General features: G+C 39.4%; 1 long non-coding RNA gene and 1 other non-coding gene across 2 annotated transcripts; both read left to right on the top strand.

Moving 5' to 3' along the window:
• Window positions 1–11,392: 11,392 nt before the first annotated feature.
• LOC112424036 (U6 spliceosomal RNA) lies at window positions 11,393–11,499 on the top strand. Its single transcript, XR_003014688.2, has one exon. It is a non-coding gene; the product is annotated as a U6 spliceosomal RNA (small nuclear RNA).
• Window positions 11,500–48,989: 37,490 nt separating this feature from the next.
• On the top strand, window positions 48,990–68,930 carry LOC139362152 (uncharacterized). The gene is made up of 4 exons (XR_011620495.1): window positions 48,990–49,061; window positions 51,584–51,632; window positions 61,718–61,909; window positions 68,224–68,930. It is a non-coding gene; the product is annotated as an uncharacterized lncRNA (long non-coding RNA).
• The last annotated feature ends 3,159 nt before the right edge of the window (window positions 68,931–72,089 follow it).

The raw sequence follows: 72,089 nt of genomic DNA, 5'->3' as shown, positions 1-72,089 counted from the left end.
ATTCTGCCTTTGGAAAAATCATACAAATTATCAAAGCCTCTGTGTTAGTCTATTCTCATGCTGCTAATAAGAACATACCCAAAACTGGGTAATTTATAAAGGAAGAAGGTCTATTTGACTCACAGTTCAGCATGGCTGGGGAGGCCTCAGGAAACTTACAATTGTGGTGGAAGAGGAAGCAAATAGGTCCTTCTTCATTTGGTGGCCAGAAGAAGAAGAATGAAGTTGGGGGAAAGGCCCTTATAAAACCATCAGATCTCATGAGAACTCACTCACTATCAGGTGAACAGCATGGAGGTAACTGCCCCCATGATTCTATTGCCTCCACCTTGTCCCTCCCACAACACGTGGGGATTATGGGCACTGCAATTGAAGATGAGATTTGGATGGGGACACAGCCAAACCATATCAGCCTCCATTCCCTCATCCGTGTATTGGGGATAATAATACTACCTGCCCCGCAGAGTTGAAGTGAGAATTAAATAAAATAAAGCATCTAAAATGCTGAAGGGTGACTTGTGGAGTCTTCTTCTTGGGAGTCTTCATGATTAGAAATTTAGATAGAGCAATAAGGGTCATCATCATGAAAAATATTTCTTACAAAACCAATACAGCTTGTATTCACTTAATCCACACACTGGGTCAATGTCTTTGTTTTAAATATCTAGTAACACAATACATTCCACACAAATCAATTACAAGGTGACATCACACATGTCACAAAAGATAAAAATCTGATGTAAGGGAAGGTAAAGTTAGGGTCACTGGAATCCTTCAGGCAAAGCCACTGACAAATGAGTGCTTAACAGAATTAGACCACCTATCCAATCAAGAAGAGATGGGCACATAAGCACCCCCAAATAGTGTGAAGTGAATGCCAAAGAAGTGAAAGACATCTCAGAAAATTAATGATGCTTTGAATATTTTTTGCTAATGGTATCCTCTATAGAATTATGCTATGACAATCACAAGTAACAAGAGGAGTATTGTGTGGAGCTATGATGCAAATGTATCAGAAAAGTGATACTCCCCAACCCACCCAAATCAACATCTCATCCATTCTTTGTCTAAAACTAACTTCCAGTTGCAATTACAAACTGCATTTTATTAAATGAGTAACATAATTTTATTTTCATTATTTTTAGTTTCAAGTTTCAATATAAAGTTTCATTCAAAGTTGTTTTTTTTTTAATTTTTATTTTTTGCTATTTTGTATTAAATTTTGCCCTGGCTCAAGTAAATTCACTTTAATTGATCTATTCCAGTACCATTTATTCTCAGATTAAAAAGAAATTACCTGTTACAGAATGATATCCTCAACAATGTTAGCCAACATCAGTTATCATCCAAGGAACTAGCTGGAGGCATGCTCTTAAGTTTTTTTTTTTGTTTTTTTTTTTTTGTTTTTTTTTTTTTTTTGAGACTGAGTCTCGCTCTGTCGCCCAGGCTGGAGTGCAGTGGCCAGATCTCAGCTCACTGTAAGCTCCGCCTCCCGGGTTCCCGCCATTCTCCTGCCTCAGCCTCCCGAGTAGCTGGGACCACAGGCGCCGCCACCTCGCCCGGCTAATTTTTTGTGTTTTTAGTAGAGACGGGGTTTCGCCGTGTTAGCCAGGATGGTCTCGATCTCCTGACCTTGTGATCCGCCCATCTCGGCCTCCCAAAGTGCTGGGATTACAGGCTTGAGCCACCGCGCCCGGCCGGCATGCTCTTAAGTTTACTTACTTAGAGGAAATGGGCCAGACATTTGGGTCTTTTCTTTCTTTAAATTCAGCCCAGAGGAGAAAACTGACGACACTGAACTTTATCTGAGCTCTGTGCTTCTGGAAAGCAGGTATAGTCCAGAAATTCCCCCAACCTTTTATTTTCTGAAATCTCCTCACTCTTATTTTGCAGGAAATGTCTTAAGGAAAAGAACTACCTTTCCCCTTAAGACACAGATAAGACTCACTGTCCACTCTTTCTCCTGACTTCCCTAAGACCCATGAAGGCTCCCTTGTTTGCCTGAGCCTTGGACAAATACAGACCTTTCCTTTTTTGCCTGAAGCTGCAAACAAGCACAGACACAGACCTTTCAACTCCCTGTTCTTTGTCTCACAAATGATTTAGCTGAGATTTGAACAGTTTGTCCTTCTGAAACTAGCCAGACAGAGCTAAACATTTGCCTTACAGATATTTGAATGAGACTTCTCCTGATTGCAAAACAATCCCAATTGTAAATCATCTCACCTATAACTTTTCTACTCCTCTCTATAAAATTCTAAAATAAAACTACCCTGCCAAGCTACTTGATCTCTGGATTTGAGGTGCTCTCCCTATAGTAATAGTTTGAATACAATCAATCTGCTTCCTTGTGCGTACACGCGTGCATGTGTGTGTGTGTGTGTGTGTCTTTGACAAAACACAATCTGGTCCCTATATATGACAAACTGGTGTGGATATGATAAAAAATAATATAGTTGCTTAGTGGGATTACAACTATTTCTGGCATGGAGAAAAGAGACAATGGCTCACTAGAAAAGAATCGCATTAGGGGCTCTAGTTTAGAGATGTTGGAACTTGTTTCAGTAAAACCCGCTTCCAGACCTGCTCCCTCACCTACAACATGTTTACCCACGTGTGTGCAGCTGAAATGAGAGTTTCATAAACTCAGCCTCTCTACAGGTGATACACTCTAGTATTTTCTTTTCTGTGTTGTTCTTTTTTGCAAGGCTGGTGGCAATTCACCTAAACTACATGTCAATCTCCCAGGCAGAAACCTTCTCTAATTGGCCATAGCCTGCAGAATAAAATGAAAATTTCCAAGGCTCTTGAGCATTCTTATTCCAAGTAGAAAATGTCCATCTGTCCACCAATAATCCCCTCCTCCCCAACTACTTGAATCTTACTTATTCTTCAAATAAGTCGTTTTCTCTCTTCTTTATTCAGTCTAACCCAAAATGAACTCCCTCTCTGTGGAACTTTCATAGAGCATTTTAAAATTTCACTAATTTGGTGCTTATCTTCATCACCTTGTAATTGATTTGTGTGGAATGTATTGTGTTACTAGATATTTAAAACAAAGACATTGACCCAGTGTGTGGATTAAGTGAATACAAGCTGTATTGGTTTTGTAATAAATATTGGTTACAATATTTATTGGTTATGTTTAGATAAGTAGGAAGAGAGACTATAAAATAATGAATTAGAGTTCCATGATTTGTTACTTGACTTGGTTGACCATTCAGCAAGTATAGTTTTTTACATGCTGTCTGTAAGAAGGCACTGTAGAGGCATGGGCACAGATGAAAAATTAGCCAATTACCAGTCTTGCCCTTAAAGTGTAGGGTCTCATAGGAGAGAGAACACAGGTAGAAAACTACAAGATGAGCCGGGCGCGGTGGCTCACGCCTGTAATCCCAGCACTTTGGGAGGCCAAGGTGGGCGGATCACGAGGTCAGGAGATCAAGACCACCCTGGCTAACACAGTGAAACCCCATCTCTGCTAAAAACACAAAAAAGTAGCCGAGCGTGGTGGCAGGAGCCTGTAGTCCCAGCTACTCTGGAGGTTGAGGCAGGAGAATGGTGTGAACCCAGGAGGCGGAGCTTGCAGTGAGCCTAGATCGTGCCACTGTACTCTAGCCTGGGTGGCAGAGCGAGACTCCGTCTCAAAAAAAAATGAAAACTAAAAGGTGATAATTCCTATTCACATAAAAATAAAATGATTCATCCCTGTGCGAAGCCTTTCTTTGAATGGCCAAAAATAAAATAGCAAACTAACAAAAGCGTGTTTTAAAGATAATAAGAAATCACACTTTGCATGTCATCTAGAATGTAAGCTCCATAATACAGATTTGGACTGTTTAACCACTGCTCATCTCAGCACCTAGAACACTATTTGGGACATAGGTGGTTTTCAGTAACTCATTACTGAATAAAGTAATAAATACCTACAGCTTATTTCTTTAGGGCATCTCAATGTATGAGTTTCACATTTCATGACCATTATACATCATCTTTCTCATTTATTCTGTAGCTCTTCCTACCACTTTTTACCTAATAATAGTTCATGTTGCTTTATCTATATTAATCATTTAATCCTAAGATTAGGCCTATGAGGCAGGTATTGTTATAATACTACACTAAATCTAAAATCCTCAGAAATACTCATTAGGATCTCATGGACTTGTATATGAGCAGAACCACAGGCTGATTTATGCACAAAGATAACATATGGGCTATTCATACACCTCCTTCTTGAAAACTCAGTGACATGAAGCACAAATTAATTCAGAATAACACAAATCAATGTAGAGAGGCTTTTCATGATGGTCTTCAATGTATATTTGATCAACTTTCTGTAATGTTCAGGTTTGATATATTCATGAATTGAAAATGGATTTTAATGTCTGTCAAACAAAACATGACCAGGACAGGCATGCCCTCGGGGCGGAAGAAATTATATTCTGCATGCCAAAGTCAAATATAAATGGCGTGGTGTATTTCCATTTTTTGTGTTACCCAGACCACTGCTTCCCTGTATTTTCTTAAATTATAAAGAATCATTTTGCACCTATTTCATTGTTCTTTAGTTTTTAAATTTACCACTGTGAAGCTGCAGTATCCGATTAGAAGAGATTAGTATAACAGTCTCTTTGTATCTCTAGAGGTAGCACATAGTGACGCAGCAGTAGCAGCTCTTTCCTGCCTGAATTATATTGCTGTCCACCTGCACGCTAGGCCCTGTCTTTGAAAGTTTTCTGGTGTAATGACCAGTAGGAAGTGATAAAATGTAACTGACCCATCAGGGAATTATAAGGATATTCTGGGAAGGTAATGATCCTTCATCAAAGGTGTGTCCAGCCTCTTGACAAACAGTAGCTATCCAGCATCCCCATGCCAGACACTCCCTTCCAGAATAGCTGTAACTGCCAGGTGAACAGTCTTGGTGACTTTGTCCATGATGCACAGAGCTTTAGAGAAAGCAAGCCCAAGGCTGGCAGACCCCCAGTCCAGATTAGAATCAACTTTATAATTTTAGAAAGTCTTAGGTTTTAAAACTTGATGTCTATTAAGACTTCATTTAGATATTACAGATATTGCTGTTGTCCAACTGAGTCAACGTGGCCAAAAGGCCCTACAGCATTACAGCACAGAAAGGTATCTGTTCATAAAGAAAAATTGCCACTGCTGTGATTCTATATTAATCAGACAGCAATAAGCATGTTTGTTATTTAAGAAGATCCCTACCATTTTTTCAAAGCTGGCCTCACAAACCAGAGTCAAAGTCATAAACCTGGCCACATGCAGTGGCTCATGCCTGTGATCCCAGTCCTTTGGGAGGCCAAGGCAGGAGGATGGCTTGAGCCCAGAAGTTTGAGATCAGCCTGGGCAACATAGTGAGACCTCGTCTCTATTTATAAATAAATAAATAAACAAACAAACAAACAAACATAAACCTTTCAGCACTCAAGAGTAGTGAGGCAAAATCAAGTAGGGAAGCTACAAGTTTTACCCATGTAAATAGATTTTTAAAAAATTTTTTTTGCAATGTCACTTCATTCTTCTCCAAAATCAACATTAAGCACAAAACAAAAGTTTAATATACACCTCTAATAATATACAAAGTGATTTGATAGTACCAGCACACATTGAGAGAGTTACATGTGATGACTCGATGAAAAATTTCTTCCCTTGGTACACAATTTGGGTTGTCTGCAAAATAAGAACTGATGATATCTATAGCACAAAAATAATAATTTGAGTGTTCACTGTATGCCAAGTGCTTAACATATTTAAGCCTTCTTTCATCCCTATGACCACATTGTAAAGCAGGGAAGTAATGCTATGTCGACTTTGGAGATAAGGAAAATGAAATTCCCAGAAGCAATGTGCCCAAGGAGAGGAAGAGGCAGGAAGAGCTTGATGAGCATGATCATGACCCAGGTTCTCCATCCACATGCCTGAGACAGGGGTGAGTGTGAAAATGGGAACTGACTCAGAATTAACTGTGCGATCATGGGCAAGTTGCCAAGTCAACCCTCATATCTAAATTCAGGTATCCTTGAACAAACATAGACAGATGCTGATGATCCACCATTGTTTACTATAACAATAAACTCTTTGTGAATAAAAAATGGCCTCTCACCCCGGAAAAAAAATGTAAAATAATATTGAGAATGGAATCCACCTAACAGGAAAAAAAAAGAAAAAAACTCCAGAGCATCAGCTGCATCATTTTCAACTGAGGGTCTCTTTAACTACCTTGTTGTGTTTGTAATTAACTAGGTTAGATTGAACATAAATTAAATGTCTTTTGGTTGCAGAGAAGTTCAACATTTGCATATGTATGCCTAAAACAGTGTAGTCTCAGAGAATGTGGATGAAGGCTGTGTTCATTTCTAATTCTTCAGCAAATAGAGGCGGGTTTACATTTTGGTCACCCCAGCGATTTCCGTAGTGTGTGAGTAAACTATTGGGCTTGCTGAGCTAATACTTCACAACATAGTTCTGTGGGTGCCAAAGGCCACAGGCACCAAGGTTTCCAGTTAAATGGTTAGGAAAAAAATGCCAAAATGTCTGGATCCTGAATTGGAAGCTTCTGCTTTTGCTTTGTAGAAGTGAGGAAAGCCCTTATTAGCAAAAGGCCAAACCGAGATTAGTGGCCAATCTGTAGATTTTCTATTATTTTATATAGTTTTAAGGTAATTTTTCTGCAAATTTTTTTCATGAAAAGTCAACCATTTTTTGGCAATTTTTCTGTTATCTCTGAATACAATGACTCTTCTGCCTTTATAAACCAAATTGTCCCAAATTAAGAAGGCATGGCCGTAAGTGAGACTGAGGTCTTCCTATTTATTTATCTCAACTGAAAGCCACAAACTTGCCTGGAATGAGACTGTTCATTATTTACTAGGGCAAATTTCAGGCTTGTTTTAAATGAAATCAAAATATCCTCTCTGCATCAATACTCCTGACATACATACTTAGGGATATAGAGGAATCAAAAAAGTTATGCTTTAAAAGAAGGATTATTAATCTATTTAATATGGATTGTTAGAGGTGGAGACAGCAAATTTTGAGAGCAGGCAATAAATTGGTTTCTTTGTATTTCTTAGAAGTAATTGCAGCAGCCAGCCAGTAGACGGCAATGTTTGACTAACACCCAAATCCAAGAAAAATAATTTTGCTCTCTTGTGTGCCGGTGCTGCCTGTGTAGAACTAATTTCACACCAGTCAGCATGCTAACCACTGGGAATGCCAAAGCTTTGTCTTTTTCCCCAGGGAACTGTGAGCAATGCGTGCAACTCTTCCAGATAATCCCTTAATCATATTTAAAAATACGAATAGTGGCCGGGCGCGGTGGCTCACGCCTATAATCCCAGCAGTTTGGGAGGCTGAGGTGGGTGGATCACAAGGTCAGGAGATCAAGACCAGCCTGGCCAACACGGTGAAACCCTGTTTCTACTAAAAATACAAAAAATTAGCCAGGCGTGGTGGCACGTGCCTGTGGTCCCAGCTGCTCAGGAGGCTGAGGCAGGAGAATTGCTTAAACCCGGGAGGCAGAGGTTGCAGTGAGCTGAGATTGTGCCACTGCACTCCAGCCTGGGCAACATTGCGAGACTCTGTCTCAAAAAAAAAAAAAAAAAAGGAATTTCCGGCTGGGTGGGGTGGCTCACACCTGTAATCCCAGCACTTTGGGAGGCTGAGGAGGGTGAATCACTTGAGGTCAGGAATTCGAGACCAGCCTGGCCAACATGGTAAAACCCCATCTCTACCAAAAACACAAAAATTTGCCAGACATGGTGGCAGGCGCCTGTAAACCCAGTTTCTCAGGAGGCTGGGGCAGGAGGATCACTTGAATACAGGAAGCGAAGGTTGCAGTGAGCCACTGTTGAGCCACTCGCTCCAGCCTGGGTGCCAGAGCAAGAGGCCATCTCAAAAAAAAAAAAAAAAAAAGGAATTTCCATTCCATTTCTAAATAGAAATGAAATTTCTAAACATCTGCCAATATAGAAAACAACGTTTTCTTCATGTTTCTTAGAAAAACACATGATCCATAAACTGGATGTAATGGATCATGCCTATAACCCCAGCTACTTAACATGCTAAGGTGGGAAGATTACTTGAGGCCAGGAGTTCAAGACCAGCCTGAGCAACACAGCAAGACTGCATCCCCCACCTCTCTTTCTGAAAAAATAAATACTTGCACACATAAAAAGAAAAATATGTGATACATCTTGCTAAAATAAAATAATTTTTTGCCTATACTGACATTTTCACTTTATTTATATGAATTTTCCTGTAGCTACTTATACAGAAAAACCTCAGAAAATGTGAAAAAAAAAAAGAAGCAGTTTTCTTTATGACATAAAATTTTAAAAATTAACTCTCAAAGTACTGCTTTAGTAACCTGAAAATGACAAGAATTCCAGGCATTATTTTCCCTTACCAGAGCATAATAAATTCCCCTGCTCACACATCATTGGCTGGAAGAATGGTGGCCCTAAAAATAAAAATTAAAAGTACAACTAACAATGAAGAAAGTTGGGGGTGAGGGCCCAGCTGGGAGTTGAGACTAATTCTGTGGGAGTGGTAACTGCACATCAGGACTTTCTCACCACTCCCTAAGGAGATGTAAAATGTATGATTAAGGGGACAGAAGACGTTCCAAGCTTGACTCCCAAGAATGCTCGCCTTTGAGTTGTTATAGACTAATGACTGCAGTTTGGCTAGCTCTCTAACTGAACCCTGAAACAAACAGGAGTTTTATTTGTGGTGGGTAAATGTAACTGCTAGACGCCATTGGTTCTTGATAGTATTATATGTCACATTTCGGATAAAGTATTTATCTAATACAGAAAAAGTCATTTGATGAGTATAAGAAAACTTTTTAAAAAGATGGCAAAACGACCACAAACAGGTAGAATCAGATAGTATATGATGAATTTCGTATGAAAGGAAATTCAGCACTAAGCCAGTAAGTTGAAGAATATGGTTTGTTGATTCCTGTTGAAGGGACTATGAACATGCTGGGAGAAATAAGATTTACTAACAGTTCACTTCCTACAGGGTTGAGATGGAAATAAGAAAGGCCTAGGTTTGGGAATCCCGAGTCCTACTTACGAGCCTGAGAATCACAAGAATCAATACAGAATCATCTTAAGGAGTTGTGCCATAGCTGGGGTCATTGGACTAATTATACAAATAGGATGCCTTAGGAGTGCTGTGTGTTTGGAAAAGAAAAGATAACTAGCCATACACAAAATCAAGTGATCTTTGCTATCATCAACCTCTCCCCAAGGTTCTGTTTGTTTATTTGTCTGGCCTTTTTTTTTTTAATTCCCTGAGTTGTAAAAATAATCTTGTAACATTTACTAAAAGAAGAATAATTTCTTCATGACAAGAGCAATTAAAAACACTCCAAAATGGATTTTTTAAACCATTTTTTTCTTGTTTGTTTACACTTTGTTTTTCAAAATTTTATTAACTAACTCCAAAGTTCAAAGTCCATCATCAAACACTAGTAAGATTCAATCTCCTGCTCTGTATAATGGAGATAAACCACATACCAAGGTTTTTGTGAGGATCAAATGAAATGGAAACTATAAAATAATAACCATATTCAAGGAATTATTTGTGTAGGTACCAAATATATTTTCTTTGTTACTGAAATGAATTTGAGCTGCAGATCCAATGTTCAGCTATGCAAAGCATATATTTACATAATCTTTAAACTTATTGTGTGTGTATATATATATAATATATATACTTAAGTTTAATCCTATTCAGTGTTCAGCTACACAATGCATATATTTACATAATCTTTAAGCTTCTTGTGTGTGTGTATGCATATATATACACACACATATGCATATATCTTTAACAAAAGGAAACCTATCTTTTGAGAATTTTAAGTCAGTTATAAGACAGTTTATAAGACAGTTTCTTATAATGGTAGAAGTAGAATATCATTTGGAATAGGTTATTAAATGTCGTGGCTACAAATAGCCCAGATCCTTGGAACTCCCTAAATCCCATCCCAGACTTCAATTAGTAGCTAGGAAAAATCGTATATCATGAGGGAGAGTGGTCGTCCCTGAAGACCACATAAACTATGGCTTCCCATCGGAAATGGTCAAGATATTCAGCACTTTTAAGAAAGCATGTAAAATAAACCATTATCCAATTTAAATCTAAATATTAGAACCCCAAGGAAAAAATCAACTTCACAGATTTTAGAAAAATAATAGAACTTATTTTTGTGACACAATTTCCCAGGAACTTAATCTTGGTTGAAGGATGTTTGCTAAGGATGGATGTTTGTTAAACTATTTGCTCAGTAAAACAATTCCCACCAGCCAGCAGTTACAGCCTTTGTGGCTCCAGTTTTATGTAATGAGTTATATTTAAACTACCCTAGCAGCTACTGAAAATGCCATTCAGGAGCTACCTGAAAGCTGTTCCCAGGGCCTAGTTTGTGCTCCAGGTGAGAGAGTAGTTGATCAAAGACATCTTTCCAGAAATGATGATAACTACATTTCCTTAGGGGTAGTTAAAATTCTGCTATGGATAATAAGAATTCTTGCCAGAAACCCTAGGATTTATGGATAACAAAAATTTTAAAAAAGAGAGATTACTATTTGCTCACTTTTGAAAACATATTTTAGCTTTTATGTATATTTTTTGCTAGAATTCTAGTGCTCTCTTCTACCATTATTGAATCAGAAACTAGTTATCCAGAAAATGTATTCACACTTCAGCTACTAAACTCCCTCTTTTTTGTGTGCCCAAATGCCTAAATGCTAGTGGCAAGGCTTTCTAGGTATAGATCCAAGCCAATAAAGCCGGATTAAATTTTCTCTTATCCCAAAGGGGGTTGTCACTGCCTTGTTTGAACATTTGGACACTTTACATTGGGTCAAAAGGCTTACAGCCTGCTTGATGTCATCCAGATGGACCATTTTAAACATAAATGAGTAGGTATAGGACACAAAAACATTTAATTAAAAAAATCATTTGAGCTTAGATAAGCACACATAAACCAATAGGAATCATAGCTCAAAGTTTATTCTTGGAATTGCTAGTGGAACCCCAGGGTTACAGGTGGCACCAGTAATTCTTTGCACAAACTAAAGAACATTTTGCAGAAATGTTTAAGGACAGCAACTTAAGGAAGGGAAGTGAGATTAAGTCCTACCCTCAGGGATAGATGGTTATACGTTAATAATTTTCAGTTTCCTTTTTTATATCTCTGAGTTTTTATTAAATAATTCTTAAAACTACTTAACAATGGAATATTGGTATTTGTGGTAAATTGGGATTAGTTACTACTTCCTGGACAGCATTTGGAGAGATACTAAATGATGTGCCAAGATTTTTTTAAACTACTATAAGATGTTTAGAGAAAGAAATGGTGCTCGCTGTGGCAGCACATGCACTAAAATTGGCATGACACAGAGAAGATTAGCATTGTCCCTGTGCAAGGATGACATACAAATTCATGAAGTGTTCAATTAAAAAAAAAAGAGAAAAGAAAAAAAGAAATGCATAGTTTCCAGAGGATAAACACAGTGTTGTTCTTATATTTTCATTTCTTTCCTTCCTTTCTTTCTTTCTCCATTTTTTTCCTTCTTTTCTCTATTCTGTTTTATTCAAAGTTAAAAATAAGCATTTGTGCTTTTTTTTTTCAAGCTAAAACCAGTGGATACAGTCAGAGTAGGCCCAGTCTTCTCTGTCTTCTCTCTTCCGTGACAGTTGAATCTCAAGTGTCATGAACTAGAACTCACTTTACTTGGATAATGGAAATTCTAGATCTTTTAATCCTGGCCTCCAAATCCCTACGTCTTTAAAAAAAAAAAAAAAAATGTGTTTTATGTAAACATAGGCACAGTATCACGTGCCCAAGGATATAGGCCTATTTTTCATCCTGTTCTCTTCAAGTCTTTTTAGTGCTTTACATCAGCTATTTAAGAGAAAGCCTGTGAACATAGCATCGCTTTCTGATTTAGACACGTATTTGGTCTTGTAACATCTTTGACAATCTACTTATATATAGATGTACTACTACCTTGGGGCACATATTATTGTCAGTTTTTCAGAATTATAACACCATTTCCTGCCTAGGTTCTACACCCAGCTCTTGGGTTCAGTACTTTTTAAAGATTCTCCCCACCACCCTCGGTTTTACACAATATATATGAGGAAGTTTGCAGAAATGTTTCTGGGATGTATTTTCAATAACTTGCTTTTATTGGAAAATAAATATCATCAGCAATCCATTGAACCCCATGGTCCCTGTTTGGAAGAATGTTTTTAATGCTATGTAATAATTATGTTTCAGAAAAGTAGAGAGCTGAGTATAATTGCTCCTCTAACTCTTGAGACTCGCTAGTGCCAATTCTTCTGATCAATAACACTATTTACAGGGATATATGCACTGTGTTGTTCTGTGTGGTAAAACTGTGAGAGACATTAGAATTTTCATTTTATAAAAGGAGAAACAGAATCACCAAACCTAATGCCCTGGGGTAGTGCTGATGGAAAAATATTTCAAATAAACTAACTACTCGTGACCAATCTGAATCTATAAAATTTCTTTTCTTCTAATTTTTCTTTCTTTCTTTTTTTTTTTTTTTTTTTTTTTTTTTTTTTTGAGACGGAGTCTCCCTCTTGCTGCCCAGGCTAGAGTGCAATGGTGCAATCTTGGCTCACCGCAACCTCCACCTCCCAGGTTCAAGCAATTCTCCTGCCTCAGCCTCCCGAGTAGCTGGGATTACAGGCATGCACCACCACGCCCAGCTAAATTTGTATTTTTAGTAGAGACGGGGTTTCTCCATGTCGAGGCTGGTCTCGAACTCCTGACCTCAGGAGATCCGCCCACCTTGGCCTCCCAAAGTGCTGGGATTACAGGCGTGAGCCACCACGCCCGGCCCTTTTCTTCTAATTTTTTAGGAGCACTTTTTGAGCTAGATTTAAAAACATGTGCTATATTGTATATCTCTTCTTTAGAAATTTTGAACATTTTCAAATGGCAATCTTTGGTATTCTATATGCTATTTCAGTACAAAATTTATCATTTCCAAAAGAAAAATGTGTTGCTTTTATGTTTTAACTGCAAAATTGGGGAGTTCTGAGACATTAATGGAACTTTAGATCTAAGAAGCAATAAAAACAAGAAACTGATTTGTGTGCAAGGCTGATGCTCTTACTTGAAAGCTGTTTGTGATCTGGAAAAAAAATCTTGAAAGTGACTATTCTTGGATATTTTTCCTTATACACATAACAAGGATTAAAGAATAATTTAATTATTATATGGAGTTTTTCAGCTTCAAGACTAGCCTCTGAATGTTTGCAGATTCCACAGATCTGCAAATAATTAGCTGACAATGCTGGAATGCAGAAACAGGTCTGTCAGCAGCATTGGTGTTAAGCACTGAGGGAGAATCAAAGGCCAGCAGAGGTACAAACGAACCCACTCAGGGAGATCTCAGTCTCTCCTTTATCTATACTCCATAGGTAATGTCAAAAAAAGTTTCTCGAATATCTCTATGGATTGAATTAAGGAATAACTTAAGAATCTCATACTTATATAAAAGTCATCTTGTCATTTAACCTGAACATTTTAAATGATTGCATTTTCATGACTACCAAAATATTTGTCCACTGTAAGAGAAACTTCACTGGGTAGAGGCATAATATTCTCAACGCATAATTTTTAGTAGTTTAGCTTTTGGAATCTTGCTCCTACCTATATAGAAAATTCAGAAATGGAAAAGAGTAAAATTCAAATGAATTTTATCCCATAGTAATTACAGGGTTTAACTAAATTTTATTAATCTGATGCTTTGTCACAAATGTGTTTGCATTACCGCAGTGCATTTCTGCAACTCAAGAGATAAGCAATGTTGGAAGATGGTACTTATTTTTGAGAATAAGTTCCGTCTCATCTTTTATCCTTCTCTGACAAAAACTGAAGTTAATGTTTCTCTCTCTGAGTCCCCAGTCTCTTAGATCTCTTATTTATTTCCAGGATACATCAAACAAGCCTAAAACTGTTATGTAGAACGTCTGTTTATATGTAACAAAGGACTAGAAATCTAGTTATACATAGAAGAGGACTTAAGACCCTAAAATACACATTTATTCATTTGGAGACTTCATTCAACTCTCCTTTCTTCAGGTTATGCCTACTTCTGTCTCACAATACATTCAAGGGACCCAGATAAGCAATGAACACATGATTCCCTAGTTTTTGATAGGCCGCACACAGCATCAGAATTCTCCTAGGCACATTTTACTAAGCAAAATCCTAACTTTAAAAAATATAGATGAAATGCTATGATGACTAAAACACTTAAACAGGAAATTTGAAAACTTATAAGCTAAATAATTACTTCACCTGCTATCTCTGATTTGAATGATACTATATTTTAAAAAAAAAAATCTTTTTAAATGAATTAGTATTCAAGTATTAAAACAAGCTCTGAAAACTAAATTATTTGCATATGTTACAGATTGCAAAATCACTAATAAGGTTATCTAATAAATTTCAACATGCAAGTAATTCACTTTAAATAACATCACATGACACTTATAAATTCCTTTTTTTATTTTTTTTTTTTTTTTTTTTTTTTGAGACGGAGTCTGGCTCTGTCGCCCGGGCTAGAGTGCAGTGGCCAGATCTCAGCTCACTGCAAGCTCCGCCCCCCGGGTTTACGCCATTCTCCTGCCTCAGCCTCCCGAGTAGCTGGGACTACAGGCGCCCGCCGCCTCGCCCGGCTAGTTTTTTGTATTTTTTAGTAGAGACGGGGTTTCACCGTGTTCGCCAGGATGGTCTCGATCTCCTGACCTCGTGATCCGCCCGTCTCGGCCTCCCAAAGTGCTGGGATTACAGGCTTGAGCCACCGCGCCCGGCCAAATTCCTTTTTTTATTAGTCCAGTGAAGCAGTGGGAGTGGGTATAAATTCTTACGATTACAAATAAAGTAAATTAGCCTTACCTTTGACTTTCATGCTTCCGGTAACCATGGCTTCTGAAAAATAAAACACAGAAAACCTCAAAGTGATGACATTTTGACACAAAAAATAAAATAAAGTTTTCTATTTTTACTTTACCTAACCCTTACAATATTTAAGGTAATATTTTTCAGTCACATAATAAATACTTTTTATTAGTAAAAAGTATACTTTTTGGGTATATTCATCTGTTGATCTAGTTTTACCTCTAGATTTTATGGTGAAAAGAATGTGTAATTATAGAACTTTAATGTAAGAAACAAATGCTGCAGAGGTTACCTTAAGAAATCAAAATAAAAGACCTTAACAATTTTTAGAAAAATATATATTCAAAGAAAAATACATATGGTCAATCCACAAATAGATTATAGACCTGTTTCTGCATTCCAGCATTGTCAGCTAATTATTTGCAGATCTGTGGAATCTGTACATATTCAGAGGCTAGCATTGAAGCTGAAAACTCCATATAACAATTACATTATTCCTTAATCCTTGTTACGTGTATAAGGAAAAATATCCAAGAATAGTCACTTTCGAGATTTTTTTTCCAGATCACGGATATAACTTCTATCCTCTTTCATCGTTAATTTATAGCTACTTCTAACGTTATCTTGGACTGTTTTTCCTCATTCTCAATAAATTTATTACATTTAGTAGATTAACGTTTTCTTATCACTAAAATATTTAAATCTGTTAGACATACAAATTTATTTACCTCCTATGAAAGAAGACATGACATATCACGGTTTAAAAAATTATAATACATTTGGTAGTTTTAGTCATTTTTTAGTTTTTGAGACAGGGTGTGGCTCTGTGGCCTAGGCTAGACTGCAGTGGTGCGATCTCAGCTTACTGCAACTTCTGCCTTCCAGGCTCAAGTCATTCTCCCATCTCAGCATCCTGAGTAGCTGGGACTACTGGCACATACCACCACACCCAGGTAATTTTTGTAATTTTTTGGTGGAGATGGGGTTTTCACTACATTGCCCAGGCTGGTCTCGAACTCCTAGGCTCAAGCAATCCACCTGCCCTGGCCTTCCAAAAGTTTACTCGTTCTTAACAAACTAGTTATAGTGTCTACAGTAATCATCTATAGCAATGATTCTCAGACATTTTGTTGTCAATATTATTACTATTATTATTATTTAATTTTATTTCAATAGATTTAGGGTACAAGAGGTTTCTGGTTACTTGAATGAACTGTGTAGTGGTGATGTCTGGGCTTTAAGTGTACCCATTACCTGAATGGTGTACATGGTACCCAATAGGTAATTTTTCATCCTTCACACCCTCCCACACTCCCCGCTTTTGAGTCTCCAGTGTCTATTTATACCACTCAGTATGCCTTTGCGTATCTACAGCTCAGCTCCCACTTATAAGTGAGAACATGTTGTATTTGGTTTTCTATTCAATATTATTGTCAGCTACACAAGATTTTCTGGGCAAGGCAGGGCAAGTTGATGCTTTAGATCCTTGCTACACAAAGTTCCATTGAATTAGCTATGAATTAATCAGTGCCTCTCAAAACTTTAATGTGAATTTGATTCCCTTGAAGATCTTGTGAAAATGCAACTTCTAATTTAGTAGATTTGAGATTCTGCATTGTTTCAGAATGCTCTCAAGTGATGTCATGGTGCTAGGCCACAGACTACACTTTAAGTAGCAACATTTTAGATTATCATTAGTCTTTTTCAAAACAGTTTATTGAAAGCTGTCTAAAAAGGGGGAGCTAATTGAAAATACATTTTTAAAAGATGTGTAGGAACTCATTGACAAAAGGACTGTTCTGAAGTAATATAATATTTAGGCAATATTTTGACAAATTTCTCCGCCCTTTGGGAAACTTAGTTTGTCTTGATGTAAATTTTGCTAATAAATAAATCATTAGCAATAATTATTTTTTTCACAGCTTATTTAATTAAGGTTTCCTACATGAGATCTGAGGAAAGGAGCAACACGAAGATGCAGTCTGTAATTCCTAAAAGAGAAATTTGCCAAAATTTATCTAAATTGTATAGCATTTCAAAGTACTGAATTTGTTTCAAAAGGTTTTGTCTTTTTAATTTTTCATTTAGCATTATTAACTGGTGAATTCAGCATCTGAACTGTGATTACTACTATGGAAGACCACTTCAGTACACATAAAAATCCAAATACTATTCAAAGTTTTCTACAGATTCAACAGAGTTGCTACCACAATTCAATAACTTTTTTTGCAGAAATAAAAAGATTTGTCATAAAATTCATATAGAATCTCATGGGACCCTAGTCAAAACAATTTTGAAAAATAAGAGCAAAGTTGGAAGATTAATATTTCCTGATTTCAAAACATTACAAAGCCACAGTAATCAATACAATGTAGCACTGGCATAAAAACAGAAAACATATACCAATGGACTAGAATAAAGAGCTCATTCAATTGCAAAAGGGCCTTCTCTTCAACAGTTGTTGAGAAAACTGAATATCATGGAATACTATGCAGCCACAAAAGGAACAAAATCGTGTTCTTTGCAGCAATATGGCTGATGCTGGAGGTCATTACGTTAAGCAAATATACACAGAAACAGGAAGTAAAATGCCATTATGTTCTCTCTTATAAGCCGAAGCTAAATATTGGGTACTCATGAATATAAACATGGACAACAATAGACACTGAAGACTAACGGAGCGAGGAGGGAGAAAAGAAGGGCTGAAAAACCAACTATTGAGCACTAAGCTCACTATCTGGGTGACAGGATCATTTGTATTCCAAACCTCGGCATCCCACAATAACTCAGGTAACAAACCTGTGTTTGCATCCCCTGAATCTAAAATAAAAGTTGAAATTATAAAACAAAAAAACTAGATATCCACATACAAAATAATGAAGTTGGACCTTCATCTTACACCAGGTATTAGTCTGTTAGGGCTGCCATAATAAAATACCATAGACTGGATGGCTTATACAACAAGAATTTATTTTTTACAGTTCTGGAGGATGGGAAGTCCAAGATTTTAAGGTACTGGTCAAGTAGGTTTTATTCTGAAGCTTCTTCTCTTGGCTTTTAGGCAGCTGCTACATTGCTGTTTGCTTACATGATTTCTTCTTTGTGTGAATGTAGGGAGAAAGAGCAAGATCTCTGGTGTCTCACCTTATAAAGGCACTAATTCTACTAGACCAGAGCCCCATCCTTTTGACCTCATTGAACCTCAATGACTTCCTTAGAGGTTCCATCTCCAAACACACACACTAGGGGTTAGGGCTTCAGCATCTGAATTTGGTGCTAAGTGGGACAGAAACATTCAGTCTATAACACACCATATACATAATTTAACTCAAAATGGGTTAAAGATCTAAATGTAAGACTCAAAAATATAAAACTCCTGGAATAAAACATAAGAAAAGCATCGTAGCATTTGACTTGGCAATGATTTCTTGGCTATGACACCGAACGCACATGCAACCAAAAGTACGAACAAACTAAGTACAAATACATATAAATAAATAACATAAACTACATCAAACTTAAAGACTTGTGCATCGAAAGCCACAATCAACAGATTGAAAAGGCAACTTGCCAGGCACAGTGGCTCACGTCTGTAATCCCAGCATTTTGGGAGGCCAAGGCAGGTGGATCATTTGAGCCCAGGAGTTCCAGACCAGCCTGCGCAACATAAGGAAACCCTATCTCTACAAAAAATTTTAAAAATTGAGTTGGTAGCAGTGGTGCACACCTGTAGTTCCAGCTGTTTGGGAGGCTGAAGTGGGAGGATCACTTCAGCCCAGGAGGTTGAGGCTGCAGTGAACCATGAATGATTATGCCACTGCACTCCAGTCTGGGTGACAGAGGCAAGCCCTGTCTCAAAAAAAAAAAAAAAAGAGAGAAGAAGAAAGAGGAAGAAATGTAGATGTATATGTGGGGAAATGTCCACAATCTTTAGTGTAAAAAAGCAACGTATAGAATAATACGTTTACTACAATCACATTTTTGTTTAAAAACTAAAATAGGGCCAGGCGTGGTGGCTCACACCTATAATCCCAGCACTTTGGGAGGCCGAGACGGGTGGATCACGAGGTCAAGAGATTGAGACCATCCTGGCCAACATGGTAAAACCCCGTCTCTACTAAAAATACAAAAATTAGCCGGGCATGGTGGCATGCGCCTGTAGTGCCAGCTACTCAGGAGACTGAAGCAGGAGAATCACTTAAACCCAGAAGTGGAGGTTGCAGTGAGCCAAGATCAGGCCACTATACTCCAGCCTGGCAACAGAGCAAGACTCTGTCTCAAAATAATAATAATAATAATAATTTTAAAACTAAAATAAATGAATATATCTTACAGAGATACACAGAGAGGAAGAGAAAGTATAAAAATTTTTTTTAATATTTTTTAAATCTGGAAACATAATGAACTATTGCCCCTTAACATAAACTCTAATGAGTAGAATTAGAAAAGAAAAACTTTCACTTCTTACTTTACATACTTTGCAATGAGAAAATAAAATTGTACTCTCACTCAATACTAATAAATCTCCATTTTTACACCAGAAGTTCTAAATTCGGCTACATAATGGTACAAAATTTAATTTTAATGAAGGCAACGTTGTATTATGACTTTGAATCAGAAAGTTCTGCATTCAAATCTCAAATTTGCTCCTGACTCCTTGGATAAATTAGCTTACTATCACTGAGCCTCAGTTTTGTCCATCTATAACAAGGGGTTAATAAGAGCTACTTCGTAGGGGCCAGGCGCCGTGGCTCACACCTGTAATCCCAGCACTTTGGGAGGCCAAGGCTGGTGGATTACCTGAGGTCAGGAGTTCGAGGCCAGCCTGGCCAACATGGCAAAACCCCATCTCTATTAAAAATACAAGAATTAGCCAGGTGTGGTGGCGGTCACCTGTAATCCCAGCTACTCTGGAGGCTGAGGCAGGAGATCGCTTGAACCTAGGAGGCGGAGAGGTTGCAGTGAGGCAAGATCACGCCACTGCACTCCAGCCTGGTGACAGAGCAATACTCCATCTCAAAAAACAAGAAGAATCCTAATTTGTTAGAGTAAGATAATTGAATATAAGTGAATGTAAGATAATTGAATATAACCCTACTTCACAGAGTTGTTGGGAAGAGCAAATGCTTAATAAATAAAGATTATATTTTTTAGTCATTTTCATATTTCCAAGGCCTGCCATGTTGTAAGCAATCAAGTATTAATTATAATCAGTTAATAATGCATTTAATCACTGTTTACTAATTGCTTACAATATGCCAGGGCTGTATAGTATACAGGTGACTGAAACACAGCCTCTGCCCTCCAAGAAAGCACAGTCTAGTGAGGTGCAACATCTCAGTTCCCTCATCACAGGTCGCCAGACACGGCAGAGATACCCCCACCTTCACTCCTTGCTGATATCCTCAAAAGACTCTGAGAAGGTGGCAATGTTATTATAAATTTATAGAAGTATCCAGCTTATGGGCTAATTCTCAATGGGCTTAGAACTACTTTAAAGCCTGAATTTGCTTACCCAAAATATAAGCAAACTTGAATCATTTCCTCTGAAAAATCCTCAACTAGCTCATCAGTAGATGCGCAATTTCTATTGGATGGGTTGTGTTCAAGCCACCATGTGTAAAATAAATTCTGCAGCATCACTTCTCATTCTGTTCTTTTTCTTCAGTTTGCAAACTTAATTTATTCACAACTGCTGAAAGTGTTACTGCAGTGATTATTTTAAATCTGAATTCCTTCAATAATGAGAAATGCGCAGATATACATCTCTTGGTTCCCCCTCTGCCTTCCCTGTCAGTCCTTGTGTGCCTCCTCTGTAGATTCCCCCTGATGCTGGAGGGCCTGGGACTCAGTCCTTCCACCTCCTCTCTATCTGCACACATTCCCTTGGTGATCGTTTTTACCTTGTTGCTTTGGCTTTAAACAACATCTGTAACCTGATGAGTTACAAATTTGTATCTCTAGCCTAGACCTCTTTTCTGCTCAGCATACCTACTTCAAAGTCAAAATCCAAACTTAATTCCTGATCTTGCTTCCAAAACCTCATCCACCCACTGCCTTCCCTTCAAAGTTGTTGGCGACTCCACCTTTCCAGTGGCTCAAGACAAACCTCTTTCTCTCATAACCATATCCAAACTGTCAGCAAATCTTGTTGGCTATAGCTTCAAAATGCACCCAGAATTTGCTAACATTCCTTAAACCTCCACTGCCACCACCCTGATCCAAGCCACCATCATCTCTCACCCAGAGTGCGGCAATAATTGATCATATCATTCATTGGCTCAAAATCTTGTAATGACTTTCTATTTCATTTAGACCAGCAGCCAAAATTCCTACAATGACTAACAGAGCCAAACGTCTTTCCCCCAGCCTCTTGATCTTGTTTTCTGTATCTGTCTCTAGGACCTCTGACTACGCTGTTCTTCCAGCTGTATCTGAAATACACAGAGGGGTTCCTGCTTTAGGTTGTTCTACTGGCTGCTCTCATTGCTTGGATGACTCTTTTAATTAATAATATTCACATCACTCCTCATCTCCCTCAAGTACTTACTCAATGTCGCCTTCTTAATAAGCCTTATGCTCACCACATCATCTAAATTTCAATCTCCTCTTTACCTCAGTATTCCTGATCCTCCTTAACAAGTTTTACTTTTCTTATATAGTGCATGCTAGCATGCCGTAAATTTTCTTATTTATTATATTTTGTTATTTATTATCTGTCTCTGTCTGCAAGAAGGTAAGCTTGGGGATATGGGAAGAAAGAGTATATTAGTCAAGGGTTACAGAAACACAGACCAATAGAATATAGATATAAACACGGAAACAAAAGGACATTTATATATATATGCACCCAGAATTTGATCACATTCCTTATATATATGTTTAGATACATTTAGATATATTCCTATAGATATATATTTGGAGAGTAAAGTGTAGATTTTCTTTCTTTTCTTTCTTTTTTTTGAGACAGAGTCTTACTCCGTCACCCAGGCTGGAGTGCAGTGGTGTGATCTTGGCTCACTGAAACATCCGTCTCCCAGGGTCAAGCAATTCTGCTGCCTCAGCCTCTGGAGTAGCTGGAACTACAGGTGCCCGCCACCATGCCCGGCTAATTTTTGTATTTTTAGTAGAGATGGGGTTTCACCAGTTTGGCCAGGCTAGTCTTGAACTCCTGACCTCCGGTGATCCACCCGCCTCGGCCCCCATAGTGCTGGCATTACAGGTGTGAACCACCGCGCCTGGCTTAAAGTGCAAATTTCTTACATGCGTATATTGCATAGTGGTGAAATCTGGGCTTTTAATGTACCCATTACCCAAATAGTCAACATTATACCCAATAGGTAATTTTTGAACCCTCACTACTCTCCCATCCTCCCACCTTTTGTTGTCCCTGATGTCTATTACTCCATTCTGAATGTTCACTTGTGCCTATTGCTTATCTCTCACCTATAAGTGAGAACACACAGTATTTGTCTTTCTGTTTGTCAGTTAGTTCGCGTAGGATAATGGCTTCCAGTTCCACCCATGTTGCTGCAAAAGACGTGATTTCATTCTTTTTTATGGGCTAAGTAGTCCATGACATACACATACCACATTTTTAAATCCAATTATCCATTGATGGACACTTAGGTTAAATTCCTTATCTTTGCTATTGTGATCATTGCTGTGATAAACATATGAGTATAGGCATCTTTTTGATATAATGATTTTTAAAGGAGATTTACTATAAGAAATTGACTTAGGGGATTATGGAGATGGAGAAATTCCATGATCTACTGTCTGCAAGCTGGAGATCCAGGAAAGCTGATGGTGTAATTCCATTCAAGTCCGAAGACCTGAGAACCAGGAGAGTCAGTGACGTAAACTGCAGTCTGAGGGCATGATATTGTTTGGATGTTGTCCCCTCTAAATCCCATGTTGAATTGTAATCCCCAATGTTGGAGGTGGGGCCTGGTTGGGGGGTGATTGGATCATGGGGTGAATTTCTTGTGAATGGTTTAGCACCATCCCCTTGGTGCTGTCCTCGTGATAGCGAATAGGTTCTCATGAAGTCTGACAGTTTAAAAGTGTGTGGTATCTTCCCCCTCACTCTCTTGTTCCTGCTTTCACCGTGTGAAGTGTCTGTTTCCATTTCACCTTCTGCCATGAGTCAAAGCTCCCTGAGGCGTCCCTGGAAGCTGAACAGATGCTGGTGCCATGCTTGGGGCAGCCTGAAGAAGCATGAGCTACTTAAACCTCTTTTCTTTATAAATTACCGGCTCATGTCTATAATCCCAGCACTTTAGGAGGCCAAGGAGGGTGGATCTCTTGAGCTCAGGAGTTCAAGACCAGCCTGGACAACATAACAAACCCCATCCCCACAAAAATTAGCTGGGTATGATGGCACGTGCCTGTAATCCCAGCTACTCAAGAGGCTGAGGTGGGAGGATCGCTTGAGTCCAGGAGTTCAAGACTGCAGTGAGCCAAGATCGCGCCACTGCACTCCAGCCTGGGCAACAGGGCAAGCCCCTGTCTCAAAAAAATAAAAAATAAATAAATAAAATAAACATAAACATAAACATAAATTAGCCAGTCTCAGGGATTTTTTTAATAGCAATGGAAAGAAAGAACAGTGTAATATAGGGCAGAAGAATATCTGAGATGAGAGCTCCAGCTCAAGTAGCGAGGCAGGAAAAATGGGAGGAATTCCTCCTTCCTTAGCCTTTTGTTCTATGCACCCCCTCAGCAGGTTGAATGATTCCCACTCACATGGGGAAGGCCACCTGCTTAACTGAGTCCAATTCAAATGCTGATCTCACCCAGAAACACCCTGACAGATACACCCAGAAATAATGTTTCATCTGGGCCCCATGGCCCACTCAAGTTGACACAAAAAATGAACCATCACAAGAGGCAGTGATCTTTGTCAGTTTTATTCACTGATGTATCCCAAGCATCTAAAACAGTCTGAAGCATGGTGTGTGCTCAGTAAGAATTGCTGAATGAATGAGCCAATGAATGATTGAAGATAAGCGGTGCTAATTGACATCAGGACTAATAATATAAATGGACAGTATGTGCAATCAAAGTAGATAGAAGTAAAATTTCAAAGCCATAAGGTGCTTTAAGACTCACCCAACACAACCCGTTTAAAACATTTAGAAAACAGAACCAGAGAAATAAAATGATTTATGAGAGATCGTTCTGCAAACTAGTGGCAAAGAGTAAAGAGAATCTGAGCCTTTTAATTTAGCAGTTTTCCTCAGCTCTTCACTAGTTCTCTTGCCTAGGGAATGCTTTAGCCTAGACTTCTTGAGGTTCCAGAGGACAGTCATAATTACATTTTAAGGGTGTTTAACTTATTTTTTTCTTTTTCTTTTTTTTTTTTTTTTGGACAAAGTCCCTCTCTGTCAAGGCAGGAGTACAGTGGTGCTATCTCAGCTCTCTGCAATCTCCACCTCCCAGTTTCAAGCAATTATCCTGCCTCAGCCCCCTGAGTAGCTGCGATTACAGACGCGCCACCACGCCTGGCTAATTTTTAAATTTTTAGTAGAGACGGGATTTCGCCATGTTGGCCAGGCTTGTTTTGAACTCCTGGGCTCAAGTGATCTGCCCGCCTCGGCCTCCCAAAGTGCTGGAATTACAGGCACGAGTCATCGCACCTGGTCTGTTTAACTTACTTATTTCAGGAAATATTAACTAGTGCCTAAGAAATGGTATCTTGATAGCTCACACACTAGGCCCAGGGACCCCAGAACAGACTGAGATGGGTTACCAGACCAAGTGACAATGCCCCTCAGGCTTATGGATCCCAGTCTGTGGACAGTGGGCTCCCAAAATCTATCACCAGTTGTCTTGAGCACCCAGCCCTCTACAGCTTTCTCTGTCTTTATATGTGACATGTTTCTCACATGCCATGAATTTTAACATCAATCTCAGTGCTCTTTCTGCTCATTATCTTAGTGCGTCCTAGTTCAGAGGCAGTTCACACCTTACAAAAGATGTCATTAGCCTTTGCGATATTGGACCAAAACATTACCTAGGAAGAAACGAGTGCTCACTAGTCTCCTCCCAGTGGACAAACGTCCTCTCATCCTTGCTCTGTCTCCTTTCACTAGGTGTAATCCTCTTCCTAGCCAGCAGGAAAAGTTACGTTAGTGAGCACCCAAGTCTTCTTATAACCGAAGTTAATTTCTACTTTTTCCAAATGGCGAATTTACATTCTTTTTTCTGAATTCTTTTTTATTGTAGAGGAAGAACATGAAATAAAGGGAAGAGAGAAGAAAAGGAAAAAGTCTGAAGAGAAGAAAAATTGCTCGGAGGAAGAGCATAGAATTGAAGCTGTTGAGCTATGATCTCATAGCCACCAATATTTCTCGCTAAGAAGACAGAGAAAGCAATCCATGGGAGTTACTTATCCACAGTAAACAAGAAGCGGGGATAATGACGAAAGTTAAAATCACTTACTGATTAAACACGATGATAATAACCATTAATAAACGCAATACTTGGGAAAGGTACTTCACAACATTTCTGGGACTCAGCATTATCCAAAATATCTATTCAGAGCTATACACCATTCTAGCTGCAATGGATTGTACCAAAAAAAAAAAAAAAAAGGCCAAAGTGGTTACAATAATAAAATAGAACACAGAGAAAGAAGAAAACTACATGTGTTACAATTTGGTAAGGTACAACAACAAAAAATAAATTTTAATCACTTTTTTTTGGTCCTGCGACACACATGATAATTTATGTCTTCATTCTCCTAACAAATGATAATGAAAAGCTATAAGTAACTGTGCTATTGCTTCTGTATCTGAAATAAGTGAAAGAGGGGGGAAAACACTATATATTTTTAAAGCTTTACAGCAGAAATTCTGAAAGACTTACGTTCAATTTAAACATTAGCATTGCCTCAGTAGGCTTTAAAACACAAATGTCTACGTTTTCTGAAGCAATATGGTTTACAAAGACATGAGTTTTTGTAAATCTCTGGTCCCAATACTATGTAAATCCTTAATGTGTATGCATCCAGGAAAAATTGTCATTCTGTGTCCTTTATTCATTCTAAAAGCTGAAAGTTTTCTGTTATTTATAATTTTTTTTTTTTTTTTTTAATTTGAGAGAGAGAGAGGGCCTTGCTTTGTCACCGAGGCTGGAGTGCAGTGGTGTAATCACAGCTCACTGCAACCTTGAGCTCCTGGGCTCAGGTGATCCTCTTGCTTCAGTCACCCAAGTACCTGTGACTACAAGCATGTGTCATCACACCCAGCTAATTTTTGTAATTTTTTGTAGAACAAAGGCCTCTCTATGTTGCCTAGGCTGGTCTCAAAATCCTGGACTCAAGCGATCCTCTGCTTCAGCCTCCCAAAGCACTGGGATTATACACATGAGCCACCACACCTGGGCTGTTATTTATAAATCTTACAGACATTAAACCATCACAATCAATGCTGGACAGCATTATAGTGGCAGGAAGGAATCCACGATACAACCAAAGATACCTAATTGCATCTCGTAAGAATCATAGCTCAGGTCTCCATTGCCAGAGTTTCAGTCATGTGAGAGACTCGCTTTATCTGTACGTACCCCTGCCCTATACTGCTCACTTTCAAGAAAGATTCAATAAAGATGGCTTTCTGCCACACAGAGATAGGCATACTAGTGTAAACAGAATGTTTACAGAGTGAACCAAGTAGTCGCCCAGGTCAGAGTAGTAAAGTTTAAAAGCGCTCACTAAGTGAAAGAGGACAGAGAATGGACTTCAAAGATTAGCAGATCTGGGTCTGAGTCTGCTCCAACCTTTCCTTATTATATGACCTTGGGCACATTACTTACTTTCTCTGAGCCCTGGTGTTCTCTGAAAAAATGAACATTTAAAAAAATCTTTGCTGGGTTGACGAATGGATGAGAGATAGTATAAGTAAAATGTGTAACTCAGTGCCTAGGATCATTGCTGAATAAGGCTATCTATTATTATTGGAAAGCATTTTGGGACACTTGGACTTTTAAGTTTACTGATAGGGTTTTTCAGAAAAGCAGAAAAATCTACAACATGGTTTCAAATACTTGGATGAGGCTCCATTCACTCCCTTAGCCCATCTTACATATATTCCTGCATTGACTGGAAATGGGAAGCACTTCTCAATTAGGAATCTTGTCAGGTCAGCCGGGCACCATGGGCATGCTTATAGTCCAAGCTACTCGCAAGGCTGAGGCAGGAGGATTGCTTGAGCCTGGAAGTTTGAGGCTGCAGGGAGCTACAGCCTGGATGACAGAGAAGACCCTATCTCAAAAAACAAAAACTTTTAAAAACCTGTCAAATTAGATGTTAAAGAGTACATGTAAAACAAAATCTCCCTAACATGTTTATGAAATAGCTGCAAAAGGCTGAGCACAGTGGCTCACATCTGAAATCCCAGCACTTTGGGAAGCCGAGGCAGGTGGATCACCTGAGGTCAAGAACTACAGAGCCTGGCCAACATGGTGAAACCTCGTCTCTACTAAAAATACAAAAATTAGCCAGGCATGGTGATCCATGCCTGTAATCCTAGCTACTCAGGAGGCTGAGGCAGGAGAATCGCTCGAACTTGGGGAGCGGAGGTTGCAGTGAGCCAAGACTGCGTCATTGCCCTCCAGCCTGGGCAGCAAGAGCAAAACTCCATCTCAAAAAAAACAAAAGAAAAGAAATAACTGCCAAAAGCCCGGGCTATTATTTTGTTACCCAAAGCATAACCAATCTACCAAATCAATCCAAAATGCTTCAGAAGGCCGGGCACGGTGGCTCACGCCTATTATCCCAGCACTTTGGGAGGCAGAGTCTCCCAAAGGGAGGTGAATCACTTGAGGCCAGGAGTTCAAGACTAGCCTGGTCCACATGGTGAAACTCTGTCTCTAAAAATACAAAAATTAGCTGGGCGTAGTAGCACGTGCCTGTAGTCCCAGCTACTCAGGAGACTGAGGCACAAGAATTGCTTGAATCCAGGAGGCAGAGGTTGCAGTGAGCAGAGATTGTGCCATTATACTCCAGCATGGGCTAAAAAAAAAAAAAAAAAAAAGTGCTTCAAAAGCAACTGTACTGCTCATAATTATGTATAACAGAGACATACTGAACATAAGATTTCTGCCATTCATGTCTGTCTATAAGGATAGACAAACTATCTCAGATAAAAGCTGAGATATTTCTTCAACGGTATTCTCATCGAGCATAAAATATTTTTTTCAATGTAGTAACAAACTTACCATCTTTTAAGTATTCTATCATTTTTGATTTGCATTCAGAGTAATAGTAAATTGAGTGAGAAAGTTCTGAGTTTTTCAGAAACTGGAAGGTGTAGGAATTTTCTTAAGAAATCGTGTTCTCGGCCGGGCGCGGTGGCTCACGCCTGTAATCCCAGCACTTTGGGAGGCCGAGGCGGGCGGATCACAAGGTCAGGAGATCGAGACCACGGTGAAACCCCGTCTCTACTAAAAATACAAAAAATTAGCCGGGCGCGGTTGTGGGCGCCTGTAGTCCCAGCTACTCGGGAGGCTGAGGCAGGAGAATGGCGGGAACCCGGGAGGCGGAGCTTGCAGTGAGCCGAGATCGCGCCACTGCACTCCAGCCTGGGCGACAGAGCGAGACTCCGTCTCAAAAAAAAAAAAAAAAACAAAAAAAAAAGAAATCGTGTTCTCATAGCAACCCATCCCGGTTTCTTGATGAAGGAGTTTGGATAAGTATATGAAGTTTGGAGTGTTTATTACAACTCTCAGACCCTTTGAAATTTACCCATCACAAATACCTTCTGTTTTTATGTGTGCAGTTAATATAGATTTAAATATATACTTGCCTTCTGAATTTTATTATAGATATACAGATACAGACACCTTATGTTTCTTTCAATAGAAGGATCTAAGAAACAAACATTGTCTTTAAACTCTAATCACACTTAACAAAAAAGTTCTCTAGATCTAATAGCAACTTTCAAGCAGCCACATACTAAATAAGGAAACCTAGCATCTCTCCATAACTTGTCCTTCCATCTCCCAGAAAATCAGCTGTTCTTATTCAAAAGGGGTTTCCATTTTGTGAAGTATTTAAAAGGTAGCAAAGGAGAGTTAATCATTGGAGAAATATGATGGATGAGAATTGCATTTCAAACTTCTACTCTTGACACAGTCGGAGTCCAGCACTGGAGCTAATGGGTCGCTATGCTGTTCACTGAGAGACTAAGAGTCAAACAAACAAACAGAAAGTTTGCTCAGATAAGAGAAAGAGTCCATCAAGGAAAATAAGAAGATAGGGGAGAGAGACTGAAAGAAAGGTATAGTGTTTCCAACAAGTAAACATTTTATTTTGCCTTACAATAGGCAGGAAAACAGTCTATTCTTTGTTATTTTCCATCTGTTAGTATTTTAACTGATAAAAGACTGAAGTACTTTATTTCTCTTTGTTCTGATTTGGGAAGAAAGAATGGGACTTCAGAAGCACTTATTCTTAAGAAAACCTTTGTATTTCAAGCACTCATAACAGTAATGAAATATACAGATGGGTTCGAAATGTTACCTCTATATTTATCAATCCAAATGAAATGATTATTATCTAATGACTGGAAAATAGATGTCAATTTTTCTAAAAATAAAACCAACAATCCGTTATTTGTGCTACCTGGAAATAGAGAAAGAATAACTAAGGTTCACAAATAATGCAAGAGCTGACTTCATTCAGTGGTTTCAAGCTTCTCTCAAGCTTAACCTATTATTTGAAGAGTTAACCAGAAACTAAACCAATCAGCTTAAGTTTTAACTTTTTCTTCTTTCAGCTCTAAGTCCTTGTGGAAAAAGATATTAAAGTATAAGGAAAAGACCCTAAGTCTTGCAGGAAGTAAAAACATGAAGAGAAAAATGTGGAGAGACAAGTAAACTGTGTTTTTCCCCAGTCTCAGAATTTATCCCGCTCTGTATAACCTAGAAGTGACTCAGAGGGCGCAACCTGTGTGTCTAGCCTGGACCCCACGTGCTCTGCTACTGGGCTTGAGTCATTAATCTTCTGGCCACCGATTTTTCTCTCAAAAATTACATGAGCTTCCCCCATCAACAAATATCTTTAGTGCTCTATCCATTAATTTCCCACCCACTGAATAAAGGTTACAACAACTATTCATGAGGTTAGGTTTGTTTAAAAATACAGTTTACATCAATTAAGTAGGGTACATTAGGGAATTAGAAGGAGAACAGAAAAGGCAACAGTGTGTGCTTCCAACCCAACTTCAGGGGCCGGGACAAGGTGAAATTACAGAGATCACAAACTGAAAATACTAAATAGGAATGACAGGGGCTGGTCCCCACATGTATCACAGCCCACCATTTCCAGAGACACAGCTCTCAGGTTCCAAAGGGACTAGTTGACATCAACTGCAAGATGGTTTTCTAGATCCCACAGCCTTTCTCAACAAGTTTACAAGAGAATTAGCCATGCAGAAAATTATTTGAGTGACTATTTTTTCCATTTTCCCAAGGGTTGTGCATAACTAGTACTATTCTAATTGCACAGGACAGAAATTAACTCATGACATTAATGCCTTAGGGTAGGTGTTGACAAACTAAGAACAGAGCTGCCCACCCGTTTTTGTAAATGTGTGGGGGTTTTTTTTTGTTTTTGTTTTTTAATTTTGAGTGGAGTCTCACTCTTTTGCCCAGGCTGGAGTGCAGTGGGCTCACTGCAACCTCTGCCTCATGGGTTCAAGCAATCCTCTCACCTCAGCCTCCCAAGTAGCTGGGATTACAAGCATGCACCACCACACCTGGCTAATTTTAGTAGAGATGAAGTTTCACCACGTTGGCCGGGCTGGTCTCGAACACCTGACCTCAAGTAATCCACCCACCTCGGCCTCCCAAAGTGCTGGAATTACAGGTGTGAGCCACCACACCCGGCACCATTTTTGTAAATATGGTTTTGTGGTAACACAGTCATGCTCATTCATTTTTGTATTGACTATGACTGTTTTGAAGCTATAATGGCAGAACTGAGTAGATACAGGTATGTCATTGCTTACAATTGCATATAAACTTTGGAAGAGTAAACAAGAAATCAGTATCATTATTTGTTCCTAATGAGGAGAACTAAGGATCTGGGAACAAGTGTGGGAAGGAGACTTTTCCACATACAGCCTTTGGGCATAAGCCACCATGCCCAACCCCAAGTCTCTTCATAGAGGAAAATATTAATACTTTGTCTTGGTTGAATGTATGTTAAATGGAACCAAATTGATTCCTTTAAAAAATTATAGCTGAGAGCAGTGACTCACGACCATGGGCCCAGCACTCTGGGAGGCTGAGACAGGTGGATCACTTGAGTCCACGAGACCGGCCTGGGCAGCCTGGAGAAACCCTGTCTCTATGAAAAATAAAAAAGTTAGCCGGTGACGTGCACCTGTGGTCCTGGCCACTAGTAGGGAGGTGGGGGGCAGTGCTGAGGTGGGAGGATCGCTTAAGCCCAGAAAGTGGAGGTTGCCGTGAGCTGTGATCTTGCCCCACTGCACTCCAGCCTGGGTGACCGAGTGAGACCCTTCTCAAAAAATAAAATATAAAATAAAAATTATAAACAAGGAAAAGTCTTAGTTCATAGATGAAATGATTAGACCTTCTTCTCTGGAGTAATAGAAATCAGTCCTTTTTGGATGAGAACCAGCATCTTTGCAGCCTTAAGCCACCTGAAGCTTAGCTGGCATGAGAAGGTAGTTAGAAAACTCCTCTTTATTACTGAGAAGCAAATTCCAGAGTTTCATCTGCCAGGACTAACTTGGATCTGAGGGGTAGATACCTTTGCTCAAAAATGCAAATTCTTCAGAGCTCGTGGGAGTGGAAGAATAACTACTGAGGTAAAGAAAATGGCATCTCTGTCTCCACAGGCTTCCTCTAGCAGGCCGGGATTTTTTATGGTCAGCCTGTTCGAAGCTCTACAGAAATGTTCAGCCTAAGAGGTTTCTGTGCTTGGACAAACCCCAGCGTGGATGCCACACACTTGGGGACGAAGGCATTCCTTTCATGTTAGGGGACTTTGGAATTTCCCTCCCTGGGATTTGTATTGTTTTCTCTTCGTGTTGGGATGAGTCCTATCGGTTTTCTTTTGCTAGAATTCCTTAGATCTTACCGTGAGCCTCGTATTCCCTAAGCAGATGTCTTTGGTTAGATTTTTGAAATGCCACCATTACCTTCATTTGATACTGGAGGAACTATATTGGCATCCTGTCTTTGCATTTGGGTAGATTTTACTCCTAAGTGTTCATTGTGAGCAAGACTAAGCGCTTGCCTTACATGGCCTCATGGAGTTCTCCCCACGATGCTATCCTCTTGGAGACTCCATAGCTGCCTCTGCTTCACAGTTAAGGACACTGGGCCTAGAGTGTTTAAGGAATTTGCCCAGTGTCTTGGTACCTCACTTTGGCATGTCTTGGAATATCGATTCATTAAATCTGTTTAACATATGTAAAAAATATATAGAGATAGAGCTGGGCGCAGTGGCTTACACCTATAATCTCAGCACTTTGGGAGGTCTAGGCGGGTGGATTACCTGAGTTCGGGAGTTCAAGACCAGCCTGACCAACATAGTGAAACCCTGACTCTACTAAAAATACAAAAATTAGCCGGGTGTGGTCGCTGGCGCCTGTAATCCCAGCTACTTGGTAGGCTGAGGCAGGGGAATCGCTTGAACCCGGAAGGCAAAGGTTGAAGTAAGTTGAGATCACAACACTGCACTCCAGCCTGGGCAACAAGAGTGAAACTCCATCTCAAAACAAAATAAAACAAAAAATACTTGAGTCTAGGAGTTCAAGACCAGCTTGGGCAACATGGTGAAAATCTGTCTCTACTAAAAATACAAAAAATTAGTTGAGTGTGGTGGCACATGCCTATAATCCCAGCTACTCAGGAGTCTGAGATGGGAGAGCCATCTGAGCCTGGAAGGTTTAGGCTACAGTGAGCAGTGATGTGCCACTGCACTACTGCCTGGGCAATGGGAGTGAAAGCCTGTGGAAAAAAGAAAAGGAAGGAAGGAAGGAAGGAAGGAAGGAAGGAAGGAAGGAAGGAAGGAAGGAAGGAAGGAAGGAAGGAAGGAAGGAAGGAAGGAAGGAAGGAGAAGCAGCAGCAGCAGCAGCGGAGAAGGAGGAGGAGGAGGAGAGAGGGGGAGGGGAGGGGGAGAGGGAGGGGGAGAGGGAGAGGGAGAGGGAGGGGGAGAGGGAGAGGGAGAGGGAGAGGGAGAGGGAGAAGGAGATCCTGCAAAAGTTTTGCTTGAATTAATTAACATGGCCGGGCGCGGTGGCTCAAGCCTGTAATCCCAGCACTTTGAGAGGCCGAGACGGGCGGATCACGAGGTCAGGAGATCGAGTCGAGACCATCCTGGCTAACACGGTGAAACCCCGTCTCTACTAAAATACAAAAAAAAAAATTAGCCGGGCGAGGTGGCGGGCGCCTGTACTCCCAGCTACTCGGGAGGCTGAGGCAGGAGAATGGCATGAACCCGGGGGGGCGGGGCTTGCAGTGAGCTGAGATCCGGCCACTGCACTCCAGCCTGGGCGACAGAGCCAGACTCCGTCTCAAAAAAAATAAAAAAAAAAGAAATAATTAACAACATCCTACCACATGATGTTGGGTTGAATTAGGTCTCAGGCCATTATCATTACAAAGCTTATCCCATTTTTTTTCAAGGAACTTAACATCATATGCTAAGAAATATATTTACTCTTCACCAGGCGCGGTGGCTAACGCCTATAATCCCAGCACTTTGGGAGGCCAAGGCAGGCAAATCACCTGAGGTCAGGAGTTCAAGACCAGCCTGGCCAACTTGGTGAAATCCTGTCTCTACTAAAAATACAAAAATTAGCTGAGTGTGGTGGTGTGCACCTGTAGTCCCAGCTACTCGGGAGGCTGAGGCAGGAGGATTGCTTGAACTCAGGAGGCAGAGATTGCAGTGAGCCAAGATCACACCACTGCACCCCAGCCTGAGTGACAAGTGAGGCTCTGTCTCAAAAAAAAAGAGTTTTGACCTTATAGTCTTCTATGCACGTTTTTAAAATGTCTAATCCCATCCTGTCATAACTAAATACCTGAGAACTGAATATCAGGAATAGATTTAATTTCTGGTGGTTAGATTTTTTTAAACTTTTATTAAAATTAACACCGTGGCAGCCACCAAAATGAAAATTTGTATTTGCCCTGTCATATGACCCTTCCTAATGGCAAAGGACATCCTAAAATTGTTTCACATCTAAATACAGAGGTTTTCTAAGTAAATTAACTCTGTCCAAGAAAATGCTTAGAGAGCTCTTAAAAGCAATCTGTAAATGGGTCGATGGTTACATCAGAATCACCTGGGAAGCCTTTATAAAACATTAACTCTAGAGTCTTGCTCCCCAGTAGTATGATTTAGTAGGTCTAAAGCAGAACCTGGAAGTTTATATTTCTGAAAAGTCCAGGAGGTTGCCACGCTGCCAAATTTAGGAAGCACTGCTTTATACTACTCTTCCTCCCTGAAACATCAACGCAAGACAACATTTGTAGAAGCGCAACATTGCTCCTACGAGACTTCAAAAAGGAGAAGCAAGCTAGAGCTCAGATTACAGAAGACTTTAAAAATTACATTCAGAAATCAAACATTTGAAAACTTGACGTTTATAGGTAAAGTAATCAAACCATTCAGGTTGAAGTAAGAAAAACCTTTCTACCCACATTTAAGATTTCAAATTACCTCTCAGTGAAAAGAAAGGCATTCTCCAAAAAGAGAGAGAGAAAGAGGCTCAGAAAATCATAAATAAGATAAATTTATAGGCGTGGATTTCAGCCTGTAGATCTCAGACCACAAATTTGTGTTTACAAGAGAAGCATTGAAAATTTTAACCTCAGGGGTTTTGCCTTGGGGATTTTCTGCCTCCTCCTCACTTCACTGGAAATGTTCCATGAGTGATTTTAGGACCTCATGCAGTTGCAAGGTTTTTTGAGGGGTCTGAGAACTTGAATGAGTATCTCATAACAATATCCAGGCTCAATGAAAGAATTAACAACTCATCTAACATATGGCACAAGTGATTCAAATTACTCCTTGGGGGTCACAGGCAAAGGAGGGGCCCCTGTACATAGAGGCCCCAGGGTGGCTGCTATGAAGAATAAACCAACATCTTTTTTTAAAAAAGGACTTAAGATTGTCCCTTTCATTTGCCTTACAGGTCCTCAGACTTGTGTGATTTTCTGCAAAAAACAGGAGGAGAGGAGGGAATAAAATAATGTGCATTCCAGGCCAGGTGTGGTAGTTCACTCCTATAATCACATCACCTTGGGAGACTGAGGTGTGAGGATTGCTGGAGCCCAGAAGTTCAAGTCCAGCCTGGGCAACAGGGTGAAACCCCATCTCTGTATTAAAAAAAAAGAAGAAGAAGAAGAAGAAGACTGTGTGAATTCCAAAATAACAAAAAGTGAAAAAAAAAAATAACAAAAAAGATTACATTTTGAACAGATATCTTTTAAATAAAAGCCGGGAAAAGACGGAATGACCTTGGAGTTTTCTGGAAAGAAAGAGAACATGTTTACTTGTCCCTTTGTCAGTCTAAGTCCTGGAATTAGTTCTGTGTAGGAAACTCAAAGCTCTTCTTAGAAGCCCACAGCAAACATTTTTTATCAAGAAGAAAAATCCTTTGCACTTAGGAAAAAAATACAAAAGCCAAAGTACTTTGTTGTCGTTGCACTCTTGTTGCAGTTTAAATAATATAACTCTAAATAGTTTAAACCATATGGAGAACACATTTCAGAAACCTGTAGATCAAATTATACAGGCTTCTCAACTTTGAGCTTTCATTAGCGCTATGGGTCAACTAGGAGTAATTTCACCAGTTACATCACAGCATCATCATGTAAGGAAAGAATTCAGGGGGGAAAAAATCTGTAATTTTGATTAAGTATCCAATTAAATCTCTTGCTATACATACCAAAATATATCTTCCCTGGCCTAATCACTTAAGAAATTTAAAATTAACTGTCTAAAAAGAAAGTCTTCATTCATCTTCATTTTGCAGTATATGTTGTTGGACATTAAATGATTTCAGTTGGATTTTTTTTTCAGTTTTCCTAAAATGAATTATAACATTTTGCCATTTGTACATCAGAGATGAGAAACTTTGTATTAAAAACTGGGCTTCATTCCATATACCAAAAGAAAGCATCAATATTATTCCCACTTTATCTTCAGTATTTCCTCCATTACTCATCAAATTACTTTCCTTTGTCTTTTCTTTTTTTTGAGATGGAGTCTTCTCCGTCGCCCAGGCTGGAGTGCAGTGGCACAATCTCGGCTCACTGCAACCTCTGCTTCCCGGGTTCAAGCAATTCTCCTGTCTCAGACTCCTTAGTAGCTGGGATTACAGGCGCATGCCACCACGCCCGGCTAATTTGTTGTATGTTTAGTAGAGACGGGGTCTCACCGTGTTAGCCAGGATGGTCTTGATCTCCTGACCTCAGGTGATCCACCCGCCTTGGCCTCCCAAACTGCTGAGATTACAGGCGTGAGCCACCGCGCCCAGCCATCCTTTGTCTTTTCATGAAACTGTATACAAAGAACCTTGGAGAACTGAAGCGTCTGCGTTTCTTCCCTGTACCACCACCACCTGAGCCCCGGCGACAACTGTCACTCACTAACATGTGGGAAGGAGCCTCCCAGTCTCAATGGCCCTCCTCCATGTGTTCTCCACAATGGAGCTAGAGTGTGCTGTTCAAAAATTTGCTCATTACTCACAGGACTCCCAGTCATCCCATCTACCTCCCAACCTTCCCTATCCCACAACAGACACACCCTAAAACTCTCCAGTCTTTCCACTGTAGTTATGATGAAGTTAAAACTCCTTAATTTCTCCAGAAGGCTGTGCAAAATCTGGTGCCTGTGAGGGCTCCTGCCCGCATCTCAGACTGTGCCCACCTTCACACCCAATCTTGGTCCCATTGATCATCTTTATTAAGTTCCTGGCATTCTCTAGGCTCTTTCACCTTTCAGCCTGCACTACTTTGTGCCTAAAATGCTCTTTCCTCCCTCGGTCAGGCTGACTCATCCTTTGTGGCACTTTTCTACAGATGTCAATGCTCTGTGTTTTGAATAAATCTCTAGCGGATTCTATTTGGATGTCTTCTTGATAGGTTTGTCTTAATGAATGCTTCACTTCTGTTCCACTAACTATAATGGTACTTTCATGTTGGTATGAAACATGATTGCATTCAAAATACTTTTTTTAAATTCTGATTTTGAAGAAATGAGATGAGACTCCCTATGGATAAAAATAAAAATAAAGCTAGTGTTCACATGCAGCATGTTTTTAACTTCTAATACACCTAAACCTCTGTGTCCCATAAAGGAGCAGAAACATGAACTCAAAGTGAGACTCAGGTAGGGAAAACATCTGCCACTCATATGCTTGAATGAAGAAATGTGGATAACCTGCAAGTGTGTGAAGGCTTATCTGAGCAGTCTTGTGAAATCTGTGATTTCCCTTCACCACAGTTAAATGGACTCCAATTAGGAAATGGGCCCAATTAGGAAACGAATCTCACACTATTTAATCTCTTGAATTGGAAGTAACATGTAAAGAAAGCAAGTCCACCATTAACCTGAATCTTGAAAGTCGGGTGTGCTCATCAATATCAAGGTGGAAGAAGTTCTTTCTCTTCCACCGAATCTGAAGAATGAAGTCCTGAAGTTTTCCAAGAGCTAACACATTTATAAAAGGCCCTCTGATGACTTATCAGTGTTTACTTGTCTTTGTTAGTTGATGATGGTGGCAGGGGACAGTAGTTAGATAAACTCCATATCATTGTTTTAGTGTCTCTTAAGTGAGTGGCAAAGGGTCTGGGAATGCAGATCAATAGAATCTACATTTTTCCTCAGTGATTTAAGAAAGACTGTTTAAAGTGTCTATAGAGATCAGAAGTAAATTGATGAGTAAATGTATTGAGTACTTCTGGGTACTGTTTTGGGATCATATCTTGAAATAGATCAAATCATGAAACTGGTAGTGACATTTTCACATTCATTTGTTTGACTTGTATGAACGGACGGTGATGATTTATTTCTTCTTTGAAAGCATAATGATAAATATAACTTAAATAAAACATTAAAAGCTGGGTGTATCTGGACCTAGGAACACATTCTGTTTTAACTTTAGCACAAAATCAAAGGTTATTCTGTCAGGATCAGAAGATGCACAATAAATGTCACCAGATTATACACATAATCTAGTAACACACAAAGCTAGAATATCATGTAGCTTACTAAGAAAAATTGAAATTTCTTTTTAATTTCCAGGCTTTGATGATTTACCAAATAAACCATTGTGCTCTCTTTTAATATGAAAAATTTTCATTTTAAAGTAGATTTGTACAAATTTATGAGCAAAAATGAAAGGTTGTAAAGTTAAGTTTGATAAATGATACCCCAATAATTAAAATCAACAACCCCTGGAATAAAATGTCACACAGTTAATGAAAATAATAGCATAGCATTCAGACATAGCAGATGAAACCACACATGCAATTAGGTCTTAAACTGAGCTACATGTATCTCGGCTCAGCTTGGAACCATTTGTGAATTTTGTTTTTTTTTTTCTTTTTTTTGAGACAGAGTCTCACTCTGTTGCCTAGGCTGGAGTGCAGTAGTGCGATCTTGGCTCGCTCCAATCTCTGCCTCCCTCCAATCTCTGCCTCCCAGGTTCAAGCAATTCTCCTGCTTCAGCCTCCCAAGTAGCTGGAATTACAGACACGTGCCTCCACACTAGCTACTTTTTTATTTTTAGTAGAGATGGGGGCTTCACCATATTGACCAGGCCGGTCTCAAACTCCTGACCTCAAGTGATCCACACACCTTGGCCTCCCAATGTTCTGGGATTACAGGCGTGAGTCACTGCACCTGGCCTGAGTTTTCGGTAACATAAACGAAAGATCTATTAAAATGTTGTTGTTAATATTATGTGCTGCAATGACCGAGTAATTCCAAAGACATTTTTTATAATGACTTTGAGATACAGATAAATTAAAAACTTTTATAATATCAACAATTAATCATTTCTAATAAGTCCAGGATTAAATATATTACCTACCATTTCAGGCTACTATATGCTAAACCATACTGTCATTTTACTGTTTCATTTTGCAAGGCCTTAAAGTGAGAGACAGGAAAACATTATATGTGATGTGGAATTGTGTCATGGCTCAGTGAAGGGAGAAGACTTTGTATTACTTATATATGATGCCTTTTGGGAAAAGTAAAACATGAAATATTCTCTATATTTTATTTGGCTGTATAGTAATTTTTATTAAATAAAAACATATAATTTTTAAAGATATTAATCATAAAGTAATAGATGATACATACATACATGTAACTTAACCTGTATATCAATTGCCAAAGTATTTTCTGGTTTGGTACTTTAAAAACTTGCGTTGGCTGGGTAGAGTGGCTCCCACCTATAATCCCAACACTTTGGGAGGCCAAAGTGAAAGGATCGCTTGAGCCCAGGAGTTCGATGCTGCAGTGAGCTATCATCAGGCCATTTGCACTATATCCTGGGCAACACAGCAAGACCCTGTCTCTAAGGTATAAATAAATAAAATACTATAAATATTATTTGTATTTATTCAATAAAATGTAAATGAACACGTATAAACATCAACCAGGCAGAGTTTTGTCCATAGGTAATATACAAACAAGCTATAATTCCTGGTTTCCAGTGTTTTTGTTTTTTATTTTTTGTTTTGCGACAGAGTCTCACTCTGTTGCCCAGGCTGGAGTGCAGTGGTGCGATCTCAGCTCACTGCAGTCTCTGCCTCCTGGGTTCAAGCGATTCTCCCACCTCAGCCTGTCAAGTAGCTGGGATTACAAAAGCGCGCCACCACACCTGGCTAATTTTTGTACTTTTAGTGGAGACGGGGTTTTGCCATTTGGCTAGGCTGGTCTCGAACTCCTGACCTCAAGTGATCTGCTCGCCTCAGTCTCCCAAAGTGCTGGGATTAAAGGCGTGAGCCACCGCGCTCGGCTCCAGTGTGTTCTAGTAAAGCTAATCATTTTCCTGTCACTTTATTCTGTCTCATGATAGATGCCTAATATCAGGTAACACTGCATATGTCATCTCATATTATGCTTTAAGCCTATAAAGGACATGGTTCATACTTGAAACCTATACAGCAACAATTCTGACATGAATTCAGTGCACATTCATGAAAAAAAGGTTAAAAATCTGCAATTTCCCAATATTTGTACAGGCTCCATAAAATGTACTAAAAGACCTCTCAGTTTTTCTCTGCGATTTCTCCAGTGTATGAGTAAATCTGTTCGAGTTAGGTTTGGGGAGAGGAGTTACATTAGTGATATGCCAAATCTAGTAAAAGTAACTGAAGGGATAAGGTAAAATTTCCCAATTTAAATTTAAATTAGGCTGTTTCAAAAGAGGAAATACTGTTTTTGAGGCAGACTGTCCCCTCAAAAAGTGAAAAAATAAGAAATAACCTGATGCATTTAACAGCTTTATTTTCTATCAAGGGAAGACTTCTATAGATGATGAATTATAGATATAAAACACCTCTTATGTAAAAGGGACTACTTTTCCAAATACGAGGTTGCACATGGGCCTTCAGAGACTGCTTTTTTTTCTGGGAAAGCATGTTCCTTTCCAAAATGGTAACATTCTCAAGACCATTTTTTTAATACTGTATTTTAAAACTAAGTTCAGATTCATATCCCTTATCATAATTCCAACACCCAAAATTCTGAAAATCAAGTTTCCTCTGCATTCATAAGGTATGAAAACCTTGCCAAATTTGATAATAAAATCTCATTTGAACTAATACAGCTATTTATAACCTTTTTTCCTCTGATATTTTACAAGACAATCATCAAAGGAGATCTACAGTATAGTATGTGGTTAAGCATCTTGAGTCAATCCTAGCTTTGTTACTGTCTTTAAGACCATGGACAAGTTATTCAACATCTCTCAGCCCATCTTGTTTCATCATGGGAAAGGTAATGGTCTTAATTCAAGCTAGCTCCTACTCCTACCATTACTGTTGGGAAGTTTAAAAGCTACAGTGTATATAAAGCACAGTGACTAGCCCATAAGAAAAAAAAAATCAGTAAATGGCAGCCATTAGCAGTATCCATCCTATAAAACTCTTGATAGGTTTTCTATGCCCCATTGTTTAAATTTTGTCTCCAAGGCAATTTTGTTTGTGTTACTTAAATTTTGTATTATTTCCATACAAAAAAAAAAAAACCACAGAAAAATAAAATCCTTATTGCATTTTATTCTCCAATTCATGATGGCTTTTTCTGCTTTAAAACTGTTTCTTCATTCCAGTATTGAACAAACGTTCTTCCAAATATGCCTTTACCCATTTTTATGCATAGTAAATACACAGAATGACTTCTGAGGATAATTCAAAATGCCAAAGAATTTGAACTCCTTTTCCCATTCCCAGACACTGTGAGCAGTGAATAAAGCTTTTATTTTACCTTTTATTAAGTAATATTACTACTAAGACCGGGAAATACAAAAACAGCTGAAAAGCATGTGGAAATGAACCATGCAGGCAACAGCCCTGAGCACCAGTATTAATCTCAGTCACACTCAGTTCTGTTCAGTAGGCAAGAAAACCAGGCAGAAGAGGTGACGTAGAGCTGCACTTTATTTAGAAGAAGACAATACTATTCCAAGGACTAGGGTGCTCAGTGCCTTTTAGACAGCTACACTGTAGATTACATGACAGGAAGAGAAAGGGACAATGTACCTTTTTAACTAGTTTGCAAACTTCCCAGGCTAAACCCTAGGAATGTGTTTTTATGGAAGCTGTGATCATTCCACAGGAGATGGCCACAGCTATGTTTACTTTTGGCTGTTTTCATGCCTTCCCAACAGTTTTTTTGTCATCATGAATACTGGCGGTTATTCATATTAAAAATAAGCGTGCCTCAGAGTCAGAGAAAACTATGCCAAAGGGGTTTAGAAGAAAATTAAAAAAAAAAAAAAAAAAAAAGTACCTATGACGCACATTAGCGAGAAACCAGATGCCCCTTTTTAAAAGAAGTACATACAAATTACATGAGGTAACCATTCTAAAATATAAGACCACTGAGAACATTCAGGAATTTTCACTGTCACAGGCTGATGATGGCAAACTTAGTAACATTGAATGAAATCAGTTGATTTCATTTGGCTTTCTACAGTTATTTTGGGCATCATGCTTTTTTTTTTTAATGGAAGGGAAGGAAGCTTTGATTTGTAAGAATTGCCTTTCTTACAAATCTACCTGGCAAGTTATTAGTATGGCCTCACCCAAACCAGCTATAGCCAATCATTGGGTTGATGGACCAATGAACCCTTTTATACTTACTTATATGAAGATAAGTGAAAATATGTAACTTCAGATAGTGACATATTAGTTAATTAGATACATATACATATCAGTATAGTTACATATTATATAGTCCTAAGCACTATAAATGTTCTCTGTGAATCTCCTCTTGCTTAATTAAATGTTAATCATGCCTGAGTTTTGTTGGAAGTCACTCGGCTTGATAAAACGTCATGAGGATGAGACTTCATGGATTAGAACCAAAAGAAAAATTTGAAAATTTACAAGGGGAAAGAAAAAGTACTTCATTTATATTCAAGTTTTCTTCAAATTATTTGTAAGTAGCATATTAGGTCCACCTTTTTTTCCCAAAAAATTTGATGTGTAGTCAAGTCCTAGTTAGCATTCCCTAAAGATAAATACAATATACAAATTTTCCAATTTCTTTCAACTTTCTAGCAATTTCCTTTTATCAACATTTGCCAGCCCAGAGCAAATACATTATTGTATTCATATTATAAAACATATTATGTTATTTATATTATATAAAACATACATTATTTTATTCATATTATAAAACGTATTGTAAAACAATTAGAAACAAAAATCATAAATTTTTAGCAGTCTGTGGTTTCTGCTTTATGAGAGTAAAAATCACACTGGTTGCTCTAATATTTACTCAGAAGAATATATTGTATACATACGGCCACTCTAACATTTTTGTTCTCTAAAATTTGGAATTTTTGTTTGAAATTTTCCTATAAACAAAACGTATAACTGTTTTCATATGAAGACTGCTTCTGTGCACTTTCAATTGTAGCTAAATCAATTGTACTATTGCAGCTGTGGTGTGCAAATGAGGTTTCAATGTCTTCTGTTTTGTCCTGGCTCCCTTACGCTTCAGACCAGAGCCTAGATTCTGTTTTTTGTTTGTTTTTTTTTTTTTTTCCTTCTTTCTACTTTTTACCCCTAAGTGACAACCCTATCTAAAACTGTCAAATAAATTATCTGGGTTTTTTCACAATAACTAGGGCAAGTATGAATAGCACAAAACCTTTCAGCACAAACTAGCCATTTGTTTCTCATTCAGCTCTATACTGCTTTTACAATACCTTCCTGGATGGGGGTGAAAGAATGGGAGGAATAACAGCAATGAACACAGAGGATTAGCTTACTTTCTTCTGTGTTCATCTTTTATGGGCCCTCCTGATGTTTCCTTGATAGATTGTCTCTATTGTATATCTCTATGTACCTTTAAAAACGAATCTGCGTTTTACAAGCCCACTTCTTGTTCAGAGAATAAGTAAAAAGAAGGGTTTTTTGTGATGTGATAGAAACTTTCTCATTGTAATGAGAATAGGGATGGAATCTAGTTAGGGGTCAAATTTACATCTCCTTTCACCTTCTCTGTGATCCATCTACTTCAAGAAAAAAAAACAACTGAAAGAAGATATATCTGGAAAAGCATCTCTTCACCCCAGTGACCATCTGATAGTTACTTCTAAAGTCAAAAGATTTCAATCAAGCTTTTCTGTGCACACAGGATGTTATATTAATTGAAAGCAGTGACAATATTAATGCTAAGTCACCATAATTCCTTGAAACGAGGACCAGCATTGGCGAGATGTAGCAGGGGAAGGGAAAGACACCCTACACAGAAGTCAAACCACTTTCCTTCACTTTCTGGTTCATTGCCAGGAGAGGGGAAGGAAGAAAGTGCTGTAGGGAGCAAATCGAGTTTTATGTGGGTTTTCTATTGTTGTGTTTCTCCTTTTTACTTTGAGGATATTGCTTTGGAAATACCCTCACTAATGTGCAGACTTAAATGTTTCAGAACAATAATTATATGTCCAAATCAGAAAAAGGAAACTACACAATGGTGTTGACAAAGAGTCTCTCCTGGGCCAAACTCCATTCACGCTCTTCTGAGCTCTTTTTTACTAGGCCCTGATCTGGGGACTTCCGTGTTTGTGAAGCAGACTCATGGTGCACTGGTTGCCAACTTGTCTGAGTCTAGTAAAACAGAACTCCCACGCACACCACAGTTACATGAAGTGGTTATATTACTTACAGAGAGGCAGCAAGAAAATGCAGAAGGCTATGAGTCCTCCAAGGCTGTGGAAAGCTCCCTTGGACAGATGAAGTCTTGTTTGTGCCTACCCCACTTCCACCACAGCTGAAACTCTGCAAAGCCATCCACCCTGGGTTTTATATCCCAGGGTGTCTTGACACACTAGGCTAATGCGTTAAAGGACATCTTGCTCTGGAGGGCCTGGAACAGAGTCTGGGCTGTTCCGGTCACCTCCTCCTTATCTCAGGATGTTGCACTCCCAGCACATTCTGTAGTTATGCTTGAGAACTGCAGGTAAGAACGAGGATGAAAACTGGGTCAGTCTAAGGCAACTCAGAGAATGACCCTGCAGTATTGGCATCTTCATTGTCCAGTTTTAGCAGAAGTTCTCATTAGTCAGTTTAACCAGAACTTCCCTCCTTCAATATCTGATCACTCTACACACCAAGTTAGGTTTGTTATCCTCCACCAGCCCCCGGGTGATATCTGATCACCCAGGCCTGTCTTCAGCAAGAATCCTGTTAAGTTGGTTTAGCCAGAATCCCCCCTTACCCTTGATGTTCTTGCTTAGTTTCCACCCACTGAATCCCACCTAGCTCTTTGAATACAAATTCTTACTTCTTCCTGTTGTATTAATTGTTGAGCTGGATCTTTCACTCCACTGCAAGACCCCAGAAGAGCTCTGTACACCTATCCTGATAGTCTCTCCTTGAATAAAGTCTTTCTTACTACTTTCAACAAGTGTCATGAATAATTTTTTTCATTCCAAGAAGAACAAATACTAATCCTCCTGAAACTATTCCAAAAAAAAACTGAAAAGGAGAGAATTCTCCCTAACACATTATATGAGGTCAACATTACCCTGATACCAAAACCAGACAAGGGCACAACAACAACAAAAGAAAAGAAAACTATAGGTCAACATTCCTGATGCAAAATCAGATAAATGCAAAAATCCTAAAGAAAATGCTAGGAAACCAAAACCAACAGCACATCAAAAAGATAATGCACCACAAGCAGGTAGGATGTATACCAGGAATGCAAGAATGGTTCCATATACACAAATCCATAAATGTGATACATCACATCAACTGAATGAAGGACAAAAACGATATGATCATCTCAACAGACACAGAAAAAGCATTCTATGAAACAATTTTTTAGTCTGGGTGTGGTTGCTCATGCCTGTAATTCCAACACTTTGGGAGGGTGAAGTAGGAGGATCACTTGAGACCCAGAGTTTGACACCAGCCTGAGCAACATAGCAAGACACCATCTCTACAAAAAAATTAAAAAAATTTAAAAAAGGCTAAAAGTACTATCTATTAAAAAATAATAATTTTTTCATTAACCATGTGCTGGAAAATGATGTATGTGAGGGTGGTAATTGTAGGGAAGGAAACATCTTTTCCTTCTACCCATCTTAGTTTCATTAGGTGAGGCCCATGTAACAAAAGAGAAAATAACAAAAGGAAAGCACCAAAATTCATTTAATGCTACATTTTCTGTTGTACAGGCGTCTTCATTAGACAATGAAGACCCAAAGAGGCAGTTAAACCTGAATATTTTTATGCTTGGTTTGGTGAAGAGTAGAGTCATGGAGAAATGCAATAGGACAAAAAAAGTTGTAAGTGTGAAAACAGCCAATCTGTTTATTCAGATTCCCCTTGGTGTTCCTGTGTCTTCAGAGATGAGGATATTCCTTTTCTTTGGGTATAGGGAGGGCACCTCTCATGAGGAGTCTTACAACCTGCTTCAGGAAAAGATCATAAATTTCTGCGCATGCTGTTTCTCAAATTCCACAGCTTAAAATATTAAATATGCTAAGATGCTGTACTTTGGGGTAATATGTCCTAAACCCCTGATGTAGCATTTGCCAATTTCCATAGTGTAAATAATACCACTACTAGCTGATCTCAAGCTACTCATGTGATGTCATCTGAACGTGTGAAGAGGTATGACAATCAGCTCTTATGAGGGGGTACAAACAACTTCCAGCATACCACTGAGGCTACACTTAACATTTATCAGATAAGCATTATTTAAATAAACCTAGACACATTTACATAATATTACAATACTACCTGCCATATTGTGCAGCCATTAAAAAATGTAATTGAAATTAACATTTATATAATATGAAAAGAGCTTCAAGGTATATATTATTAAGTAAAAATAAAATTCTGTGTGATTCCCATGTCACTAAAATTGATATATAATATGTATTATAGAGACATAAAAATGACTAACTTTAAGTGAAGACTTAATATTATGCCATGTGCATGGAGCATTTTAAGCATTATCTCACTGAATAGTCACAATATCTTGATCAGGTAGGTACATCATAGTCACTTTAAAAATGAGGAAACTGCATTGGCTAATGAGTGGCAGAGTCAGAATTTCAGACAATCAGACTTCAAAGTGTGCACTACTACATATAAATATGTGGGAGGTGGGGGGAAGCTGTAAATCACGTTTACCTATTATTTACATTCATATGTGAGGAGGAGAGAGATTACAGAAAAGTTCATATTCTACATCAACATTTCTTTAATATTAGGTTTGTGCAAAAGTACTTGTGATTGTTGCCATTATTTTTATATTTTAAAAAAAATGACAAAAACAGCAATTACTTTTGCACCAACGCAGTATTTGACCATTTACCACATGTGTTCTTTTTAATCAGAAAAAAATGATGATCTTTCTAAAAGCCAACTACATCAATGCCTCTTGTCAGAAAAGAACATATCATTTACCTGTTAGTGAAATCAGTGGGATAAAAACAAGTACTTGGCTCTATTAAAAGATAAATTACCGGCCGGGCGCGGTGGCTCAAGCCTGTAATCCCAGCACTTTGGGAGGCCGAGACGGGCGGATCACGAGGTCAGGAGTTCGAGACCATCCTGGCTAACACGGTGAAACCCCGTCTCTACTAAAAAATACAAAAAACTAGCCGGGCGAGGTGGCGGGCGCCTGTAGTCCCGGCTACTCGGGAGGCTGAGGCAGGAGAATGGCGTAAAAACCCGGGAGGCAGAGCTTGCAGTGAGCTGAGATCCGGCCACTGCACTCCAGCCTGGGCGACACAGCAAGACTCCGTCTCAAAAAAAAAAAAAAAAAAAAAAAAAAAAAAAAAAAGATAAATTACCAACAAGTACATTTGCAGCATACACTGACATGCATGTATTATGGCAACAAATATTCACAGTGGTCCTGACCGAATTCATATCTAAGGCAAAGGCCTTGTTTTCTGATCTTTGACATTACATATAAAAAGGTCCAGGAACAAACTAGGACCCCCCTCAGAATGGCAAAGGATAAATATAGCGTTGTCACATAAAGATTTCCTGAGGAAACTAGAGATGTACACTCAGAAGAAGAGGAAGCTCACGGAGAGGCATGACGTTTCTCTCCAAATGCTGAAAGATATTTTTGGGTAGGTTCTATGACTCATGCCCATAATCCCAGCATTTTGGGATGCCAAGGCGGGAGGATCACTTGATCCTGGGAGTTTGAGACCAGCCTAGGCAACACAGTGAGACCCCTCCATCTCTATGAAAAATTTAAAAAAACAAACATAAAACCAGCCAGAGTGGTACTGCACACCCGTAGTCCCAGGTACTTGGGGTGCTGAGATGAGGTGGGAGGATGCTTTGAACATGGAAGGTCAAGGCTGTAGTGAGTGGTGAATATAGCACTGCACTCCAGCCTGGATGACAAAGCAAGTTATTGTCAGAAAGAACAAATGAAGGAAAGAAAAAGAAAGAGAGAAAGAGAGGAAGAGGAAGGAAGGAAGGAAGGAAGGAAGGAAGGAAGGAAGGAAGGAAGGAAGGAAGGAAGGAAGGAAGGAAGGAAGGGAGGGAAAGAAAGAAGGAAGGAGTAAGGAAGAGAGGAAGGGAGGGAAAGAGGGAGAGAGAGAGAGAGAAAGAAAGAAAGAAAGAAAGAAAGAAAGAAAGAAAGAAAGAAAGAAAGAAAGAAAGAAAGAAAGAAAGAAAGAAAGAAAGAGAAAGAAAGAAAGGAAGGAAGGAAAGAAAGAGAAAGAAAGAAAGAAAGAAAGAAAGAAAGAAAGAAAGAAAGAAAGAAAGAAAGAAGGAAAGAAAAAGAAAGAAAAGAAAGAAAAAGAAAGAAAAGAAAGAAAGAAGAAAGAAGAAAGAAAGAAAGAGAAAAAGAAAGAAAGAGAGAGAGAGAAGGAAGGAGGAAGGAAAGAAGGAAGGAAGGAAGAAAGGAAGGAAGGAAGGAAGGAAGGAAGGAAGGAAGGAAGGAAGGAAGGAAGGAAGGAAGGAAGGAAGGGCGGGCAGGCAAAGAAAGAGGGGTATGTTTCTTAAAATATTATTTTAAAAGACTAACAGGGGACAAGCACAGTGACTGACACCTATAATTCCAGTGCTTTGAGAGGCTGACCCCAGGAGGATCACTTGAGGTCAGGTATTGGAAACCAACCTGGGCAATATAGTGAGACCCGTATCTCTACAAAAAAAAAAAAAAATTCTTTAAATAATTAGCTGAGGATGGTGGCATGCACCTGTAGTCCCAGCTACTCAGGAGGCTGAGGCAGAAGAATTCTTTGAGTCTGCCAGTTTGAGGTCACAGTGAGCTATGATGGTGCTGCAGCACTCTAGCCAGGGCAACAGAGAAAGGCCCTGTCTGTAAAAATAAATAAATAGATACTGCAGGGAAAAGGTAGGTAAAATTAAAAAAAAAAAAAAGGAACTATTATAGATTCATTATAAAATATTACAGAGTTCAGAACTAGAAACAATGGCTAGATATTTCAGAAAGATATGATTTATTATCTTAGAAAATAATTTTATTGTGAACCTGGGAGGTGGAGCTTGCAGTGAGCCAAGATCACGCCACTGCACTCCAGCCTTGGTGACAGAGTGAGACTCTGTCCCCCCGTCAAAAAAATATATAATAATTTTATTAAAAATTTTTTTAATGTAAAAATGTAAGTCACTCCAAATGGTCTTCCTCATAACTAAAAAATGTTAAACATTAATTGATTTATAATTGGAAGGGTTGAGAATGATCATCTCTCTAGGATATTATAAAATAATTTATTCCACTGGGTGGAAGACAAGAATAAATAACTCTAAAGTATTTTATAGCCCTATAACTCTGTGAAAAGTTATGACTTAGGTCTCATTAAACCCCTGAGAAAATTTTAATGATAAGATGACAGATCAACGTTGACTTTCCATTTATCATCACAGCCATTGACCTTCTCATCTAACGATGAAGTTTGGAAAATTTTAAGGCTGATGGGACCTGATAATATCTACTTTAGAAAACACCTCATCGCTCTCCCCAAAAAGTATTTTCTAGGCTATCAGACTAATTTTTCAGCTCATGTGAAACTGAACATTCCAGACTTCACTGAGCCTCTTATCTAAACCACAGCCTGAACTCAGAATTCTCTAATCCCAAGGAATTGAAACTTACATTATATCCTGAATTAAAGAAATTAATTCAAAGCAATTTTGTGACACAGAATCCAGACCCATCAGTTCTTACCTCCCTTATGATAAAATTTAATAATAAACAAATAGCCTGTCTCATTTTAAAATGTTACTTGGGCATTAAAATTGATAGAACTAAAAGGCACACTTACTGTTAACTGATTTGTTTTTAAGTTTCTATTATCATTCAAACTATGCTAATCAATGTCAAGCATAATTTGGCTTTCTCCACTTCCAGAGCATTCTCTAAAAGCTGATAAAAATGGTTATGTACATTTTGGACAAAATTTCATTTATTAGGCTCCTCTCTACATCTTGAAAATATTGGGTAGAGGAGCTGGGCACTGTGGCTCACACCTGTAATTCCAACACTTTGGGAGACCGAGGAGGGCAGATCACTTGAGGTCAGGAGTTTGAGACCAGCCTGACCAACATGGAGAAACCCTGACTCTACTAAAAATACAAAATTAGCCGGGCGTGGTGGCACATGCCTGTAATCCCAGCTACTAGGGAGGGAGAGGCAGGAGAATCGCATGAACCTGGGAGGCGGAGGTTGCGGTGAGTCGAGATTGAGCCATTGCACTCCAGTCTGGGCAACAAGAGCGATAAACTCAAAAAAAAAAAAAAAAAAAAAAAAAAGAAAAGAAAAGAAAAGAAAAAAAAGAAAGAAAAGAAAAAGAAAATATTGGGTAGAGAACCAAAGATAGAGGCTATGCTGAGGCCCCTTTCCACAAGTTCAGAATTAAGGGTTATTTGAGAGTTTGTGAGAGGAATGAACAGTCTCCAGTCTCCACAATGACTGTTTATTTCCTCAAAAATAGAAGTGTATGTCTTTCTTCAAGCACTTTTTACACATAAAGCATGCTGGTCTTGGAGCTTTTGAATGAGATCCAGCTTTCTTCACATAAGTAAAATTGTTTTGGGGGTTTTGTTTGTTTCTGCCTACAAAGAAAATTCCTTAGATGGCATCCACAGGGAATTGGTTACCTACACCACAGGTTCTTTGGGGAGTGTTTTCTGGTGACAAATCCTTTGCTCTTCACTCTTCCTTTCTTTATTTGTTCTTTGTTTTTGGTTTTTGTTTTTGTTTTTTACGTTTTGTGGGTACATAGGAGGTATGGTCTTCCTTTCTAGATCTTTATCATATTAGAGACTAGGGCTTTTATTAGAAGGTACTGTTAATATTTTCTCAAGTCTTCTTTAGCCATTTTCTGAGCTAGACTATATATAAAGGGTCTTAAATATAGACCCTATGAATAAAATAATTATGGCTAATGAGATTAATTTGAAAAATTGGACTGAAGATTTTATTCCTAAACCAGCTCGTTCTATAAGAGTTCTCAGTTTTTGTTTCTGATAATCCATTTCCATCAAAGTCGAGTATACGTATTGAGCAAAGAGCCAGTTAGGTTCCATGACCCACCGTTATTAGATGGAAGATCTAAGGCTGCTTATAAATGAAACTTCAACTCTGTCAGACTTGTATGGGCTTAGAGAAAACCTCTAACTCAGGCTCATCACCCAGGCCCACAGAGTCTTCTCGGTAAATGGCACGACATTTGAAGAATCATGCCATTTTCACATCTGTTTTTTTTATTTTCCCCATGACCAACTGTTACCAGTAAGAACGCTTCTTTTGCCAGCTGGCTAGTATGCTGTGGATTAAATACTTATAGCTGTGGAAAAAATACTGCTTTATAGCTTTAAAAATAGGCATTACTCAAAATTCCACTTCTATTACAGAAATTTATCCTGAAGAAATACATCACACGTGCATACGGATCTTTAAAAGGTTTGTATGCATGTAATATTTATGAAAGTTAAAATTGGAAACACAAAATGTGCAAATAGAGAAGATTATTTGCAACATGAAAGTGATGGAATGCTAAACAGCTCTACAAAATGCCTATTTAGATAAAAGATACATTTAATGCTGGATGCAGTGGCTCACGCCTATAATCCCAGCACTTTGGGAGGCCAAGGTGGGAGGATCTCTTGAGTCAACCCAGGAGTTTGAGAACAGCCTGAGCAAAATAGGGAGACTCGTGTCTCTACAAAAAATATTAAAAATTAGCCAGGTGGGGTAGTGTACATCTGTGGATCCACCTACTTGGGAGACTAAGGCAGGAAGGTTACTTCAGCCCAGGAGGTCGAGGCTGCAGTGAGCACTGTTGGTGCCACTGCACTCCAGCTTGGGCAACAGAGCAACATTCTGTCTCAAAAAAAAAAAAAAAGGAGGTACATTTATAATTCATTAAATAAAAGATTTTTAATAGGTATAAACAAGGCCCAGTGTGGTGACTCACGCTTGTAATTCTAGCACTTTGGGAGGCTGAGGTGGGCAGATCACCTGAGGTCAGGAGTTAGAGACCAGCCTGACCAACATGGTGAAACCCTGTCTCTACTAAAAGTACAACAATTAGCTGGGCGCAGTAGCAGGTGCCTGTAGTCCCAGCTACTCGGGAGGATGAGGCAGGAGACTCACTTGAACCCAGGAGGCAGAGGTTGCAGTGAGCCAAGACTGTGCCACTGCACTTCAGCCTGGATGATAGAACAAGACTCCGTCTCAAAAAAAATTTTTTTAAAGATATAAACAGTATAATCTTATCTTTTAAATACATGTGAATTTGCATTACAAAATCTGAATAAAATATACTAAAGTGTTGACAGCTATTATCTCTAAGTGACAGAATTTCTGTGTTTTCTATTTTTTAATAAATGTGTATATTTTCAATCCAAATAATTGCTTTACAGAACGCTACATATGTGTGCATTTTACTCCACCAAGTAAATTATATGAAGGTCATTTTTAACTTCGACAAGAACAGTTTGGTGGGTGATGAGTCAAATTTTGTTTAAATGTGTTCACATATCTGTGATTGGCTTTGAAATAAGCTGGTAGAGGCTAATTGATGGGTGTTGGAGTATTCATTTTACAATTGTCTCTCTTTGTTTGCTTATGCTTAAATTTTTCTATAATAAACAATAAAAAATGAGTGAGCTAAAGAAAAAATGAGAGGGGTAAAATTGGAGACAAATCATCAAAACGTATAGGCAACTCTTTCAAAAGATTAATTTTGTTTTTAAAGGTGAGAAATAGGATGATAGCTGGAGACTATCCAGAGAGAGTCTGTTTTTAAGATAGGAGAAAGTACAGCATTTGCAAATGATCCAGGAAACACTTTAAAGAAAAATGCAGAAGTGATTGGGGGGACAATTGCTGCAGTGATGAGTTTACACAGATAAGAGGGAAGAGAATTTATTGTGCAGGTAGAATGGCAAGAAATAAGAGGGGAGGCCGGGCGCGGTGGCTCAAGCCTGTAATCCCAGCACTTTGGGAGGCCGAGATGGGCGGATCACGAGGTCAGGAGATCAAGACCATCCGGGCTAACACGGTGAAACCCCGTCTCTACTAAAAATACAAAAAATTAGCCGGGCGTGGTGGCGGGCGCTTGTAGTCCCAGCTACTCGGGAGGCTGAGGCAGGAGAATGGCGTCAACCCGGGAGGCGGAGCTTGCAGTGAGCTGAGATCTGGCCACTGTACTCCAGCCTGGGTGACAGAGCGAGACTCCGTCTCAAAAAAAAAAAAAAAAAAAAAAGAAATAAGAGGGAAGAGGTCCAGGACAATATGACAGAGACTTTAAATCCCTCTATAGAGAAACTGGATTTACTCAGCAGGTTACTAGAAACCTTCAAAGAATTTTAAGCAGACGAGTGGCATGGTAGATTTGTGTTTTGTTTAAACAACAGCATATCCAAAATGGGATTTAAGTTAGACTATGCATTTCCATCTACTGTTTTTTTTTTTTTGCTTTGTTTTGTTTTGTTTTTTGTTTCTTTTTTTTTTTTTTTTTTAGAGATGTAATTTCACTATGTTGCCCAGGCTGACCTCAACCTCCTGGGTTCAAGCAATCCTTCCACCTGGCCCTCCTGAGAGACTAGGACTACAGGTGTGCACCACTGCACCTGCCTAGTATTTGTTTATTGTATTGTACCAAAACTTTCAGTGTTCAAGTGAATTACTTTGAATGGCATTTTACATCTTTTTTGGAAATCATTTGAGTATCAAAAAGTAAACTTTGTCTCAGAAAAGAATATCAACATTCATGATGTCACTATATAACAGCCAATATCAGAAAGTGTAATCTTTGGCCAGGTGTGGTAGCTCACACCCATAATCCCCACTTTGGGAGGCCAAGGCAGGAGGATCACTTGAGCCCAGGAATTAGAGGCCAGTCTGGGCAACATGGTGAAATCCTGTCTTAAAAAAGAAAGAGTAATCGTGTATTCTTTGTAATTCAATACATAAAAACTGGTATCTCATCACTGTTTTAGGTTGCTTTTATTTAACATCCAATGAGGGTAAACATTTCCATATGTATATTCATTTTCAGTATTTGGACTGTTAGTAAACTTTATTGGTGAAGTTTCCAAGGTGAAGTTGTTGTTCAATGTGTGTTAGTAACTGAAGAAGTCTCCGTAAGTCTAAGAAGAAACTGTATCTGGTTGTTTCTATTATCACCCCAGAACTCCCTTCTCAAAGAAGCTTAAGCTTTTAAACCCATGTGAAATATTCAGTTTTAACTTCCTAGGCATTGAGTGTAAGAAGCTGGAGACACGGTAACCACAAAGAAACATGTCCATTGCAGACAAACAGTCACATCCCGCAGCAAGTCTGTTCTTTGCGGTCTCTTTACAAATTACTTCAATGCATACCTTCTGTTGGTATGCTGCAGAAAGCTTTTTATGTCTGACAGATAGATGTAAACATTGCTTGTAAGCTTTAACTTTTCAAGGAAAAGAATACACAGATATTACGCACAGTCTTAAGGAAGAAGAGAAAGTAAAAATAAATCTAGACTAATTTTGGGTTACTTGCAATTTAGGGATAAACCTTTAGATTACTCCTCAAAGATATTGAAATCACTGGTTCCTATTAGATATCTGTTTAAATGTCTCTTAAGCCCTGGGAGTGAGAGGGAAATATAGTATGGTATTTGTTGCTGTAATGCAGGGGTGAGTAAATTTTTTTGGTAAAGGGCTATATATACACATACACACACATACACACACACACACACACATATATATGTGTGTATATATATATATATTTTTTTGAGGCCAAATTTTGCTCTTGTTGCCCAGGCTGGAGTGCAATGGTGCGATCTCGGCTCACACAACCTCCACCTCCTGGGTTCAAGCAATTCTCCTGACTCAGCCTCCTGAGTAGCTGGGATTACAGGCATGCGCCACCACACCTGGCTAATTTTGTATTTTTAGTAGAGACGGGGTTTCTCCGTGTTGGTCAGGCTGGTCTCAAACTTCAGACCTCAGGTGATCTGCCCACCTCAGCCTCCCAAAGTGCTAGGATTAGAGGCGTGAAGCCGCAGCGCCTGGCTATCCTTTTTTTTTTTTTTTTTTTTTTTTTTTTTTTTTGAGACAGAGTCTGGCTCTGTTGCCCAGGCTGGAGTGCAGTGGTGTCATCTTGGCTAACTACAACCTCCACCTCATGGGTTCAAGCAATTCTCCCGCCTCAGCCTCCCGAGTAGCTGGGACCACAGGCATGTACCACCACACTCAGCTAATTTTTGTATTCTTAGTAGAGACAGGGTTTTGCCATGTTGGCCAGGCTGGTCTCAAATTCCGGCCTCAGTGATCTGCCCGCCTCAGCCTCCCAAAGTGCTGGGATTATAGGCGTGAGCCAGTGCACCCACCAGGATAAATATTTGAAGCTTTGAGTGCCATATAGTTTCTGCTGCAACTATTTCACTTTACTATTGTACTCAGAAGGTAGCCATAGACAACACTTAAACAGATGCACATGGCTGCGTTCTGATAAAACTGTAATAATGGATGCAAAAATTTGCACTTCATACTATTTTCACATGTCAGAATATACTATTCTTCTTTTCGTTTTTAACTATTCAAAAACATAAGAATCATTCTTAGCTCTAGAATCGTACAAAAATAAATATCAGGCCAGATTTGGCCTGTGGTCTATAGTTTGCCCACTGCTGCTGCAACAGATTAATCAAGTGTTTCTTTTTGAAATGAATCAGCATTTCTGAAGCACTTCCAAGGAAAACAGCTCATCTAATTTCCCAAATGAAGATATTATCATAAATACTCTATAAATGACAATTTGCAAAGAGCAGATGACCACGTGAACCTGAAAGTTAAAGGTTGTATTAAATTCAGATGCAAACAATTCACAATTCACAAGAATCCATTTATTAACAACAAAAAGCTTGCCTACATATTCGAATGCTTGGCAACAAGAAGAATGTTAATGGATAAAGCCATGGAAGGGAGTTCACAGCTATGATATGAGCTGCAATTGTATGATATGAGAGCAAATCACTTAAACTTTCTTGACCTCAGTTACTTCATCTATGAAATAAGGCCATTAGATTAGATTATACCTAAACTTCTTTCCAGCTGTGAGTTTTCATCACATCTATTGAGTTACAGCATAAAATAATTCATCTAGCCTGTATCTTGGAATTTATGAGCCCTGAATATGTAGATCATTTACTAAACCATGTTTGTCTTTGTTCACCATTGAATCCAACCACAGGATCTATCCGAATGGCTAAAATATAGTAAAAATATAATAAATGTGTTGAATAAATTTTAAAAACACAAATTTCCTCACTTTACAAGACAATGTAAAAAAAGTGATTGAAATAATTTAATATATCTATTCATTTAGCAAATATTTTCTGAACAACAACTGTGTGTCTGGCACAGAAACTGGGTAGACACCAACAGTAGGCTGGGCACGGTGGCTCACACCTGTAATCCCAGCACTGTGGGAAGCCCAGGCAGGTGGATCACCTGAGGTCAGGAGTTCGAGACCACCCTGGCCAACATGGTGAAACCTTGTCTCTACTAAAACAAAAATTAGCTGGGCGTGGTGGTGTGGGCTTGTAATCCCAGCTACTCGGGAAGCTGAGACAGGAGACTTGCTTGAACCCAGGAGTGAGCTGAGATCACACCACTGCACCGCAGCCTGGGTGGCAGAGCAAGATTCCAGCCTGGGTGATAGAGCAAGAGTAATAAGACAAGGTACCTGGCCAGGGAATTTCACAGTCTGATGGACCTGAGGGCAGAATGGGGTCGGGGTACAAAGGGTGATGGGAAAATTTATTTATTTCTTTATGCCAATTTTCCTTTCAATTACCTTTTATAATTAGAATATAAACATTTAGTAGAAAGAGTGAGATCGAAATAACATTTGATTTCTATATCTCTGTCCCAATCTTTGGAAATGAATAAATATTGGCCTGTTAAGGTGTCTTAGGCCTGTAATCCCAACACGTTGGGAGGTGGAGGCAGGTGGATTGCTTGAGCTCAGGAGATGGAGACCCTCCTGGACAACCTGGCGAAACCCCATCTCTACCAAAAAAAAATACAAAAATTAGCCAGGCGTGTGCCTGTAGTCCCAGCTACTTGGGAGGCTGAGGCGGGAGGATCAGGTTGCAGGGAGCTAAGATCATGCCACTGCACTTCAGCCTGGGAGACAGAGTGAGACACTGTCTCATAAAACAAACAAACAAACAAACAAATAATTAACTTAAAAAATTAAAAAATAAAAAAAAATAAAATAATATTAAGAAATGAGGCCAGGCACGGTGGCTCACGCCTGTAATCCCAGCACTTTGGGAGGCTGAGACGGGCAGATCACGAGGTCAGGAGATGGAGACCATCCTGGCTAACACGATGAAACCCTGTCTCTACTAAAAATACAAAAATTAGCCAGGCGTGGTGGCGGGCGCCTGTAGTCCCAGCTACTCAGGAGGCTGAGGCAGGAGAATGGCCTGAACCCGGGAGGTGGAGCTTGCAGTGAGTGGAGATCGCTCCACTGCACTCCAGCCTGGGTGACAGAGAGAGACTCCGTCTCCAAAAAAAAGGAATGAATAAATATTTTCTGTCATTTGCTCTTTCCCTAGCAAAATCTCGTTTTCACACATATATACACAAATATACACAAACACACATACACTCCTGATTCTTTCAACTCATGACCTTTTATTTGCCATCTCTAAAAAATGTTAATATTATGAAGATGTTAGTGTTACGTTAATAAATGTTATGTTAATAAATGAGGATTGTTATGTAAATGAAAATTATAGGTATTTATAAAAGGTACAGTAGACAAACACGGAAAGTGTTGACTTTAGATTTGGAAGACCATCATTGTGTGAACACAATAATAAACAGCACCAGACTGACAGGCAGGAGCGTAGCAACAGGCTAGGAGCATCAGAAAAGTACAGTCTACACAGACTGAAGTGGATGGCGAAGAGATGTGGCAGATTTTCTCTGTGAGTGCTCCCATTTTAATTAGTGACATAGTAAAGAAGCAAAGTCAAAACTGAGAATGATTTAAGAGGAAGGGAAGAAGGTGTTAAGAGCTTAAGACGTAAGAAGTAGTGAAATAATCACCCAGGACTTTTTAATTTTTTTCCTAAAATACACTCTACGATAAATTTTTAAAATTATGTCTATGTCTTTGCACTTTTTTTTTTTTTTTTTTTTTTGAGATAAGGTCTTGCTCTGTCACACAGGCTGCAGTGCTGTGGCATGATCTTAGCTCACTGAAACCTCCGCCTGCCGGGATCAAGCAATTCTCGTGTCTCAGCCTCCCGAGTAGCTGGGACTACAGGCATGCACCACCATGTCCGGCTAATTTTTTATATTTTTTGTAGAGACAGGGTTTTGCCATGTTGGACAGGCTACTCTCGAACTCCTAGCCTGCCCGAGTGATCCACCTGCCTCAGCCTCCCAAAGGATCTCCAGTGATTGCCTGCCTTGGCCTCCCAAAGTGCTGGGATTACAGGCATCAGCCACCATGCCCAGCCTACACATTTTTTTTTTTTTTTTTTTTTGAGACGGAGTCTCGCTCTGTCGCCCAGGCTGGAGTGCAGTGGCCAGATCTCAGCTCACCGCAAGCTCCGCCTCCCGGGTTCACGCCATTCTCCTGTCTCAGCCTCCCGAGTAGCTGGGACTACAGGCGCCCACCACTTCGCCCGGCTAGTTTTTTGTATTTTTAGTAGAGACGGGGTTTCACCGTGTTAGCCAGGATGGTCTCGATCTCCTGACCTCGTGATCCGCCCATCTCGGCCTCCCAAAGTGCTGGGATTACAGGCTTGAGTCACCGCGCCCGGCCCACATTTTTAAATTGACATTTAAAATGTTTCAATTTGACTTTTTAAAGTTGTTAAGGATGTAATGTCTGGTACATTGTAAATACAGATATTTTAAATAAGACTTTTAAAAGGGTAGTCGTTGGAATTTGACAAAGTCTACTTTACAAAAATTAAAAATATGGCTCATACAAATATAAAGTGATCAGGTGCCAAAGATGTATTTAAAGAGGAAACCATTAATGAAGGAATTAGCAAGGTGGTAAAGCAAACCCAAAGGGTGATAGGAGAGACCATGTACATAGCTCTTGAAAGAAGTGTGATGAAATAAAACTGCTAAATTAGATATAAAATGGGTTTTGGGCAATACAAATGCAACCTTTGAATTATTTTTTCTATAGGACAGAAATCATTCACATATCTACTGGACAAAATTGTATTGGACAAGAATATTTATAGTGCTATTAGTCTTTTAAAATTCTGCATCTACCCTTAGAGAATTGGTAAATTTTTAAAATTATGAACTATTTTGGCCGGGTGCGGTGGCTCACATCTGTAATCCCAGCACTTTGGGAGGCCGAGACAGGTGGGTCACCTGAGGTCAGGAGTTCAAGACCAGCCTGACCAACATGGAGAAACCTGTCTCTACTAAAAATACAAAATTAGCTGGGCGTGGTGGCACATGCCTGTAATCCCAACTACTCAGGAGGCTGAGGCAGGAGAATCACTTGAACCCAGGAGGCGGAGGTTGCTGTGAGCTGAGATCGTGCCATTGCACTCCAGCCCCAGCAACAAGAGTGAAACTTCATATCAAAGAAAAAAAAAAATTTTGTGTGTGTGTGTATATTTATATCTATATATACAATATATATTTTATATATAATATTTATATATAATATATATTTCATGTATATATTTATATAATATATTTTTATATAATTATATATAGTATATATTTACATATAATATTTATATAGTATATATTTTTATATATTTATGTATAATATATATATTTTTTTATATATATATATATCTGTTCAATAGGAAATAGTAAGTTAAAAAAAGTATGTATCCCCAGAAAATTAGATAATTCATGTGTAAGTCTGTTAGACAATGTTCCAATATATTACAAAACCATGTGATCAGCCGGGCACAGTGGCTCATGCCTGTAATCCCAGCACTTTGGGAAGCCGAGGTGGGCAGCTTACTTGAGGTCAGAAGTTTGAGACCAGCCTGGACAACATGGTGAAACCCCATCTCTACCAAAAAAAAAAACAAGAAAAAACTAGCTGGGTGTGGTAGTGCACGCCTGTAATCCCAGCTACTTGGGAGGCTGAGGCAAGAGAATCCCTTGAACCCAGGAGGCAGAGTTGCAGTGAGCCGAGGTCACACCACTGCACTCCAGCCTGGGTGACAGACCAAGACTCTGTTTAAAAAAAAAAAAAAGGTTAAAAAAAAAAAGATCATTCTTTTACCTGTTCACATTTTAGATATTTTATTTCCTAGCAAATCAAAATAGCATAATAATCTGACACCCAGAATCATTCATTTTACAAGACTCATCAACAGAATAATTTACATTATTCCTTTTTCTACTTGAAATGGTATTTCTATTCACCTTCACCAAATAATTTATTTTAATTTAGTATATTTTTGCCGAGGCACAGTGATTCATTCCTGTAATCCCAGCACTTTGGGAGGCTGAGGTGGACAGATTGTTTGAGCTCAGGAGTTCAAGACTAACCTGGGCAATAGAGCGAAACTCCATCTCTACAAAAAATACCAAGAAAATTAGCTGGGCATAGTAGCACATGCCTATAGTCCCAGCTACTTGGGAGGCTGAGGTAGGAGGATTACCAGAGCACGGGAAGTCGAGGCTACAGTGAGCCATGATCATGCCACTGCACTCCAGCCTGGCCAACAGGAATAAGACCCTATCTCTAAACAAATAATGTTATACATTTTTATGTTTGACTGTCTTTTATTGATCATTCCATTATTCTCTTCAAAAATAACTGGTATTTAAATCAGATTATTTTCTGGTCATAAGGCTCATAAGTTTAAAAAAAGGCTATTCTTCTATACTGAGTTTGCTAACTATTATCAGTACACAATGAATAAAAACAACATAAAATTTGAAAAAATAAAGAGGAAAAGGGGACTCTCATTCCTCTTGCAAAGGAACATTCTAAAGCAGATAGGTTTTAGGAAAGATATGTGTGTATATGTATATGTGTGTGTGTGTGTGTGTGTGTACATATATATGTGTATATATGTGTGTGTGCATATATGTGTGTGTATATATATATAATATAGAAATTGAGGATATGGAAACTGATTCCCTTAAAATTACTCAAGCTTCCAAGTCTCAATGGATAGCAGTTTGAAACCATCAGTCTTCAGAGTAGGAGAGTGAATGGACTAGGTTAGTAAATCTCAAAGTGTGATCCCTAGACCAACTGCATCATCATCCCCTGAAAACTTGCTTAAAAATGCAAGTTCTCAGTCCCCACCTAGACTACTGTGGTGGTCAGCCTCCAAGATGGTCCCGAGTGGTCCCTGCCTCCTGGTATTCATACCCTTGTGTAGTCCCGTCCTGCGTTGTACCAGGGTTGGTCTGTGTAACCAATAGAGTAAGACAGAGGTTTAAAAGCTTGAAGCCTCTGCCTTTACACCTCTTTCTCTCTGTATGTTTCTCTCTCTTATCACTTGTTCTATACAAAACCAGCTGACAGAGAGAGGCCCACATAGCAATGAACTGTAGCCTTTGGCCAACAGCCATTCCTGTGAGCCTTGGAGTGCATCCCCAGGCCTTTTGATGACTACAGCTTCAGCCAACATCTTCACTGCTACTTCACCAGGTATCCTAAGCCACAGCCACCAAGTTGAGTTTCTCCCAGATTCTTAACCCTCAGAAATGGTGAGATTTTTCTTTTTAAAGTTCACTGTAAAGTACTAAGTTTTCAGTTAATTTGTTATACAGTACTAGATAGCCAATATGCCTACTGAATCAGAAACTCAAGGTAAGGTCCAGCAATGTGTATAAAACACACGTGGTTCTGATGCATGTTAGACAGCCACTGGCTAGGGAGACGTAGTAGAATTGCAGAGGAATATGAAGAGCAAGGGAGACCATGCAACAAGGCTATGTTAGTCTCCAATGACATGCAGGTGCATGAGTAGATGAGAGGCTTTAACTGGAGTTAGTATTTTGCCAGGGCTATATGTCAAAGCAAGAGAGGCAATGGACTGTGTACAAAGGAGCTATTAAAGTGATGAACCATGGAATTTCAGCTGCATAAGAAGCAAAGTAAAAAAAATGATGGGTGACAGTCTGTGAAAACTATGATGGAGGCTGAAGGATTGACAGCAAAACCACGGGGACATATTCCATCCAGAACCCTAGAGTGACTCTGAAAAAGAAAATAAATAATTTTGAGAAAATTGAAAAATTTTTCTAATGGAAGAGGACTCTATACATGAACAAAACAGACTATGGCTATCTATATCAGTTATTTTCTAACTTTCATGGCAGAGATTCACAGTAAGAAATACATTTCACATAGTGTTTTATGAAAGGAGAGAAGGTTAGAAATACATTTCACATTGTGGCTATTACAAATACATGTCTATAATTAAAATAAATTTTGAGGCCGGGCGCGGTGGCTCAAGCCTGTAATCCCAGCACTTTGGGAGGCCGAGGCGGGTGGATCACGAGGTCAGGAGATCGAGACTATCCTGGCTAACATGGTGAAACCCCGTCTCTACTAAAAATACAAAAAACTAGCCGGGCGTGGTGGCGGGCGCCTGTAGTCTCAGCTACTTGGGAGGCTGAGGCGGGAGAATGGCATGAACCCGGGAGGCGGAGCTTGCAGTGAGCCGAGATCACGCCACTGCACTCCAGCCTGGGAGACACAGCGAGAATCCGTCTCAAAAAAAAAATAAATAAAAAACAATAAAATAAAATAAAATAAATTTTGGTTTTTTTTTTAATTGGTGGAGATGGGGTCTTGCTATGTTGCCCAGACTGATCTCAAAACCCTGGGCTCAAGCTATCTTCCTGCCTCTGCCTCCATAAGTATTAAGATCACAGGTAGGAGCCACCATGCCCAACCACTGAAACGAGTTTCACCAAATAGTACCTACCTTACTACATATGATACTCTCAGTTTTCTATTCTAGTCCATTCTGTTCTATTCTAATCTATCCAGTTTTAAAATGTGTTAAACCTCTGACTATATTGATTTTAGATTCCCTAGTGGGTTCCAACCCACGGTTTAAAAAGCAGCAATCTACGCCACTGCTGCCCAATAGAAATATAATGCAAGCCATGTGTGTAATTTAAAATTGTCTAGTATCTGCATTAAAAAAGTTTAAAAAAGGTAAAATTAGTTTTAATAATACATTTTATTAATGTAATATATTCTAAGCATTATCATTTCAATGTGTAATCAAATTGAAAAATTGTCTATTAATAAATAAGAGATATTTTACATTCTTTTTAAAATATGCAATCTTCAAAATTGAGCATGTGTTTTATATTTATGGCCTATCTCAGTTGGAAGTAGCCACATTTCAAGTGCTGAACGGGCACATGTGGCTAGTGGCTGTTGTCTGGCTAAGATAGCGCAGGTCTACACAATACTATATCACAGTGTCTAAGCAAGAGTCAGAAAGATCTGGTTTCTAAACTCATCTTTGCCACTGATTTGACTTCATTCAAATTAAATTTAAACTTTGAGTCATTTTTATCTTCAACTCTAATATGTGGGTAAAACAGTATCTAGTCTTACAGAATAGAGTGTTATATGAGATTAAGTATATAAAATGTTTACAGTAGAACTGGCATATACTGGTCAGGTGTGGTGACTCACACCTGTAATCCCAGCACTTTGGGAGGCCGAAGCGGGCAGATCATGAGGGCAGGAGTACGAGACCAACCTGGCCAACATGGTGAAACCCTGTCTTTACTAAAAATACAAAAATTAGCCAGGCGTGGTGGCAGGCACCTGTAATCCCAGCTACATGGGAGACTGAGGCAGGAGAATCACTTGAACCCAGGAGGTGGAGGTTGCAGTGAGCCAAGATCACGCCACTGCACTCCAGCCTGGGCGACAGAGCAAGACAGAGTCTCAAAAAAAACAGAATTGGCATATACTCTTTACAGTAGAACTGGCATATAGCTATTGTTATTACATATTCCCCAATTCAGACTAGTCAAATCTCTTGACTAAACAAAGTCAGATTAAATCTGTGGCTTGGGGTGTCCACTCCTGAAATATTGACAGAACTCCTAATACTAAAATACCTTCCTTCTATAATGGAGCACTCAATTTAGGGAAATAAATTTTTAAAATACAAATAATAATTCAACCACAGTAAGTGTAAAAACAAGGGTATGGAGCACAGTGGCTCACACCTGTAATCTCAGCAATTTGTAAGGTCAAGGCAGGAGGATTGCTTGAGGCCAGGAGTTGGAGACCAGCCTTTGCAACACAGCAAGACTTGTCCCTACAAAAAAATAAAAATAAAAAAGTAGGGGGTGAGGCGGCACACACCTGTAGTCCTACCTAATCAGGAGGCTGAGGCAAAAGAGTCGGTTGAGCCCAGGAGCTCAAGGCTGCAATGAACTATGATCACACCACTGCTCCCTAGCCTAGGCAACAAGGTAACAGAGCTAGACCCTGTCTCTGAAAAAAACAAAAACCCAAGGGCATTAATAACATGTCATAGACTCATATTACCCGAGGATACACAGGAAAGCCTAGTAGAGGCTGATATTTGAGCTGAAAATCAAACTTTGAGGCAGGCTGGAGGAGAGAAGTGGGGAGGCAAAGCTTGTGCTCAAGTGCAAAGAAATGTGTAAAATAAATGCAACAGTGAACACGTATTATGGGCCTACTGTGTACTCTGTACCAGCCACTTACTAGAATTATTTTAGCACGTGACACTTTCAGGAAAGAGCAAAGGGTTCTGTTGGTCCTGGACTTTCAAAAGCTCTTCTTGATGACAGCCATGGGGCTAGATATGAGGAAGTGTCTTCATCAAAGGTGAAGCTCAAAATTAACTACAATGTGGAAATTTTGTTTTCTCTTATTTATTTATTTTTATTTATTATTTATTTATTTATTGGAGACAGGATCTTGCTCTGCCACCCAGCACCCAGGATGGAATGCAATCTCGGCTCACTGCAACCTCCACCCACCAGGCTCAAGCAATCCTCTTGCCTCAGCCTCCCAAGTAAATGGGACCACAGGCATGCACCACCATGCCTGGCTATTTTTTTGTATTTTGAGTAGAGACGGGGGGTCTCACTGTGTTGTCCAGGATGATCTCGAACTCCTGAGCTCCAATGATCTGCTCGCTTTTGCCTCCCGAAGTGCTGGGATCACAGGCATGAGCCACTGTGCCTGACCAGAATTTTTTAATAAAGTTAATTTGACTCTATTTTTTTAATGTTCTTTTTTTTTTTTTTTTTGAGACGGAGTCTCGCTCTGTCGCCCAGACTGGAGTGCAGTGGCCAGGTCTCAGCTTACTGCAAGCTCCGCCTCCCGGGTTTACACCATTCTCCTGCCTCAGCCTCCCAGTAGCTGGGATTACAGGCGCCCGCCACCTCGCCCGGCTAGTTTTTTGTACTTTTTAATAGAGACGGGGTTTCACCGTGTTAGCCAGGATGGTCTCGATTTCCTGACCTCGTGATCCACCCGTCTTGGCCTCCCAAAGTGCTGGGATTACAGGCTTGAGCCACCGCGCCCGGCCTTTTTAATGTTCTTTACCGTGCAATCATCATCTTCCTATTTTTGGTATTATAATATCACTTCTTTTGTTAAATAAATGTAATAATAATAGTGTTATGGATTGGTTTGTTAGTTTTTAATATCCCAGCCTAGCGCTTTTACTCAACAAATAGTCAGTGAGCTTCTGCTTTTTTACCAGGTGCAGTGCTAAGCCCTGGAGATACATCAGTGAATAAGAGTTGGAAAAAGGAAAAAAAAAAAAAAAGGTCCTTCTCTTCACAGAGCTACATTCCGGTTGGGATGCAGATTATAAACAAGTAAACTAACAAACAAACCATAACCAGGATAAGTAGAGATTGAAATATAAGCAATGATGCGTATAACACAGATGACATGACAATAATTGGGGCTGCCTGTTTTGGTTGCTGGCATCAAGGAGAAGTCTATCTGAAGGAATAAAATTTAAATTGAGAAAGTACATTCTAGGCAAAACATAATGCCTGGAATAGAAGCACTAATAATCAATGACTATCATGCTTTTTAGTTTGCTAATCTCTAGAGACTTAATTGTCAATTATATTGGAAAATAGATTCCACACTGCAAAGCACTAAGCTGCTGAGGTCTGAATACATTTTGGCTTTAGGAAGATCTATTTGTCAGCAGCAAACAGATTACACTGGATGAAGTAGAGGAGCACAGAAACAAAAGAGATGACTATTAGAATACATCAAGAAATGATGAAAACCTGGATAAAATCAAAGATTGAAGTGACAAGATATGGTGACAACAAAATTAAGGAAATTGAGAAAGGTAAAGTCAATAGGACTTTCTGGCTTGGATGTAGGAAATGGATATGGGAAGCATCAAGGATTACTGTGAGGTCACTAGCTTTTGTAAAGCAAGATTGTAATGCTATTAACCAAAATGCAGCACCTGAAGATAACATTACTAGGATTTATTGACAACCTACTGCATGTCAGGTACAAACTTCAGGATACCCAAATGCTAGTTTTGTCTCTGGGATTACGGAGTAAAATGCACCTTACTGCCTTTATGACCATGGGCAATTTTACTATGAAAAATAATTTTAAGGCCAGGTGCGATGGCTCATGCCTGTAATTCCAACACTTTGGGAAGCCAAGGAAGGTGGATCACCTGAGGTCAGGAGTTCAAGACCAGCCTGGCAACATGGCAAAATCCCATCTCTACCAAAAATACAAAACAATTAGCTGGGCATGGTAGTGTATGCCTGTAATCCCAGCTATTTGGGAGGCTAAGGCAAGAGAATCACTTGAACCCAGGAGGCGGAGGTTGCAGTGAGCCAAGATTGCGCAACTGCACTCCAGCCTGGGCGGCAGAGTGGGACTCCATCTCAAAAAAGAAAAAAAGAAAAGAAAAATAATTTTAAAATCACAAATGCAAATTCCTAGGACCCTCCCAGAATCTTAAAAAAGCCCTGTGCAAGTGAAGAGACCTTAAGCTTCATCAGCTTCCTGGTGACTCCTCCTTTGCATAGCCTAGAGGATAATGAGTTTGAGTTGCTTGCAAGACACCAAAGAAGAATGTAATGTGGAGAGTTGAAGTTGTGAGTCTGTAGACTGTGAAAGATAACCCTGCAGGCCGGGCGCGGTGGCTCAAGCCTGTAATCCCAGCACTTTGGGAGGCCGAGACGGACGGATCACGAGGTCAGGAGATCGAGACCATCCTGGCGAACACGGTGAAACCCCGTCTTTACTAAAAAAAAATACAAAAAAACTAGCCGGGCGAGGTGGCGGGCGCCTGTAGTCCCAGCTACTCGGGAGGCTGAAGCAGGAGAATGGCGTAAACCCGGGAGGCGGAGCTTGCAGTGAGCTGAGATCCGGCCACTGCACTCCAGCCTGGGCGACAGAGCGAGACTCCCTCTCAAAAAAAAAAAAAAAAAAAAAAAAAAGATAGCCCTGGGAATCACTGGTCATGGTTGAAACCTTGAGAGAAGGTGAAATCTCCAAGCGAGAAAATGTAGAGAAAGGAGAAAAGAGGGTCCCATGTGGAGCTTTGGGGTAAAACAAGGGTTTAGGATAGAACTGATAAAGGTACAGTATGTTAGTTTCCTACTGCTGCTATTACAAATTACACAAATTAAGTGGCTAAAAATAATAAGTATCAGCTGGGCACGGTGGCGCATGCCTGTAATCCCAGCATTTTGGGAGGCCAAAACGGGTGGATCATCTGAGGTCAGGAGTTTGAGACCAACCTGGCCAACATGGTGAAATCCCATCTCTACTGAAACTACAAAAATTAGCCAGGCATGGTGGTGCACGCCTGTAATCCCAGCTACTCAGGATGCTGAGGCAGGAGAATCACTTGAACCTGGGAGGCAGAGGTTGCAGTGAGCCAAGATTGTACCACTGCACTCCAGCCTGGGCGATACAGCAAGACTCCATCTAAAAAAAAAAAAAAAGAAAGAATAAATAAATAAATAAATAAATAAATATGTATTCTCTTACTGTTCTGTAGGTCAGAAGTCCAAAATGAGCATTACGGGCTAAAGTCAAGGTATGGAAAAAGCCTGTTCCTTCTGGAGGTTCTGAAGAGACAGTCATGTCTTTGCCCTTTCCAGCTTCTAGTGGCTACACCTGTATTCCTCAGTTTGTGGCCCCGCCTTCAACTTCAAACCACCTACTCCACTTTCTGCCTATGCTGTCATATTACCCTCTCCTACTCCAACTCTGATGACTGCTGCAGCCCCCTTATAAAGGCCACTGTGATTGCAACTTCTCTACTAGTTAATCCAAAATAATCTCCCCCTCTGAAGAGTGTTAATTTAATCACATCTGCAAAGTTTCTTTTGCCATAGAAAGTAACATTCACAGGTTCTGCGGATTAGGATGTGAATTTATCTGAGGGCCATTATCAACTCACCACACAGAGCAACAAAGGAAACTGAAATAGAAGGGTAATAAATGGAATCAGAAAAAAATGAGAGATGCTACAGAAGGAAAAAGCCCAAGGATGTCTTACTTGACTACGTCAGTTAACTGAATTAAAAAAGGGATATAAGTGGAAAAGTCAGAAAAGGCTATTTGATGTGTTAATAAGAGAGCTTTCCCAGGTTGGTTTCAAACAGCAATGATATTGCAGGAGATTGAAGAGCAAACAGGAGAGAAGGACTTAAAGTTGGTAAGAGTTGGCTTAATTATTTCAAAAAGAAAAGGTAAATGATTTGTTGAAGAAGGAAACAGAATCCAGAGAAGATTTTTGCTAGGGTTTTTCTGTTTGTTTGGTTTCAGTCTTGCTTTTTTTTGGGGGGGGGGGAGAAAAAGACTTGAGCGTGTGTCTATAACCTTAAGTTTATTTATTTATTTTTGAGACAAGGTCTCGTTTTGTCAGCCAGGTTGGAGTGCAGTGGTAAAATCATGGGTCACTGCAACCTCCACCTCCTGGGCTCAAACAATCCTCCTGCCTCAGCCTCCTGAGTAGCTAGGATTACAGATGTGTGCTATCACATCCAGCTATTTTTTTGTATTTTTAGTAGAGATGGGGTTTCGCCATGTTGCCCAGGCTGGTCTCAAACTCCTGGCCTCAGCCGGGCGTGGTGACTCACGCCTGTAATCCCAGCACTTTGGGAGGCCGAGGTGGGAGGATCACGAGGTCAAGAGATTGAGACCATCCCGGCCAACATGGTGAAACCCTGTCTCTACTAAAAATACAAAAATTAGCTGGGCATGGTGGCACATGCCTGTGATCCCAGCTACTCGGGAGGCTAAGGTAGGAGAATCTCTTGAACTAGGGAGGCGGACGATGCAGTGAGCTGGGATCTTGCCACTGCACTCCAGCCTGGTGACAGAGCTAGACTCTGTCTCCAAAAAAAAAAAAAAAAAAACACAACAAACAAGCAACAAAAAACAAACACCTGGCCTCAAGCGATCCACCTGCTTCAGCCTCCCAAAGTGCCGGTATTACAGGCATGAGCCACCACACCTGGCCTATTTTCAACTTTTTATCATAAAAGTTTGTAGCCAGGAGCGGTGGCTCACGCCTGCAATTACAACACTTTGGGAGGCTGAGGTGGGCGGATCACCTGAGGTCAGGGGTTTGAAACCAGCCTGACCAACATGAAGAAATCCTGTCTCTACTAAAAATACAAGAATTAGCTGGGCATGGTGGCGCATGCCTGTAATCCCAGCTACTTGGGAGGCTAAGGCAGGAGAGTCACTTGAACCCAGGAGGCAGAGGTTGTGGTGAGCTGATATCATGCCATTGCACTCCAGCCTGGGCAACAAGAGCTAAACTCCGTCTCAAAAAAAAAAAAAAAAAATTGCAAATACAGAAAAGTTTAAAAGAAAAGTACATGGAACACACACTTACCAAACAATTAGATTTAACAACATTTTAACAATTTATCCTATTTCCTTTATCTCCATGTTTTTGGCTGGAACTTTTCAAAATATGTTTTAGACATCATGCCACTCAACATGCATCTCCTAAGAATCAAGACATTCTCATGCATAACTACAAAGTCATCACCTGCCCAAATATCATCTACACCGAATGTAGAGAAGTTTTTGATTGTCTCACTAAAAACTTTGCACCCACCTAAAGCATTTAGATGGGTAAAAACATACAGTTACACAGAAGGAATACATACTAATATTTGATAGTAGAGTAGGGTGACTATAGTTAACAACAATGTATTGTACATTTAAAAATGGCTAGAAGTAAGGACTTGCAATGTTCTCAACACATAGAAACGATACATGCTCATGGTGATGGATATGCTCAGTGCCCTGACTCGATCTTTACACATTCTATGTATGTAATAAAATATTACATGTACCCCACAAATATGAACAAATATGTACCAATAAAAATGTTAAAATAAATCAGTCTGTTAGTATCCAAAATCAAAGAAGATGGCTTTCAGTGATTCAATTCTTCATTTAAATTTTCTAGCAAGGCTGTAACAATCTATATAGATCATTAAAAAAAGAAATTTACTTTGCCACTGGCAGTCTTATTCCCCCCACTTCACACCACAGCTGTAGTGAAGATCAGTAGAACCAGGGAATTCTCCCTAGGTGGTGAGAAGCTCTCGTCACCCTTGATCATCCCGTCTCTCTCTATTCTAAATATTCCTCATAAAGTAATTCAAATGAACCCAACAGCTAAACAGGAGACACCTGGGAACAACTGCCTGAAAGGCTGCAGTGGAAGTTGTTAGCCTCATATAAACATGAGTAAACAGACCAAATAACAGCTTGAAATATTTAGTTTAACCCTCCGTGAATCTACCGGATACGCGAGTCATTTGTCTTGTAATTACCTCCCATCTCCTAGGCACAAATTTATCTACTTCAAACATTTCCCAGGAGAGCAGCTTTCCTTTCAATACATCTTGGTGTGGTTAAAAAGAAAAGAAAAGATTGTGTTCCCAGAACTTTTGTGCAACCAAATATGTAATACAGACAAGTTTGTAATTTTTTCCAACCTTTTATCTCCACTCACTATTCCATCAGAAGATAATTTTGTCCTTCAAATCCAAACCAAATGATGCAAAATAGAGGTTGCAAAATGTGTACTCATCTGAACTCTTTCACTAGAGTGACTATTGAAATTTGAGAGAAGCTCAAATATTTTATTTTTAAGTGTGACTTAGCAGAGACTGGAAGACATTAAAGACTGCAGAGCTCAGCACCTGTTCAGCAACATTTAATGAAAAGCAGAAAGTTCTCTCTTGGGCCATGAATTCAAACAATTTAAAATTATTACCAGTAATGGGCCTGAAACCCATTATAAAAAGTGTGGGATTTTGTGCCCTGGAATGTATATCATCAGCAAGTTGTTAGAACCCGGAGGTTTGGTTGTAACAGCAGAGAGAGAGGCAGGAGTCCACAATTGCCTTGCATTCAATGAGGCATTCATGACGGTCTAATCCAGCCAGCCAGGCATGTTAAAATACAACAGGAGAAGTAGGTGAGTGTAGTCTCTTACGTTCAACCACACTCTTTCCTTGCATTTAAGACGTCTCCACATCTTACTGATTCATCAAAAACATAGGCTGAGGCCGGGCGCGGTGGCTCAAGCCTGTAATCCCAGCACTTTGGGAGGCCGAGACGGGCGGATCACGAGGTCAGGAGATCGAGACCATCCTGGCTAACACGGTGAAACCCCGTCTCTACTAAAAAATACAAAAAACTAGCCGGGCGAGGTGGCGGGCGCCTGTAGTCCCAGCTACTCAGGAGGCTGAGGCAGGAGAATGGTCTAAACCCGGGAGGCGGAGCTTGCAGTGAGCTGAGATCCGGCCACTGCACCCCAGCCTGGGCGACAGAGCAAGACTCTGTCTCAAAAAAAAAAAAAAACATAGGCTGGGTGCAGTGGCTCAT

Source organism: Macaca nemestrina, chromosome 3 (genome assembly GCF_043159975.1).
Source record: "Macaca nemestrina isolate mMacNem1 chromosome 3, mMacNem.hap1, whole genome shotgun sequence".
Lineage (NCBI taxonomy): Eukaryota > Metazoa > Chordata > Mammalia > Primates > Cercopithecidae > Macaca > Macaca nemestrina.
This window is presented reverse-complemented; position numbering and strand designations above follow the sequence as displayed.